The 67,329-nt window shown below is 37.1% G+C and overlaps 1 protein-coding gene, 1 non-coding gene and 1 pseudogene across 2 annotated transcripts; 1 reads left to right on the top strand and 2 right to left on the bottom strand.

Annotated features, from left to right (window-relative positions):
• Window positions 1–15,406: 15,406 nt before the first annotated feature.
• Window positions 15,407–15,512, top strand: LOC133285624 (small nucleolar RNA R71). Its single transcript, XR_009748028.1, has one exon. It is a non-coding gene; the product is annotated as a small nucleolar RNA R71 (small nucleolar RNA).
• Window positions 15,513–21,719: 6,207 nt separating this feature from the next.
• LOC133285622 (uncharacterized) lies at window positions 21,720–32,404 on the bottom strand. The gene is made up of 5 exons (XM_061482875.1): window positions 32,195–32,404; window positions 32,054–32,098; window positions 22,410–23,297; window positions 22,157–22,249; window positions 21,720–21,950 (listed from the first exon to the last, which is right to left on the bottom strand). Exons 1-5 carry the CDS (start codon window positions 32,402–32,404, stop codon window positions 21,720–21,722), a joined length of 1,467 nt encoding a protein of 488 aa, XP_061338859.1.
• Window positions 32,405–63,238: 30,834 nt separating this feature from the next.
• Window positions 63,239–64,823, bottom strand: LOC133285623 (uncharacterized; annotated as a pseudogene).
• Between the last annotated feature and the right edge of the window lie 2,506 nt (window positions 64,824–67,329).

A 67,329-nucleotide genomic window follows, 5' to 3' on the forward strand; every position in this document is an offset into this window, starting at 1 on the left:
GTAACACCCTTAATAAAGCCATCAAAGGTGTAACATTTATTGACATTCAATGCGCGGAATCCATGTACTTAAGCGTGGTTAACTTAAGATTTACTAATGGGAATTAATTTCGTTCTTTTCCCTAACTTATCTATTCCTCTAGTCATGAGTTTCTCTTTTTCTTTGTCTACGGTCTACTTACAAGTTAATCTCTACTGGGTCACCCTGTTTATACTTATGCGTTATTTTAGGGGCTCACTTACATGATCATAATTTTAGTGTTGACTACTACCCAGTAGGTAGTTACTTAAGTGTCTTATGCGGGTAGTGACTTATGTTACTTAATCTTTCCTACTAAATTCATAAGTCCATAAAACATAAACATCCCAAAATATCGTACTTCAAAGGCATATAAGATGTTCAAAATAGTCTAAGTGGCATAGTCTATTACAGTCATTCCAAATTAGAACTTAGGTACACCCTTAGGAAGGTGCCTCTTCAAGCCACATGGGCCCAGCTAGAGCAGATATAAGATAGTCTGCCTCCAAGAGCTTTCCTTCGGCTAGTAAGTTCCTAAATATCTCCGTTAGTTTGGAGTCATTATCAACTGCACGTGGTTGCGCAGGTTCCTCTTCAACTCGTACCAGCCTCTTTCCCTGCCTTACCCATTTAGTCATTTTTTCCTGAAAGTGGGTTTCCCCAAAGAGGGGTGAGATTGGGGGTCTCAGTAAAGACTCACAGTTGGAGCAACCTCCAAACCATGATGCTTACTCCTGCAATAGTCACATAATAGCATGTACAATAATAGAATGGCAAAACATTGGAAACATAGTTTGGAAAATAATCATGCTTTCATATCATCATACCAATCCTGCCATGGCAATTACTCTCCATGGTCTTATGGACGAATACCCAGGGTCCTCGTCAGGTTGCCTCTGTGGTATTAGTGCACAGGCCATCTTACAAAACTTGCATGAATAAACATTAGTTCCAAACAACCAAACATATCATGTAATGCATCATATAACATATTGCAGTCAAACCTCACTTTAACATAAAGGGGTGGCAACCATAGGGTAGCCGCTTCAACAACCATAAATCACTTACCCAGGGGTCTTGTCTTTTTATTCTTCAAGAGTTCGAGTTCGGCTCTAGTCTTCCCTTGCACCTTTGGTTCGGCCTAATAACATAATGGGACTTTAGAGATGATTCTAAAAACTCACTTGGTTTATAACTCACATATAGGTTCGGCCCCTTTAGGATGTAGGTCTTAGAAAATGATTCTAACAACATAGTTTATGCATAGCATTCTAACATTTCGGTTAACATGTAAATCCCACAAGGTTTTCCTTTCTTTTAGTCCTTAAGAATTGAATGAGGGAAGAAGGTTTGTATTCCTTTAGCCTTTATAACACGAAAATATTTAAGAGGGAGATCATAACTTAAACATGGAGTCTAAGGGACCTTACCTCAAGGATGATGTTTGATGGTGATTCTTCCACCGATATGTCACTCCTGCTTCTAAGTTTCACGAGTTCTTCTAAGTGTCCACCTCCACGAGTTAGACGATGAAGGAGGCTAGAAACTATTTTTGATGTTCCCTTACCCTTAACATGTGAATGGCCGAAGCCTTAGATGGGAGGAAGAGAGGTTGGTTTTTCTTGTGGGAGCTTGTTCCTTGGGGAGAAGGCCGAAGCCTTTGAAAGGGAGAGAGAGTGTGTCTTTGTTTTCCTTTTGTTCCTTGCCAATCTTGAGAGTGTGAGGGAGTGCGTACGGTTGGCTTGGGTCTTTTATTTTATCTAAGTCCTCTAATCATCACACCTAGGAAGGGGAAGGGTTAGGTCTAGGTTGAGTGTGTGGGTTAGCAAATCTCCCACCTTGTTCAAGTGTCATACGCATAGGATGGACTCTTCTATTTCTTACCTAGAAACCAACTCATCATTAATCACTTGGAAGTGATGCGTATAGGGAGGAGAGTTCTTGCATGTCATGCCTTGGTTAGGGAGATTCATCATTGTTTTGGGGAGTGAGGCGCATGGGGAAGAGAGTTCTTGCATGTCATGCCTTGGTTAGGGAGAGTCATCATTATTTTGGGGAGTGAGGCGCATGGGGAAGAGAGTCCTTGCATGTCATGCCTTGGTTAGGGAGAGTCATCATTATTTTGGGGAGTGAGGCGCATGGGGAAGAGAGTGGTCTTTGCGTGTACCAATGTTAATTGCTTTAATCATCATTGAAGAAATGTTGGTTAATGTGTAGGGCCTTTTGTCTTTTAGCTTTCCATAATTGCATTCTAGGATAGAGTGTCTTTGGGACTTCCCAATGCATGGGGTTTGGGAATCACCTTGAGTATGTCACACTCATCATAAGGTGTGTAAGAACAAGTCTTCCCTTTTTATGCTAATTATTGCGCCTAGGGAGATGGAGAAAAGGTGGCTTCACCTTTTTAATCATGCATTGGGGAAGACTTGTGCGCCTAGGGAAGAGGGAAAATGAGCCTACTTTTATGAAGAGAATCTTGGTTTATGTTCCCTTGATGTGTTTACCTTGGGAGATGGAAAGACTTGTGTCATGCATGGCTTGAGTGTATAAGAAGGAAGCTTCCTTTTCCTTGTCATGAGTGCGCCTAAGGTGGGGAAAGCAATCTCATCCCCTTTTTCTCTTTGCTAGGTCGAAGTGGACATGTGAGGAGGGTGAAATCTTCATTCAAATTGTCCAATCACGTGTTGCCACCTCACCTAGGGTTTATTCTTGAATTGGGTTGGGCTTGGTGAGTGTCTGAGCCCATTAAGTTAATAAGTGTTGGACCATTTGTAATTGGGTCAAGGCTAGGTGGTGTGGGCTTGGATCTTGGTCTAGATACTAATTGGGTCATTTCTTATAAAATGGCCTTGCATTGCTTTGGGCTTAAATCCTTTAACTTAGTCATATTATTAAGTAGGTTGGGCTTTAACTTTATTTGGGCTTTAACCCATATTGGGCTAAGTTATTAATTATCTTATTTAAAGTGGGTTCTAACTTAGGACTAATGTTTCTTATTCAAAGCTACTCGTTCACTGAATATGGACTTGATCCCTTTTCATTTCATTTCATTAGGCTAATTTCGAGTACAAGATTTTTGGGTTATTACACCTTGGATCTTATCCAAAAGATTCTCTTATGATACTAGTGATTTGTTCCAACAAGATCTCATCTTATCCTTTTGTTATGAAACAACCTTTCATAGGCAATTCAAATTCAAATTCAAATATTTGAATTTAAACATTCAAATATTCAAATTCAAATGTTCAAACATTCAAATTCATTGATGGAAGTATTCCTGCACCAAATCAAGATGAGCTTACTTTTGCAGCCTGGCAGCGATGTGATACAATGGTGATGGCATGGATTCAGATATCCATATCTGAATCCATAGTGAAATCAATTCTATGGATAGAACATGCTCATGATGCTTGGATAGATCTACCAGAACGATTTTCTCAGGGAGATGTCTTTCGAATATCAGATCTGTTAGAATAAGCTTTTCGTCTGAATCAAGGAGATAGATCAGTAGCTGATTACTACACGCATCTCAAAACGGTATGGGATGAATTAGACAATCTTAAACCTCTTCCTAATTGTATCTGTGTTGTTCCTTGTGTACGTGGTGCAATCACAAGGATGAGAGAGTATCGTGAGCAGGAGCAGGTTATTCGATTTTTAAGAGGTTTGAATGATCACTTTGCTCCTGTACGATCTCAAATAATGTTAATAAGTCCATTACCAAATATAAATAAATCATTCTCACTTGTCTCTCAACAAGAAAGACAATTCAAATTGGATAATCATGTCACTAATGCGAGTCAGTCGTCAGCTTTCAATGTTACAAATACACCTGCCAATAATGGTGGCAGATTTGCTGGTAGAGGACCCTATAGTTATGGTGGCAGATTCACTGGTAGAGGATCTTCTAGTTATGGTGGCAGATTTACTGGTAGAGGACGAGACAGTAACTTTGATGGCAGAAGCTTTGATGGCAGGAACTTTGGTGGAAGATCTCAAACCAACCGCATATGCACTCATTGTGGCAGAAGTAACCACACAGTTGAAACATGTTATCAACTGCATGGATTTCCACCAGGTTACCGCACAAACAATAGAATTCCAAGTACCAATGTTGCGAGTACAGATCCCCATAACTTTCATGAAGAAACTTCAATTGCCTCAAGGTCAGAACCTTATATGCACATGACCAAAAATGAGTATCAACAACTGATGGAGCTTCTTCAAAGGACTCCTTCAACTAGTCTTGCTAATGTACCTGTGACAGCAAGTGTAAGCAATGTTGCTCAAATTTCCAGCATAAACACAGCAGAAGGAAAGGAACAATCAGGTAGCCCAAATACTCAATGGATTGTAGATACAGGTGCTACTGATCATATTTCACATTCCATTTCCTGATTTTTCCTCAATTCATGCCATCACTCCTTTATCCGTGATTCTTCCAAGTGGTTCCAATATTTCTGCTCATTTTTCAAGCACCATTAGTTTGACACCCACTTTGACCCTTCATGATGTCCTTTACATTCCACAATTTCATGTCAACTTAATATCTGTATCAAAACTTGTTACAACTTGTAATTACTCATTCACCTTTGATTCTGCATTTTGTATTATCAAATAGCTGCCATCACTGAAGACAATTGGTACAGCTGAAAAGAGAAATGACTTATACATGATAATCAATAAAGAGGCTCAACATACCAGTAAAGTAGATAAAAGATGTGGAGCTATCACAAGTACTGCAGCTGATCCTGTTCTATGGCATAGAAGATTGGGACACTTGTCAAAGGATGTACTGCATCATATGTCTTTGTATTTCCCTTTTATTCCTTCCACACATGTAACCCCGTGTGATACATGTCATTTAGCAAAGCAACGCAAGCTTCCTTTTAGTACTAGTGAGTCTAAAACCAGTAAGGTGTTTGATTTGGTCCATACTGACATTTGGGGCCCATTTTCTACCATATCAATACATGTTCATCGTTTCTTTCTTACTATAGTAGATGATTACTCACGGTTTACATGGATATTTCTTATGAAAAGCAAGAGTGAAACTCGACAACACATTCATGATTTTGTTGCTTTTGTTGAAACACAATTCAACACTTCCATTAAATCAATTCGCAGTGACAATGGAACAGAATTTACTATGCATGAGTTTTACAAGAAAAATGGAATTTTCCATCAAGCCAGTTGTGTTGAGACTCCACAACAGAATGGATTAGTTGAACGCAAGCATCAGCATTTGTTAAATGTAGCTCGTGCTTTCCTATTCCAAGCTGGCTTTTTGACCCTTATGCCCCTTAATTAATAATTAATTACCAAATTGCCCCTCATTCAAAACTATTTCGAAAATTTACCCTTCCCAACAAACATAACACCAATCTGCCCCTGTTTGACCGTTGACCGCGAAGCCTACCCGGGTACACCATTACCTACCCGGGTAAATTTTGAAACTTTTTATCTACCCGAGTATGTAGGGGTGTACCCGGGTAGAGTTCTTGAATCTGGGAAAATGTTTGAATTATTTACCCGGGTACGTAGCAGTGTACCCGGGTAAACATCGACGGTAGGGTTTTAAAATACCCCAGCAGCCCCATTTCGAAAACCCACAAAAGGGGTACCCGAGTAGAGCTGCTGGAGGAGTGTCATCTTGAGCGATTTCAGGCAGAATCTTGCACTAATTCGTCTTGTTTGTGATCATCATTCGCGGACCTTGCAACCTCTCTGCCTTCTACCGATTGAAATCGATCAAAGGTGAATTTTTTTTTCAGTTTTTTCAATTATGTTATGATTTCTGTTCTGATTCATTGTATTTTCGTTTATATCATTTGATTCTGTCCGAATTATTTTATCAATTTGTCTAACCCTAACCCTAACCCTGAATCTAACCCTAACCCTAACCCTAACCCTAACCCTAACCCTAACCCTAACCCTAACATGTATCTAATTTCTGATTTTGGTTATTTTTTCAGTTTAATAGTGTGACACAATGACCTCTCGACGCGTTTCAAAGCTGCCAGTGACCCATTCCGAGAGAAGAACCAAGAGTCGTCACGATGGGTCGTCATCCTCTCAGCCCCAGGCTGCTTCGAGTCAGGCTCCGGACTCGTCATTAGGGTGCGCCCAGTTAATGAATGAATAATGTTGGCTTTCATTCCAGAATGGCTCCTCAGACCCTGCATCTAAAGATCATGTCTAATTTAATAACTTACCACAAATAATAAATTGTCTAAAGCAAATATTCAAATTTAATAACTTACCACTACTGACTGGGTCGACATGAAGTGGTGACAAGGCTGGGGTACCGAGACTTACGGCGCTCATGTCAGCCTCAAAATTACCGTCCACATCAGTGTCTGACGAATCACCTTCTGGAATAGCACTTTCAGGTTCTCCCTCCTCTTCGCTGTCCACATAGTCCTCGTCTTCATCCTCTTCATCCTCATCCCATGCTACCTGAGGAGGTGCAGAAGATCGTACAACTGTATCTTCTTGACCGGTACAGTGTGCAGTAGTGGTTGTATGCACCGGTAAAGATGAAGATTGTCCAACATCAACTTCAACATATATCTCAATATATTTTAATACTTTCCATTCAACAAACGCATCTGTTACGAACTCCACATCTTCATCATCATTTATATCGTTTCCAATGTAGTATATTGTATCCATATCAACTACAGTCTCTAACCTGGCTATCATGCGGTGGATGGAATGTATGCCTTCTGACCCCATTTTTTGAAGAATTCTCTCCTTCAGTTCATTGCATGTAGTGCCCACTTTGATTTTCATCGTTTTTGTTTTTCCTTCAAATCGGACACCGTTCGGACCTTCAAAATGCCTCCCATTGTAGTAAACAACTATAGGAACCATGTTTGGACTTGAACTCATCTTTCACACAAAAATTAGATCTAGGTTTTGGGTTTGGAGGTTGGTTCAGATTTTTTAGCACAAAATGGGAGTGTGGAGATGTAATCTCAATGTCCCCCCAAGATTCAGCTTTCTGAAATGATGAGATGAAATATGTGTGATGTTTCGGATTAGAGAGGGTAAGAGAGAAAGATTTGGGGTTTCAAAAACCCTATACCTCGCAACAATGGCCGAAACCCATACATATTGGGGTTTCTGGACGCGATTTACCCGGGTACACTGCTACGTACCCGGGTAAATAATTCAAACATTTTCCCAGATTCAAGAACTCTACCCGGGTACACCCCTACATACTCGGGTAGATAAAAAGTTTCAAAATTTACCCGGGTAGGTAATGGTGTACCCGGGTAGGCTTCGTGGTCAACGGTCAAACAGGGGCAGATTGGTGTTATGTTTGTTGGGAAGGGTAAATTTTCGAAATAGTTTTGAATGAGGGGCAATTTGGTAATTAATTATTAATTAAGGGGCATAAGGGTCAAAAAGCCATTCCAAGCTCATATGCCACTTTCATTTTGGAGTTATGCCATTTTGCATGCTGCACGAATTATCAATTGTTTATGCACACCTCTTCTGGACAATCAAACACCATATCACAGGTTGTATGGTACTCCTCCTTTACTGGTACATCTCCGAGTCTTTGGTTGTTTATGCTATGCTTCAACATTGCTGGCTCATCGCACCAAATTCACTCCTCGAGCTCGTAAAGCTGTATTTTTGGGCTTCAAAGAAGGAACAAAAGGGTATCTCCTATATGATTTAACCTCTAGGGAAATTTTCATCTCCAGAAATTTAGTGTTTTATGAATCACATTTCCCATTCCAACCAACAATTATCTCAAACACCCCATCCTCCACTTTTTCTGATTCAATTGATCAGACCACTTCCCCTTATGCCTTTTTCCATCCCTACACACAACCACCTCATCCTTCTTACTCTCCATCCAATATGCCAGATGTCCATTCTTCCTCTACTCCCACAGAAACTCATGTCCCATCATCCATTCCACTTGCCACAACCAATTCCACTCCACTTCCTACTACTGCCACGCACCCTGGCCCATTACCCTTAACTCATGACACCTCACAGCCATCATCTTCAGCACATGACGCACCATCAAACACAAGAGATGACAATCTTCGCCTATCCACACATCTTCGATTGCCTCCAAGTTACCTTGTTGATTATCATGTTGGGCTCTCCACAGCTACTAAGAGTACTCCAAGTGATTTTACTTTTCCCACCAGGTATCCCTTATCCAATTTTGTTTCCTATAACTCTTGTACTCCTTCATATCATCATTTCTGTTTAAACTCTTCATCTCAAATTGAGCCACGCACATATATACAAGCTGCCAAGTTCACACTCTGGCAGCAAGCCATGGACAAAGAACTGCATGCTCTAAAATTAAACAACACTTGGGTGATGGTGCCACTTCCTCCTGGAAAGCAAACAATTGGTTCCAAGTGGGTTTACAAGATTAAGTACCAGTCCAATGGATCAATCAAAAGGTACAAAGCAAGATTAGTTGCCAAAGGTTTCACACAGCAAGAGGGAGTGGATTATTTTGATACCTTCTCCCCAGTTGCTAACCTCACTTCTGTACGCACACTACTTACCATAGCTTCTGCCAAGGGATGGTTCCTTGAACAATTAGATGTGGATAATGCTTTTCTACACGGAGACCTCAATGAGGAGGTTTACATGGATCCTCCCCCTGGATCTTCTTCTTCTGGCAATCTCGTTTGCAAGCTTCAAAAGTCAATTTACGGGCTCAAACAAGCTAGTCGCCAAAGGCATGCCAAGTTGTCATATGCTATCATGTCCTTGGGATATATCCAGGCTCCAGCGGATCATTCCATGTTCACACTCCAAACAGATTCTTCTTTCACTGTACTGCTGATATATGTTGATGATGTAGTTCTATCTGGTGATTTCATGCCTGAAATCCAACGGGTTAAGGATTATCTTCATGCCCATTTTCGTATCAAGGACCTTAGTAAACTACGGTATTTTCTTGGCTTAGAGATTGCACGATCTAAATCTGGGATTTTTCTTAATCAACGCAAATATGTGTTGGAGTTGCTGACGGATGCTGGACTCCTTGCTGCCAAACCTGTTTCCACCCCTATAGTACCATCTTCTTCTTCCACACATGTTCAAGGTTCTCCATTATCTGATCCTTCTATCTACCATCGATTAATTGGCAGACTTTTGTATCTGACTACAACCAGACCAGACATTGCTTATGATGTTCATTATTTGAGTCAGTTTGTTGCTTCTCCATGTGATCATCATCTTACCGCTGCTCATCGTGTTCTAAGGTACTTGAAAAATGCACCTGCTAAAGGGCTATTCTATCCTGCTAATGGTTCTTTATCCATTCGGGCCTTTGCTGACTCAGACTGGGCGTGTTGTCCACTTACCCGCAAGTCTGTTACTGGCTTTTGTATTTTCATTGGAGATTCTTTGGTGGCTTGGCGTTCAAAGAAACAGACAACCATTTCTCGTTCGTCATCGGAAGCAGAATACAGAGCTTTGGCTAGTCTTTCCTGCGAGCTCCAATGGTTACAATATCTGTTTCACGACCTTCGATTATCATGGCATACTGCCTCTGTGTATTGTGACAATCAATCCGCCATATATCTTGCTCACAATGCAACATTCCACGAGCGTTCCAAACATATTGACATTGATTGTCATGTAACTCGTGACAAGGTTCGTTCTTGTCTACTTCGACTTCTACCTGTATCCTTCGTTCATCAAATTGCAGATGTGTTCACCAAGTCGCTGCATTCTTCAACGTTTCTTACTGGTATATCCAAGCTGGGACTGGTAAATTTCCTCAGTCCAGCTTGTGGGGGGCTCTTACCTGAGTCATGTTCATCAAATGTAAAACAGATTGATCCAGGCCCAAACCATCAAACACAAGACAACTTCCCATTTCAACACACAGTAAAGCCACGTGCAACCAATCACGATAGAGATAGGAATAACTGATTCTGTTATTCAGTTAGAGTTTGTTACTTAGTCTTTAAGCTTGGTTATGTAATATATATATAGTGAATATGTAACTCCTTTATTCAATTAATGAGAATGAGAATATTTTCACTTCAACATGGTATCATAGCTTCACCGTCCTCCGCTTTAAAAAGTGGAATTAAAAAAAAAAAGCACAAAAAGGTAAACCAAAAATTGGGCCTGTGCAATTCCACGCTTCTAGCCCAAAGAGCTCTTGCGTGAGGGGGCGTGTTGAGAGATATATAGTCCCACATTGATTGTGTGGGCAACTAATGTGGCCTTTATAAGGCCTTGAGAACTTCCACCCTTTGAGCTAGCTTTTGGGGTGGTGACCCCAAGGTTCTTAACATTGATGTCTTGTGTAAGAAAAATCAAATAAAATTTTATGGTTTTTGAAACTTCGTAACTTAGGAAAATTTGGGTGGATGAACATAGATTTCTTGTATGCTGGCTGTCGGTGCATTTGCTGGATTGCTTTTATTGGTGGTTCGATTTTCCAAGGTTCATTACAAGAAAAAATAAATTTTTTTCATTTGACCGAAACTTTGAAAATCCAACCAGCCATAAATGCAATTAAGCAGAGTCCATGGCAGACAACTCACTCAACCTCGATTCTGCTCTTAACGCCATCAGCTAGCTTGCTTTTCATTTGTTTTCTGTTTTTCAAACTTAATTTAAATTATATATTCAGAATACCCATAGACTTTATTTTGTATTTCATTAGATGCACCATCCAATTGTTATATATACTAAAAAAAGTGTATGATTTCAAGATGGACCAATGTTATATAATTTTCAAGAGTAATATATGTGGTACAATATTTCTAAGCTTTACATCTTGATGATTCCAAGCCTTTAATCTTCAATTTCAAATTTTCTCTTCAATCCTTTAACATCATTAAATCATAGGTCTTCAACAACTATCGATCATAATTTATTGATTTTCAAAATAAAGCTAAATATCGACCCCGAAAAAAGTGTAGGATTACATAGATCTGAATAAAAAAATAATCTTTAAAAACACATCCTTATGAAAATAGATGCGCCCACACACATATATATATAGAAAAAAGTTTATTCTTTTAAATGACATAATTTATATACTTTCACTCTCACAAAGAGGTGAGGCACACACCTTTATTTTTTTGTCAACTCTCTCTTCTTTTATTTATCTCCTTCTCTCTCTTAAAATTACACAATTTTACATCCTTTAAAATGACACACACTTATATATATATATATATATATATATATATATATATATATATATATGCCTTTAGCTGTAGCTACTAACTCACTGAATTGGACATTATAAAAAATCAATATTGGAAGAGGCTCATTTAAAAACAAAAATTAAAATTATGTGCGGATAGTTAATTAACGATTTTTTACATTTTCAGTCGTTATTATGACAATAAAAATCTCATTTATTGATCTGGATAAGCATTTGATATTCTGAAAACCTTTAAATATTATTTTCATTGAAAAAAGTGACACCACATGGTTCTGTAACATAATTAATTACGTACCTTAAAAGCAGCTTTGCCATCGAAAAATATATATAATATATGGGATAACATTTGTTTTCATATGATTTCCGTATCTTCTGTGATAACCTTTTAACAAAAATTAACAACGAAAACGGAAAAGAAAAACAAAAAATCTCTAACAAATTTTCGCATAAAAAGGAAATTGCTATTTAGACTATTATTGTTGAGTTACAAACTATCAACTGCCATCAAGTTGTTGTTCCTATAAATAACTATAGAGAGTTGTTTAAGGGTTTGCATTGTCGCATACCCAGGTTGATCATCAAATTTTGTCCAAACCACTTAATTACCGGTAAAAACAACTTTGTGTGGAATTGGCATCAAGTTTACGCCAGCTATGCTATTGCAGAGTTCTACTATAAAAGAAGCGGACAAGACCTCCATATGTACACAAAATTGTCTCCAACCGCTATTTCACAATTTCAAAAACTGCTTGGAATTTCGGGGAAGACCAAATCTCTACCATGGTCATTCCCTCCTCTTCTTCTCGTGTGGTATGCAATTCCTGTCATCCAATTTTTGAGCATATATTATATGTTTGAACCTTGAATTGTTTATTATAAGGTTACTTGAAATAATAACATTAGAATATAAACTTTATTCGTTAATAAAATATGTGATAATTATTAATGGTTTACGTATGTACAGGTGAACATGAGGTTTATGTTTAAAACCTTGATGCTTTCCTCATCAATACTAGTGTTTCTATTGAGCACGGCGTACTCATCCTCTGTACTGGATCCCAAAACACACATCAAGTCAGCAACTTTTGTGTCTGGAAAGTTTGAAATGAGACCAGGATCAGTTGTGGAGACACAATTGATAGATATTGATTTTCCAAGAGGTCATGTTGGTATTAAGAGTTTCGATGCTGAACTAATTGATGAAGAAGGGAATCCTGTACCTTTGTATGAAACTTACCTCCATCATTGGTTTGCTTTAAGATACTTTGACGACCCAAAATCAACTAAGAGTCTTCTTGAAAGAGCCATTTTCGTGAGAAACCAAGGCACATGCCAAGGTCCTGTTCTTCCACATTATTGGGGATTTGGGGGTGAATCACGAGGAACAACCTCAAACATTCCAGATCCTTTTGCAATAGAGGTAGGTAACCCTGCAAAACTTCCTAATGGGTTTGAAGACAAATGGTTCTTCAATATCATGGCTATTGATACACGTGGCGTACAAGATAGGAAAGGTTGCTCCGAATGCAGATGTGACCTTATGAATATCACAAAGAATTTCTTTAGTACCGCAAAGGATGTTGATGGCAAACCATTGAACCCTGATTATAAGGGAGGAATCTTTTGTTGCACTGACAAGTTACAGTGCAAATTGAGAGAGGGATTTCAGGCCCCAACGAGAAAGCTTGCCCTAAGATACAAAATAAGGTGGGTTGATTGGGACAAATTCCAAGTCCCTGTTAAGGTTTACATACTTGATTCCACCGATAAGGTAATGTCGAATGGCTCCAAAACAATCCACGGGTGCAAGGTAAATAACTTATGAATATACACTTAATTTTTAACTACACTTTTCAATGTTAATTGAATTCCAAAAAATTTGTTAATTTTTTGGGATTACGTGAGTATTAAAGATTTTCAATTTGTTACAGGTTGAATATACTATTCCGGAAAATGGTAATAACAACTCCCCTCATGTCCAAAAAACAAACATTCCAATGGAAAAAGGTGGTTATCTCATCTATGGCGTTGCTCATATGCATAGCGGTGTTGTTAATGCAACTTTATACGGAAAGGTGAAGTTCAATATTCGCCATCACTCTCATGATAGATTGTTTTATTAATCTTTGTGTGCTTGATATGTATTAAAGACATAAATTTTCTTTATAATCAATAAAATTGTAGGAAGACATATATTTTATTGTGTCTTCACTTCTAAAATTTATGTTTTTTTCATTAAATTAGGATGGAAGGACTTTGTGTACTTCAACACCAAAATATGGAACGGGAAAGGAAGCAGGCAATGAAGAAGGTTACGCGGTTGGAATGTCTGTTTGTTATCCACAACCAGGTACTGTCAAGATTAACGATGGTGAAACTTTGACCATAGAATCAATATACAAAAACGAATTTACCACCGGAGCTATGGGGCTATTCTACATCTATTTGGCAGAACGACTACCGCAAGATGCATAGACATCATAATTATTTTTATCTACATATTGAATAATGTAGATCTTCTTTGTTGCATGTGCAATTAAGTGAACGATCATATTATTTCAATCGGAAATATTGCTCTATAAAATAAACATTCATTATTTGTTCGCTTTGTGTTACTTTTGTAAACATTATTTTAGTCTCTTTGTCATATAACATTATTACTACAATTACATAAAATGTTTCTAATAATTAATTTAACTTTCTTTGCAATCTCATTACATCAATTATTTGAAATTTTTTTAATGAATATTATTTAAGGTGGTGATAATTACTTGCCAATTTGATAGCAACTACTCTCTAATTTTCTTTTTAATTTATATACATTACTAGTAAAGTCAACATTGTTTCTTATTTTCCATTTGCATTTTGGTGAACATGGTTCCAAATTTAAAATATAGTATTATTTGGAAGATATAGAAAAACGAGTACAAAATCGGTGTTCGAAAAAGGTGGTTATATCATCAATGACACTGCTCATGTAAAGAAAGAGTAGCTAAACAATAACACAAGAAAGGTGTGAATTGTGTTTTCAATTTTTTTTGCTTTAAACAAAAGAAAATCAAAAACCCCTTTTTAAGAAAGCATGCAAGAAAAATTTTAATCAATTAACAAATGATCCCCAATGGCTAAAACTAATTCAAGAGTAATGAATCATAGAGAGTAATATGCAGTGGAAAATAAAAGATTAGGGAAGAGAGAATATAACACCGGAATTTATCCTGGTTCACTCTCTACCACTTGAGATCTAAATCCAAACTGCCATCAATCGTTCCACTATCATCAAACTTTCAACCAGTGCTTGAAGAAATCGTTTTACAAGAGAAATATTACAAGACTGTGACCAACCCCTTGATCACTCTTAACCTAAACCGTAGGATCACTCCAATTGTATAAACCAATCAACCAATCACTTAATCTGTACTAGAACCTGTAGAGTACCTCCCTACGTCTAGAATTACATAGAAAATTAAAAGAAAACAGAAGAAAAAGAAGAAGGTCTAAATTATTTTATGTCACTAGATATCAATTTTAACCATAATAATCTTGGGTGATTCTGACTCTAATGCATGTAATATTACGCTCTCTTGTGTTTCTGAACCCTAAAGTATGATTATATAGCAACCCAAGTTGGTTTAGAAGAGATACAATAAGATCTCATTCAGATTTAAGTAATATCACGTGACTCCCGGTAAATACTTGGATATGTGTGTCTCTGTATCTGAATATTCTGGGTTTTGAAATTCGGATACCATATCCGAATATATGCCATATCCAGATATCCGATAACAGCTGATGAGTCTCCAATTTTTTATGTATTAAGCGTTAACATGAGCATGAAATTGAATCGGATCTGCTCCTATGAGTACGTTGCACTCATGTTCCCCTTTACAGTATTCACAGGAGATAGACTTTGCTTGCTTTGAAGATGGATGAAGCTTTTCGAACTTTTTATTCAAAATAGCCATCTGTTGTGAGAGAAGCTTCTGCTCAGCTAGCATGGCATCATTACCTTCTAATTGGAGAACTCCTTTCTTTGGCTGAGCTGCTATACTCTCATTCTCCATCCTAGCCATGGACTCAATCAATTCTAGAGTCTGAGTGGGTGTTTTTTGTGTGATAGATCCTCCAGCTGCACCATTGACAACCATCCTTGAAGCTGGTGTGATCCCGTTGAAGAATATTCGATCTTTTTGTCTAGGCTGCAACTCGTACTGAGGACACTTTCTCATAAGCTCCTTGAATCATTTCCAAGCTGCACATAGAGTTTCTCCTTCAAATTGAATGAAATTGGTTATTTCATTAACTAGTCGATTGTACTTTGTCATCAGGAAGAATTGGGCTAAGAATTTTGCAGCTAGATCTTCCCAAGTGCTGATGCTATTTGCTGGTTGTCGTTCCAGCCATCTGAGTGCTTCATCCGTTATAGCAAAATGAAACAATCGTAGTCGCAATGCATCATCTGATACTCAATTTTTCTTGACAGTGTCACAGATCATAAGAAATCTGTCAAGAAATTCATGAGGATCTTCTGTGTCCTCTCCCGCGAATTGAGATCGCTCAATCAAAGTGACTAATGCTGGCTTAATTTCAAAGTTGTTAGCCGCGATTGTTGGTCTCGCGATACTCGAATTTGTCCTTGTAAAACTAGGAGTGAGGATTGACTCCATCAACTCCTCTTCATGATGTTGCTGATTATTTTCAGCCATCTCGAGTTCTGCTATGGGCTGTGAACTCGAAGATTCTTCTTGTTTTCTTTTTTTAGTGAGTTTTCTGTTCTTTTTCGCAGTTTTCTATAATTTCGGATCAAATTGTAGAGATTCAAGATATACTCTACCGCGCATAAACAAGAGAAATAAAAAAAATCCAATCTTAAAGATCGAAGGTTATGAATAATATTGGCGTGATTAATCCCCGACGACGGCGCCAAAAACTTCTTGCAATTACGGCAAGTATACCATTCGTTTCAAGTAATAAAGTAGTGAAATAAGAATATCGTCCCACGAGGATTAATGAGCCAAGTACTATTATAATTATTCCCTTTAATTTCGAAAACTCGAATTGATTGTTGAGAATAATTTTTGAATTTAAATTAAAACTAAAATTAATTGCAGTAAATAACAAGAATATCAAGAACGCAAGAATTGAGAATTAAATTTAGAATATCAAAAACAAAAGCTGCAATTAGGGGTGTAAATGGGCCAGGCTGGCCCAGCCCAGCCTACGGCCCGACCTACATTGAGCCCGGCCCAGGCTCGGCTTTTCAGAAAAGTAGAGTAGGCTTAGGCTTATAAAAAAGTTTTTTTAACAAATAGGCCATAGGCCAATTTTGTCAAGCCCGGCCTACATCCTTGTAGGCTGGCCTATTTAATTTATTAAAATAAAATAATAAAATAATATTTATTTTATGTGGCAAAGACGCAAAGTACCAAATACCAATATCTCTTACTTTTTGTGCTATTTTATTTTATGAAAGGAAAATTTGTCTAATGTCTCCAAATTTTACATGCTGTTGCAGCTTAATACCATGGAGCAATGGGTACCTTGTTGGATTATTATGTTACTAATGAAGATCTTTCAATAATACTCTTCTTTCCCTTGTCTTGATGGTGGTTTAAAGATTTTTATGAATAATATTCTCTTATAGACTTTATTTCAGCATCCAGTAATTGTATTTTTCTTATTTTCCCCATTTCTTTGACTCTATTCCTCTATGATATACATTCTAGAGCTGGGGTATTATGTTGACTGTTTCTTGTTTGTCATTTTTTTCTTATGAGAAGTATTAGTGCATGCATGAATGAAACTTTCTTTGCTCTATACTATTATTATTTTTGCTTAGTATCTACAGTGGGAGGCCTACAAGGCCTGTAGGCCATGTCAGGATTTCTTATTTTTAAAAATGGGCCGGGCTTGGCCTACAAATAAAGCCTTTAATTGGCCAGTAGGCCAGATAGGCTGAATTTTTTTGACGTAGGCTTGGGCCAGGAAGGACAAAGCCCGACCCAGCCCAGCCCATTTACACCCCTAGCTGCAATTAGGAATTATTTCACCTCAGATCCTCCTAGAGTAATTTAAATTAATTTCAATAATAATTTACCTCAGAAATTTCAGACAATTCTTCTTCTAAAAATAGTTGGTTAAATCCTAATGTCTTAGTGACTTTAACCCTTTACTCTAATTAGAATCCTAATGTCTTAGTAATCTCTCTTAGAATAAGCATTAAACGCAATGAATTATGAAGTCTACAACTCAAGCAAGCCTATGTCTAGATCATGCAAGAATTGATATGTTACCCCTGTCAGGACTAAAACCCCAATATGTCTATTGCGAGCCCTAACCCTCAAATCCCTATAGGAGTGATCAGTTCATACAAGGATATAGAAATTCATTCAAGGTAAAACACAAATACTGAAATAATTTATTAAAGAAATTAAATCAAACCATAACTAGGATTCACATTGGATCCATAATCCTGACTACATAAATAAACTAGCCAAACATGTTCATAAATTCAGAATAAAAAAATAATAAAAGATGAAAGGGGTTCATGATAAAACTTGGTTGATGATCAGTGATGAATCTTCAATCTCTTTCTCCTCCTCTGGAATCCTGCTCCAGAATTTCTTCTCCGCTTCTGCCTTCGGCCTTCGTCTCCGCGTTCGCTTTTCTTTTGTCTTCTGAACCCACTTCTGAAGCCTTCGTCTCGTTGTATTTATAGGCTTAAACTAGGCCTTCAATTTTTGGGCCAGCTCGCTGAGGAGCTCACTTATCAGGTTAGTAGTCTCTCCTTTATTAAACAACCTGAAACAATAAAAAAGATTAGAATCTTATCTAATTGTTGGCATTTTAATATTCTTTAAGATTTTATTAATTAACACCATATTTTTAATCATATAAATTGTTATTTGAATTATATTTGACATTAAAAACATAGGTTTTTGACACTTATCATTACTCTTTTGTTATTTTGCATGGAGTATTCATATATAACGTGTCAAGTGTTTTATATTGTCCATTTTTGTGGACATCTGTCATTTCTGTTTGATGTCTTTAACAATGGCTCTGTTTTGTCCGTGTAATGCATCAAGTATTTTTATTTTCTCAATTTTCTTTGTAAATATATTTTTGATTCATTAATTGTGAAAGAGCAGCTGAGCAAGTGGACAACTTAAGCATGATTCATTGTATCTTTGATGACCTCCAATGTTTAAAATGATTAATCTTTCTTTCCTGCTCTCTTAGACTTCTTTTCTCGTTCTCGCTCCTCTTTCTCTTTTCTCCTTGTTATACTCAGTGTAACTGACAAGTTGGTGTGTTCGGACTGTTCCCATATATTTTTAATCGAAGTAGAAATATAAAGTGAGAAAAAAAGATAGAGAATGAGTTTTGGAGAAAGAAAAAGTTGTTTCGGTAATGAATATTAAAAAAATGAGTAAATACCCTTTTTGATCCTCAGCAAATTTCACGATACCTACTTTAGTCTCTAGCAAATAAAAAGACCCATAGTGGTCCCTAAGAAATTTAAAATGACCTATTTTAGTCTTTTTAGAGACTAATATGAGTCTTTTTTAAATTTGTGAGGGACCACGATTTCAACTAAATGGTCCATTTTGAATTTCTTAGGGACCACGATAAGCCTTTTTATTTGCTAGGGACTAAAACGGGCGTCGTGAAATTTGCTGAGGACAAAAAGGGTATTTACTCTAAAAAAATTTAGAGTAAACACCATTTTTAGTCCCTGTCAATATCTACGAAGTCTTTTTTAGTCCCTGGCAATAAAAAAGGACCAAATTGGTCCCTGAAATTACAAAAAAAGGCCATGTTAGTCCTTATGTCAACTCCCAAATATGTAAAGTGGCCCTTTTCTTGCACTTTCAGGGACCAATTTGGTCCTTTTTTATTGCCAGGGACTGAAAAGGACTTCGTAGATATTGCCAGGGACTAAAAAGGGTGTTTACTCAAAAATTTATGTATTAATTTTTTTTTTTTTTTGCACTAGCTAATTTTTTGTACTATCTCCGCCACTGCTTTTGAAGATGCTCTAAATCTTTGTCCACATTTCGTAGAGTGCTCTTGATGTTTTAAATTTGTTGGTCACACTGATCTGGAGCTCAAAACCCCCATTTGGAATCTTGCTCAGAGCTCAATATATTCCACGCAACACCATGACTTATGGGCGTAAGCAACACTACGACCAATTCGAATACGAAAAGAGCTCGGTAAGTTTGCGTGAATAATAATAATAATAATTGATTTTTCACTTTAGCAACTAACTCAAAGGGTAAAAGAACCTTTGGATACGATAATGTCATGCGGCGACATCAAGTAATACAATTGATTGGAATTGATCTAGAGTTTTATTTAGCCGATATTGGATGTCTACAAGTAAATTGTGGGGTCTATACAAGTCCAAAATATATTTTATTTCATGATTTTTATTTGTAATGTAATTTATTGTTTTATTATGCAATAGCTCTATGAATGAAAATATGGAGTGCTTGATATTTAAATATTTTAAAGGGACAAGGTGGCATAAAACGTAATGATGTGGTTTGCTTTGCTTATTTATTTATTTTCCTGATATTTGATAAATTGTTTAGAATGAAATTATGAATTCATAATATATTTATATTTGAGCATTCAAAAGGAAATATATTATTATTTCAATGATTTAGAAAAATATATAATTTTTGGAATTATTTATATTGCCACTTTATTGCTTTTATAACATTTGACTTTATTTTCATGAAATTAAGTAACATAATACAAATTATGAATTTTGCAATTGAATATTTGAGAAGCACTCCAACATTGATCAATTTATTTATAAAACTGTAATAAGCTTATGATTGATTCCGAGAAATATATATATTGTTTTATAATTTTTAAATTGGTTTTAGGGTATGACTTAATTACAATACTGTATGCTAATAGTTGTCCATCCTAGACTTGTGTAATGATAAGTGTCATAGACACTATATTTTTTAAGATCAAAATTATATTATATAAAGATAAATATGATTAAAAAACATAGTACAAATTAATAAATGCAAAAGATATTAAGATTTCAACAATTGGATATAATTCTTATCTCTTTTTATATTGTTTCAGGTTTAAAATAACAAATTACGAATTCTGATGGATAAAAGTAGTTGGTAGAGATAAGGATCAAGAAAATAGAAGAATTAATCAAGATTATTGGGAAGCGAGCAAGCTCAGTGAGGACATTCTTTTGATTCGTTTATCCCTCGCTATTAAGCTCACTTTAGCGAACAATTAAGCGAGAAATTGAAATTTGCTCGCTGAGTAGCTTGCTTCAGCGAGCTCCTCAACGAGCTTTATCCAGATTGAAAAGCCCAGTCTTTATTTCTTTAAAAAGACGAGATTAGATATGATATGAATGCTGGGACGTGACAGAGAAAGGCTAGGAGGCGGCCATAGATGACTTAGGAGGCAGAGAAGGACCTAAGGAGCGGAGAAACGGTTAAAACTTCACAGTGGAGACCATGTTTTATGTTTTTTTATGAATTTAGTCTCTTTTCATCTCTTTCTTTAGTTTTCCTGGCTATGTCAAGCTAGATTTTTATGTAGTTAGGGCGAGATGGAACCAATGGATTCCTGAATGCTGTTGAATCTTTCTTGTAATTTATATTCACGATTTGAGTTATGCAATTAATCTGTTCCCTCATGACTAGCTTTGTTTATGAACTGATCACTCATAGATAAACACATTAATCTTGTATGACAATAGGGATGTTGGTGTTTTCATTCCGATTGATTAATTGCTAGAGTTTGTATGATCTAGGATGTTGATTTTAGAAAAAGTAGTTAATAACTTAATCTTGGATGTTGATTGCAAGAAAGGGTAGACTTGTTAGGAAAACGTTGGGGAAATCAAATCCCTAGCTACGCTTGTCTTTAATTGAGTTTAAACCGTTCTTGTTTCGTTCATGCATTTTTTTATCGTTATAGGTTTTTAATCTTGAAAATCAAAAGTAGTTTTTAAATTATGTTTTATTAATTCAAATTACATTCTCAAGGACTTCCAAGATCGATCCAACTTTAATTATATAAATAAATTATTGCTTGATAAATCAATCCTCGTGGGATCGACAACCTTACTTTTACCACTATATTACTTGTACGACCAATGCACTTGCCGAAGTCGCAACATGTACCATGATTTATTTACAAGGGGGAGTTTTGTTGTTATGATTATATTTTTAGGCGGGGAGCCTAGTATTGATGATCACATTACATTTAAGGGCATGAAGCCTAATCGAGCAGAGAACTCTTAATTGATATGTTGCATTTTTGTTTGAGTATACCCTGGTTCAAGATATGTATAATATTTTATTAAAATAAAAATTTATGAATTTTATTAATTGATTTGGATTGAAAGTTTACTTTTCAACCTTGATAATGTTAAATGGTTAACTACATTTAACATTTAATATCATATGCGGTAAAGAAACATATCAATCAAGCAAGATATGGATAATAGGAATTATGATGTCTATGTCGAGAGCGGTAATTGCTCTGCCAAATAGATGTTGAATTGTCCCATAACTCCTGTTCGAAAGCCACTTTTGTATCTGGATTCAAATGTCAAAGTTTCACCATCCTTAATCTTGATAGAACCTGGTTTTGGATAACAAACAGACATTCCAACCGCATAACCTTTCTCATTTCCTGCTTTCTTTCCCTTTCCATATTTTGGTTTTGAGGTACATAAAGTCCTTCCATCCTAAATTAAACAAAAGCACAATTGAATAAGTAAAGATGCATTATATATATATATATATATATATGACTTCTTAATTACAATAGTATGAGTCAAGCTAAATTATAACTTAAAGAAACAAATCAAGCACACAAAGCTTAATAAAGCATAATCTACAACAAATGATAAAGACTATTTGAAAATGATACAAAATAATGAACATTAATTACCTGTCCGTATAGAGTTGCATTAATAGCACCTGAATGCATATGACCACTGGCATAGATGAGATAACCACCTTTTTGCATTGGGATGTTTGCTTTCTGGACATGAGGAGAGTCATTACTACCATTCGCGGGAACAGTATATTCTACCTGTAACAAGTTAATCGATATTTGTTGCTGAGTGCTTGCTTTGAAGAATTTTGATTTTGAATTTAATTAAGATTGAAAAGTCTACTTCATGAATAATTTATTAATTTACCTGGCACTCATGGACTACTTTGGATCCGTTTGATCTCACCTGATCGGTTGAATCAAGTACATAAATCTTCACAGGAATTTGGTGTTGGTCCCAATCAACCCACCTTATTTTGTATCTTAGGGAAAGGTTTCTCCTTGGGCCTTGAAAACCCTCTCTCAATTTGCATTGAAATTTGTCTTGGCAACAAAACATTCCTCCCTTATAATCCTTGGTCAATGGTTCGCCATAAGTGCCCCTTGTGACATTATAAAAGTCCTTTGGGAGATTAAACAAGTCACATCTACATTCAGAACAACCTTCCCTATCGAGTGCACCACGTGTATCAATTGCCATTATGTTTAATAGCCATTTCTCTTCATATCCATCGGGAATTTCTGCAGGGTTACCTATTTCTACCGCAAAAGGATCTGGAATGTTTGAGGATGTTCTTCGTGATTCACCTCCCATGCCCCAATAAAATGGAAGAACATAATCGTAGCATGGGCCTTCATTTCTCTTGAAAATGAAACCTTCAAGTTTACTCTGACGAGCCTTAGGATTCTTTGACAAGGTAATATTTTCAAAGTATCTTATGATAAAAAAATGGTGAAGGTAAGTATCATACAAAGGTACAGAATTCCCTTCTTCATCAATTAGTTCAGCATCGACACTCTTGATTCCAACATGACCTTTTGGAAACTCAATATCAAAAAAACCTTCCGCTAAAATTGATCCTGGTCCCATTTCAAACTTTTTAGACACAAAAGTAGCTGACTTGACTCCATTATGCCCTTTTGGAGACTCAATATTTAACCAAGTTTTCTCTTGAAATGAGTATGTTGTGCTTGATAGCAACACTAGGATTGATAATGGAAGTATCAACGCTTTAGAGATAAACCTTGTGTTTACCTGTGTGCAAAGCATCATTATTACATGTTTAGTTATGGATAATATTTGTAATGTTATTCTTTTATGTAAACATATTTAAAGGGCAGGCACATTAAGTTAGTTTAAAGAAGATAAAGCGTAAGATGAACTTGGAAACAAAAATCGCATACCACATGACAAGAAGATGAAGGGATGATCATTGTGGACATAAGGTCTTTGTCGGAGGTAGAACCAATTTTTGAAATTTTAATATAATGGGTGGAGATAACTTTGTGTACATAAGGAGTTCGAGTTTATTGCTTTTATAGTAGATTGTTTGGCAATGAATTAGCCGCGTAACTTAATGCCAATTCAACATAGATTCTAGATGCTTGTTTCTGTTGAGCGTCTCAAATGTTTTGAATTTATTTGAAAGTGGTTTCTAGATGCTTGAACTTATGCTAGCCATTCAACAATTCTATGGAGCGCTATTTATGGGCATATCAAGTTGACGTCAGCAGCTGAGAGTTTATCTCAACAAAAATCGTCTAGATGGCATAATTTCCTTTTTATGGCCAAATTAGTTAAATGTTTTTTGTTATTTTTTTTTTTAATTTGTTGAAGTTAAGGTTTTTATCGTGAGTATGGGAATCATGTAGATAAGAAAAAAGGTAACCCCTGTATTACATATTAGCCGACATAGCAAACACAGCTCCGATCCTTTTTTTTTTTGAATAACAAAAAAAAAAAAACACAGCTCCGATCCTTTAGAATACGTAATTAGCTTCTTAACAAAGTTTTGGCACATAATTAATAAAATACATCTAAAGTAAATTTTTGACACCCCCAACCCCCCCTCCCCCCAACACGATTTTTTAATGTATAAACATATTTTTTTATTATTGCTTTCTAAAAATGACAAATATTCAAAAGGTGCTTGCATACAAAATTTAAATACTTTGCCGTTATAGAAGAGATTCAGAAACGTAGAGTGTTTATAGAGCATGCTAACACTAATCTTATGATAGTTAATCCCTTGACGAAGAAATTACCATTTAAGACGTTTACCGGTCATTTGTGTAGTACAGGCATTATACCAACTAAAGAATGTTGATCATTAATTAATGTAATTATTGACTATTGAAATTACGAATTCTATGATGTATAAGTTTCTCAAAGCATCCTATTTTCAAATTTATCCATACATGCATGTATGAATCATTATATTGAAATACAATATTTGTCCTTGATGAAGACATTATTGTATTATTATTGGACATCCATTGAAGTATATTTGTAAGGAAGATGGGTTAATATAGTGGTACATGGAACAAACTTTGTCGATTTGATAGTTTAAAACTGCTATGACTCATGTTTGTTTTATTTCTAATTGTGATTTACGACGAGGCCAAGTATGAAACCTTTTGCCTTATGTGCACAATGTGTGACTGTTTTTCATTAAATCATGAAGGGACACTTTTTGTCATGAGCCAAGTGGGTGAATATAAGACCAACTTGTGTCCTTTGTATAAAGTTAGTGTTCATTTTAATTTAATGAGTAAATGGCATAAACATAATTTGGGTAGAGGATAGAGAAATTTTGCAAAGAGATAAGGTGCATGCAGTTATCATAATTTGGCTAAAGGGAAATTATTTGACAATTCATATCTATACAATAGATTCCCTTGTCAAGAAAGTTTTGTTCGCTACGAGACGGAAAACACATGCATAAGCTCTAACCATATTGAACGCAATTCTTAGATGTGGTAGGTGAGGAAAAGCCAAAAGAGGAACTATAAATCAATCCTTTTTCTTTTTTTCGAATATATGAATATTATTTTGAACTGCAAAAGGTTTTTCGAATATACCAATACATTAATTCTTTAAATTCGAATAAAATTTACCAAAAATTTTGAACCCAACTAGTGAAGTATTTTTGAAAAAGTTGAACAAAATATTGGGTAAAAAGATATTTTAAATCTAAATTTTAGCTGTATAAAAAAATATTTAAATGGATGATTATATAGTCTAGGTAAAAAATTTATGAAAAGATCCATTCGTTTGAAAGTAAAAAGAAATAGAAAAAGAACATGTTGAAATTATCAGCGAAAATTTCTTTGGTGTGTTGAAACTCACTGAAAGCAAAACGATCTAGAAAGTTTACCAAAAAAAAATCTAGAAAATTTGGCATTGTTTTTCTCTGGCTCTCCCACGTCGTAGCTCTGTCATTGAATTATTTTTATAGGATAACATTTCCCTTCATATGATTTTATAGTTTTTTGTTAGAACTCTAACAGGAACAACAACAAAAGAAAAGGAAAAAAAAATCTGACATATATTTATGATTTTTGTTGAGATAAACACTCGACAGTCATCAAGTTGTTGTTCCTCTCCTATAAATAACTATCAAGAGTTACATAACGGCTTGCAGAGTCGCAAACTCCTTGCCGGTAAAATCAAGTTTATGTTGAATTGGCATCAAGTTACGCTAGATATGATATTGCCAATTTCTACTATAAATAACTCCCTATCTACCCACAAATATTTTATCTCCAACCATTATTTTAAAATTTCAAAAATTGCTTGGACTTTCGGCAAAGGCAAAATCTCTAACATGGTCATTCCCTCCTCTTCTATGCAATTCTTGTCATCCAATTTTTTAGCATATTTATGTTTGAATCTTGAATTGTCCATTATAAGGTTGCATGAAAAAATAACATTAGAATATAAAATTTATTCTTAAATAAAATATGTCATAATTGGATACCAAAAAAAAAAAAAATATGTGATAATTATTAATGGTTTATGTATGTACAAGTGAACGTGAGGTTTATGTTTAAAGCATTGATGTTTTCCTCTTCAATATTAGTGTTTCTATCGAGCACAGGATTCTCCTATGTGGATCCCGAAACTCTTCTCAAGACATCTTTGAAGAAAACTAATATGTTAATTAATGAGTCTAATAAAAGTCGAGTTATACTATGAGGATCCCAAGAGACACATCAAGTCAGCAATTTTTGTGTCTGAAAAGTTTGAAATGGGACCAGGATAAGTTGTGAAGACAATAATGACAGATATTGATTTTCCACAAGGTCATGTTGGTATCAACAGTTTCGATGCTGAACTAATTGATGAAGAAGGGAATTGTAAGAACCTGCACTGTTAAATTAGGAATTTGATTAATTTAATTATGAGTTAAGAGATAAATTTCATAATTGACCTTGAATAATTATGAGAGGGCTTAAATAATTATAGTAAGTGATTAATAATGTTGAAAGTCGTTTTTCTGATGAAAAGTGCATATACCGGTTCTGCTTCACGGTATAAATGCGTACCGATGAGGTATCCCAAAAAATTATAAAGAGTACGTATACATTCCTAGAATAATATATAGGACTGGTATGTCAAGTTTGAAGTCGAAATAATGAGAACTGGCGTCAGGACTGATACCGGTTACGTAAAAATGCGTATCGACAAAGTGCTGCAAAAATTATAATAAAAATATGATAAATCTTATAAAAATGGCTAGGTTCAGAATCCAAAGTTTGAGATTAAAATGATTAGTCGAGCTATTAGTGCTAATACAGTGTGATTAAACTTAATAAGACTATATAAGGGAGGGCACAAGGTTCTAGGTCAGAATTTTCTAATCCTACATGCCTCCAATTCCGAAGCTTGGTGTCTCCCAAGCTTGTCACCTTCTCCTCCCTTCAACTTGTGAACCAAGGGATCATTTTTCTAGAAGATTTGTGTGACCCTCGTTCTAGAAGCCGGATCTTAACCGAATCGTGATGTGGAGGTTGTTACAAGCGTGGAGAGGGATTCTTCTTGGTTGAGCGTTTGACGAGAGCGTGGAGCAAAGAGTGCTAGTGTGACTCACAGCAAGGAGCACGTGGGATTTCTGTTGGTGGAGATTGATAATGAAAGGGCCCAAAGCCCATGCATGCGAGGAGAGCGGGTATATAAAGGGCGAGGAAATTTTGTAGGCCCTCTCAGACCTTTTTCTTCTGATTTTTCTTTCATAATTTTTGGTTTTTCCATTTTTATGATACTGTAATTTTTCTAGTTGTGTTATTCTGTGATGGTGAGTACAGTGATGAGACTATGTCAGTGAATAGCTCTCAAGTGGTAGATATATATTTCTACGATTTTATTTCTTTTGTAGTTTTCTTTCATGTCTGTTAATTAGCTCAATCCTTATGGATTTGAGCTAAACTCTTTAAGGGTTGGGTGTTTGATACCCCAACTACAGTGAATGATGCAAATTACCTCTCTGATATGAATTTTTACTTTCTGAAGTTTAACTCTGCTTATTATTTGAATGCGTTTTCTATTTCGGTCGAATGGATTACGTGTGTATTAGGAGAGGGGTATTGGGAAATATTCGTCTTTGGAAACTGAGTTGAATTCAAGGACTCAAATAAGAATTTATTTGAGGGAGTAGTTATGGGTAAGAATTTACTCCTCCATGTGGCTAAGAGGACATGGGCTTCAAGCCTTTATTTTCATAAGCTTAGGGATAAGTGGTTTGAGAAAAAGGAAGAAAGATATTTAAGGGATTTAAGATCTACAGTTTTCTGCCAACGCAGAAATAATCTTTAAAGAATTTTTCTTAAGTAAGTTGCATCAAGAGCTGAAGGGAAGGAATCAAAACCCAACCCAATTTTTCCCATTACACTCTTAAACTTTTTATTTTCAAGTCTGATTTCTTTTTATTCAATTAAAATCTTAGTAATTTTGTGAAAATATAATCAAAAAGAAAAACCTCAAAAACAATTTCTCCGTTTACTTTCTACTCTTTATTTTTTTAAGTGACCTCAAGTTTGAATCAGAAATCTTCAAGTGAAGTTTAATCCTTATTCCTTTTTAATTTTTGTTTAACCAAGTTAAATTTAATTTCTTTTTAGAATCTAGTTTAAGCAATTGCAATTTTTCTTTTGAATTTTCTATGCCAAAAAGATCCTTGTGGGAACGATATTGGGGTCTTAAATACACCCTATATTACTTGTGACTGTGTATACTTGCGCATCTCTTGCATACTCTTTAGCAAGGCCAACAAGTTTTTGGCGCCGTTGCCGGGGATCAAAGGCGTACATTGTTAGATTTTAATTTTGTGATTGCTGTTTCTGAGTTAAATTTTTTTGTTATTTTTACTTGAATAGCGATAGCTTGAATTTTAGTCTGTTAAGATTTTGATTTTCTTAAATGTTTTATATATTTGTTTTGTTATTTAATTTGTTAGTTTATTGTTTCATAACTGTTAATTTGTTTCTTAATTTTTTCGTGTCTATCTTTTATTTTTTTTATTAGTTTAATTCCTTAGTTTGTATTTTTTATTGATTTACAATTCTATTTGGGGATACTGTTGCCTTTTTAATTTTTGAATTCTCAGTTCTGCTTGTTTTAATTTTTTTTTAGAAAGTGCTGATAGAAATCGTGGTTGTTTAAGCTAGTCAGATTTAATTTTTTTTAAGTTCAAAGGGTGCATGAGTGCATCTCCACACCCTTTCTTAGAAGCTTTTGACCCTGAACCTGATAGGATTTTTAGGCTTAGAAGAAACGTCCAGAGAGCAAATAGGATGATTCCAAATCCAGATTTTGGAGAAATGGAGAATGTAGGGAATGGAAATGGGAATGAGGGAGGACCTGAGAGGATAGAGAACCAGCCAATGGATGACAATGATAGGTCCATGATGGACTTTATCATACCTGTGTTGGATAAGTTGGACCCAAGTATTGCTCAGCCTGTTAATGTAGTGCCTTTTAAATTAGAACCTGTAATGTTCACAATGCTCCAAAATATGGGGCAGTTTCATGGTTTACTTTTGAAGGATCCCCATAAGCGCCTTAGGAATTTCATAGAAGTTGCTAATGCTTTTAGGAATCCTAATATCTTAGATGATGTGCTGAGATTAAAGCTTTTCCCGCACTCCCTGGCTAATAAAGCCAAAGAGTGGTTGAACTCCCTTCCATCCAACTCCATAACCACTTGGCATGCCTTAGCTGAGAAATTCATCATGAATTTTTTTCCATCCAATAAGATGGTACAAACTAGATGTGAGATCACCATCTTCATGCAGAAGGATGGTGAGACTCTAGTGGATGTAGGGGAGAGGTTCAAAGAGGCTCACCAAGGGATAATAATGTAAGGGATGGCTATCTGGCTAAAGTGGGTAAAATAAAAATGAATGCCTCAATCATATTCATGCATGTAAGTGAAAAATGCAGTTTCAAAAAGAACTGAAGCAAGTTCTAGAGAACAAAGATCAAGAGCAGAAGTACACAAGAAAGAAAGAATGGCAAGAAGATTTAAGGCATGTATACAGGCTCAAAACCTCACAAGGGTCAACCAAATCATGCAATCAACAGCATAAAATCAATCAACAGGTATTGCAATCCAAGAATCGAGATCAGAGCCTAACAGACCATGCTATCAAACACTATGATCTAAGTCTACTCCATGTACCACTCAATAATTACCAGAAAGAAAAGGAAAATCTACCTATGAAAATCAAAAACTAAAAGAAAGAAAGAGAAATAAAAATAAAAATGCAAATAACATAAAGAAAAGAAAAAGAGGGAAGAGAACTCCCTAAACTCCCTAAGGAGAATAAGCAGCATCAAGCAACCTGATCTCTGCTTCCATTTCTGTATCCTCAGGTTGCTATGGTGTTCCTTCATAGAAGTAGTAATGAGAATATCCGTTAGGTGCCAAAGCGACATCCTCCTATATGCATATGTGCCAAAGGGACATGTGAAGGTGGTCTTCTCCTGATTCTCAAGTCCAATATGAATCTGGAAGTAACCAGAATATCCGTCTAAGAAGTAGTAATCAGATTTACCAACCAACCGCTCAAGCATTTGATCAATAAATGGCAAAGGATAGTGATCCTTGCGAGTTACTTGATTTAGTCTATGGTAATCTATGTAGACTCTCCAACTATTCTGAGCTCTTGCCGGAACCAGTTCATTTTTCTGATTCGCCACTACAGTCACTCCAGACTTCTTGGGAACCACTTGAACCGGGTTGACCAACTGGCTATCTGAAATAGGATAAATCATTCCAGCTATAAAAGCTTGGTGACTTCCTTCTTCACCACTTCCAGGATGAGTGGGTTCAGGCGCCTCTGGGGTTGCCTCACTGGTTTTGCACTTTCCTCAAGCAAAATGCGGTGCATGCACATAGAAAGGCTGATTCCCACAATATCTGCTAAAGTCCATCCAATTGCCTTCTTATTTTCTTTCAGCAATGTCAGAAGCTTTTCCTCCTGCTCAGGTAGAAGGTTCTTGGCCACTATCACAGGTAACTGCTCATTTTCCTCTAGATATGAATACTTCAGATGGTCAAGCAGAACCTTCAGTTCCAACTTACTTAGTGGATGAGAGAAGTCTAGTGGGTGCAGGTTCTGCAAAAAACACATTAACATCTATGCCTGCAATCAAATTCTCAGAAATAGAATCATCAATAATTTCAATAGGCAATTCAGAATTCAACTTCAATGCAGAACCACTGTGCAAATCATCATTCAATGCATGATTAAAATCAGAACAACACAACGCTATCTCAGCACAAGCTGTATAGTCAATACTATCGGTACAACCACATGACAGATCATAATCAAGGAAGGATGAAATTGAGTAGTTAAATCAGCAGAGATATCATCAACCACTTCATCTATTACATCAATGCAGAAAACAGAATGCTCTTCCCTAGGAAATTTCATGGCATCAAAAATATTAAAATTGACCATGCTATCACCAAATTCCATGGAAAGAGTACCAGCATGCACATCTATCATAGTCCTAGCAGTTTTCATGAAAGGTCTACCAAGTATAATTGTACTATTACGAGTCTCACCCTCCATCCCTAAGATATAGAAATCAGCAGGAAAAATCAGATTGTTCACCTTAACTAATATATCCTCAACTACACCAGAAGGGTGAACACTACTCATGTTGGCTAACTGAACAACAATACCAGTAGCACGCAAGGGACCAAGACCAAGAGACTTATACACAGATTCAGGCATAACATTAATGGATGCTCCTAAGTCTAACATGCAATTATGAAAAATAGAATTCCCAATAAGGCAAAGAATAGTAAATGTCCCTGGATCTTAACACTTCTTGGGCATGGGCTAGATGAGTGCTGACACATTCTGACTGACGCTAACTCGTTTATCTCCTTTCAGCCTCCTCTTGTTAGTGCATAACTCCTTCAGAAACTGTGCATATCTTGGAATTTGCTGAATCACATCCAGGAGTGGGATGTTTACCTCTACCTTTCTGAAGGTGTCAAGAATCTCTTTATCTTGAGCTTTTTTCACTTGCTTCTTAGACTGGGTGGCTCTTTGAGGGAAAGGTAAGGGGATGTGGATATCAAACTTATCAGTGTTCTGCTTCCTTACACTAGTGTCACCTCCCTGGGATGACTCAACAACATCTTGGGTTGGCTCCTCCAGTATTTTTCCATACCGTAGAGAAATAGCACAAACATTTCCGCTTCCCTTTGGATTTGGAACTGTCTGTGATGGAAGGGAGCTGCTGGAAGGTTGAGCCTGGTTCATTGATGTTGCCAATTGCCCAATTTGTGTCTGCAAATTTTGGATTGTGGATTCTGTCCTCTGTTGAAACTCCAGATTGTTGGTGGCCATCTGTTTCATTAAGTCCTCCAAGGAAGGACCACTGCCACTATTTTGTTGTTGCACTGGTGGTTGTTGTGGCATTTGTTGGGGAGCAGCTTGCTGGAAGTTTTGCCTCTGTTGTGGGATGAACTGCTGCTTCTGCTGATATGGAACATTTTGCTGACTCTGCTGATATGGGACATTTTGTTGATTCTGGTTCTATCTGAGGTTGGGATGATTCTTCCATCCAGGATTGTATGTGTTGGAGAATGGATTATTCTACTGCTGCTGGAACTGTGGTTTCCCAGGAAAGACTGCAGCTACTGACTGGTCTGCAGAAATGGGGCCCTCTTGCAGAGAAGGGCAAGCATCAACGGGGTGAAAAGGGTCACTGCATATGCCGCATAGACTGCCGGACTGTGGATCAGAAGTCTGGACTGTCTGGGTAACTGCCAACTGTCTCATCATGGTTACTAGTTCATCAAGTCTATTTTCAATTCTTTGATTGTCAGTACTTGATGCCATTGCTGAAGGCTGGGTCGGAGTCGCTTGCACCTAGTACACAGCACTGCTATTGGCTCTCGTTCCAAACTGTTGAGCATTTGCAGCCACGTTTGAGATCAACACCGTAGCTTCATCGGGTGTTTTGTCAACAAGAACTCCTCCACTGGCAGCATCAATCAGGTTCCTATCCATATGTAGCAATCCCTCATAGAAGTAGACAATCAGCAATTGCTCCGGAATCTGGTGATGTGGACAGCTTGCACAAAGTCTTTTAAACCGCTCCCAGTACTCATGCAAGTTCTCCTCATTTGCTCTTGGGGAAGGGAAAAACTTCTCCAAAAACAATCTGGACATGTCATTCCAAGTCTCGATAGATGAAGGTTGAAGGTAGTACAACCAATCCTTAGCTCCTCCATCGAGGGAAAAAGGAAAGGCTCTCAGTTTAACCTACTCCTCATCAACTCCCAGTGATATCATTGTGCTACAGACTACATGAAACTCCTTCAAATGCTTATACCAATCCTCACCTACAAGACCAAGAAACTTGGGAAACAAATGGATAAGTCCAGACTTAAGTTTAAAACCAGTATCAAGATCAAGATAATGAATGCAAAAAGGCTGATAGTTAACCTCTGGTGCAGCCAATTGCCTTAAGCTTCTATTATCCATGTTTTTTTAATTAATAACAGTACTACTAGAAAAAATAAAATGTACCCTATAAAAAAATTATTATATTTAAACTACAGTAGAAATTAACCAAAATAAAATTAGAAACACTATTGAACGATTTTTAAAAATTATGGGACCACCACACACAAAGTTTTACCCTATATAAGAACTCAAAAATCAAATAAAAATATTTTTTAAAAAAATGAAACAGTGGTCTAAACAATGGAATTTGGCCAAAACAGTGTGGATCTCACACTTTGGGTGAGCCTTTCTTAGAATATCTTATCCTTCAGCTCACAAAAAATTTAGCCCAATCGGAGCAAAAACAACAATTGCCGAAATAATCGATACGTCTTGTCGCGACCAAAACTTCCTAAATTATAAAAAAAATTCCTAAATTATAAAAGATCAAATAGGAAAAGGAATTAGAAAAAAAATAAAATAAAAGGAAAGGAAAGGAAAGAAAGAGCAAAAGGAACCAAAATAAAAAAAAAAAAATAAAAAAAAAAAACAAAATAAAAAATAAAAAATAAAAAATAAAAAATAAAAAATAAATAAATAAAAGGAAACTAAATCTAACAAAATCTAAGCTATCTAATCAAAATCTAACAAAATGTAATATAATCCAACAATATCTAACAAAATCTTAACATAATCAAAAGATTAGGAATGATTGTAAACAAAATCTAGTCTAATCTAATCAAAATCCTAACAAAATCTGATCTACTGTTAATATTCAATAATTAGAAAAAAAAATAGAAACAGAAAAATCAAAACGAATTTTTTTTCTTTAAAAGAACAGAAATAGAAAAAAGAAAATTAAAAGAAAAAAAATAGAAGAACAAGAAGAAGCAGAACAATAAAAAAGAAAAATTAGAGAAAGAAAAGAGAAAGAGAAAGAACGCTATTGACGTGCAGATTCCCCGGCAACGACGCCAAATTTGACGTGCGCTGTCGAACCCACGTAAATTACCGAGCTTTAGGTTTGTAGTGATAGGGCAACTCGGATAGTCTCTCAAAGAACCTACTTACAATCAGAAACGTTTTGTGAAATAAAATATAAAAGGGAAGGGGGATGTTGTTAATTTGAAATTTAAATAAAACAGATTTGAAATTGGATTTAAAAATCAGAATTAAAAAGCAATCAACCTAAGGAATCAAGATTCATTAATTTATTTTGTCATTGGATAAAAAGATATAATTATCAATTCGTGATTAATCCCAATCGAATTAGGAATCCTCAAATTCAATTGGAAACCCTCTCTAGACTATCGCCTAGCGTTTGGTTGAATACAGTATTTAAACTATGCAATCGCAGTAATTTAAACCTGTTCAACTTATGTTCATTGGGTTGGTTAATCTGACCATTAAATCTAATGATCAATTTCCCTTGCAGAATGCAATGGCATTATTCAGTTTGAATATCTACAATCGCATGATATTCAACCTGAATTGGGAAAAAATGAAATTGATGAAAAAGTTAAAAACTGATCCTCTGAAATAAACTAACGAACCTTTAATCCTTAGATTGATTAAAGGTGTTTAGCCTAGCATTGAGAGGTTAAACATCATTCAAAATAAAATAAGAGAAGAAGAAGAAGATGAAAAGAAAAAATGCAGAATTTCGATAAATAAAACTCAAACAATTGTTCAACTCAAAATCTGAGTGCCGAAGGGTTTCCTAACGTTTCCCTTAAATAACCCATATTCAGAACTGGTTAGGGTTTCACCACTTCGGCCCATACATAAAATAAAAACTGAATAAAATAAAATAAAACATTAAAACATGGCCTTGAGCCCTAAATTCATTGGGTCCTAATTTAATTTATAAGTCCAAACGTCAAAATAAAATTCCAGCAAAACACGTCATCTTGGGCTCAAGTTTCGACCATCTTTCCATTTGAATTGAGCTTCAGTAACTGAAATAGAGATTGTATCCTTTTCTGTTAGCTGCAAAATGCAATAAGAAAGGAGTTAATCGGACATCTGTAGAGTGAGATATGGCCAAAATACGAAAGTAGTGTAAATGTGCAAAATTCTGACGGACATCAATTAAACCCAATCAAAATCTAGAATCCTGATTTGACCTAAAAGACCTTTATTTAATTCAAATAAATCCTAAAAATACTAACTAAGAGTAATAAATAAGTGTAACAAAATATGTGTTATCACCTTGTCAGCCAAGTTTGATGCACTATCCACTCTAGTGAGAAACCATGGTCAATCAATTGAGGCAAGATTAGCTCGGTCACAAGTTCAATTGTCCAACCTCAAGTCAATGTTGCGAACTCAAGTGAAACTTGTGTTTTCTATAATGGACCCCATTTGTTTGATAGCTTCCCATCCAACCTAGAGTCTGTTTACTATGTGCGAAACCCCAATAGGAAAAAAATAATTTTTTCAATAATTCTTGGAGGCAGAGTCAACAGCCCCAATATTTTCAAGGGCAAGGGCAGCAAGCTGAACCCTCCAATGCCCAAACCAGGCCACCTTTTCCTCCTCAAAATTATCAACCTCCAAGGCTACCTGTTGCTCAGCCTTCAGCCCCATATCCTCAAAACCAAGTTGGTGAGATGACTTCCTCTTCAACTTCTTCCTTAGAAGCTTTGTTGAGGGAATATTTGGTTTAGAGTGAAACTAAGCAAAACATCTTGGAAGCTGTAGTGCAAAGTTTTCCTGCTTCTTTGAGGAATTTAGAGTCCCAACTAGGCCATTTAGCCAATGCTTTGAATAGCAGACCCCCTGGTACTTTGCCTAGTAATACTGAAGAGCCTAGGAGAAATAATGAGTAGTGTCACATGATTGAGCTTAGGAATGGCAGATCTGTGAATCAACCAAAAGCTGTGGTGAGACCTTCCACATTAAAAAAAAGAAGAAGAAGAAAAACTGCAGCAAGAAAAAGGTTCAAATCTAGAGAAAAATTTAGAACCTACTCAGCCACCTATAGTCCATGACAGCCACCAAGAGGTCGAGACTAGTGGTCCTTTGCCTGTTCTGGTTGAACCAGAAATTCAGACCCGAATAGATCCTTCTTTAGGGTATATTCCAAAGGAAAAGTCACCTCCAAATAGCCAAGCATTTAAGCCTAATGTAGAGACACCTGTTGTCTCAAACAGGCCCCTACCACCCTTCCCCAAAGGTTGCAAAAACAGAAGCAAGACAACCAATTCAGAAAATTTCTAGACATCCTAAAACAGTTGCATGTTAACATTCTATTCGTGGATGCATTAGAACAAATGACCACTTATGTGAAATTCATGAAAGAAATTCTTTCAAGAAAAAGGAGGTTAGAAGAGTTTAGGACTGTTGCTCTTACACAAGAGAGCAGTCAAATTAGGAGATCCAGGAAGTTTTACAATTCCCTGCACCATAGGAAATCATTATATAGGCAGAGCACTATGTGACTTAGGTGCAAGTATAAATTTAATGACTATGAGTGTGTTCAAGAAGTTGAAAGTGGGAGAGCCTAATCCTACCACTGTAACTTTACAGCTGGCTGATAGATCCCTGGTTTATCCTGAAGGGAAGGTAGAAAATGTCTTGGTAACGGTAAATAAATTTATTCCACCTGCTGATTTTATTATTCTGGATTATGAGGAAGACCGAGAGGTACCAATAATTTTAGGGAGGGCTTTCTTAGCCACTGGTGGGGCTGTGATAGATGTTAAAGAAGGTGAGCTGGCAATGAATTTGAATGGTGAGCAAGTGAAGTTCAATATTTTGAAAGCGATGAAATACCCAAGGGATATAGAGGAATGTTCTAGGCTGGATATCATTGATTATGTGGTCAAAGAAATTTTTTTGCATGAAACTACATTGGACTCATTAGAAGTTTCTGGTTGTGAGGGTCTAGAAATAAGTCAAACTGATTCAGAGGAAGTTGTTAAATGGTTAAATTCCATATCTGATTTGGTTTGGAAAAATAAAAACTTTGAGTCATTAGAGTTGACCAAGAGAGGTATAAAAATTCCCAAACCTTCAATTGAAGAGCCTCATATCTTAAAGCTCAAGCCTCTACCTAATCATCTTAGGTATGCTTATTTAGGAGAAAAAGACACTTTGCCTGTCATTGTGTCTAATATGCTCACTGTTTTAGAGGAACAACAACTGCTGGCTGTTTTAAAAAAATTTAAGAGGGCTACAGGTTGGTCTTTGGCAGATATTAAAGGTATTAGCCCCTCTTATTGAATGCAAAAAATGCTTCTTACAGACCCAAACAGCAGCTCTAGGAAGCAGCAAAGGAGACTTAACCCAATTATGAAGGAGGTAGTAAAGAAAGAAATTATTAAGTGGTTGGATGTAACACCCCGTGTATACCCGGTTTGTTATCATGTCATCGTATTAACCTGCGCTTAATAAAAATGCGGAACTACCTTTTTCTTTTCATCCAATTATGAAGTCATTAATATTAACCAAGTTGATTACTTAATCCATTTTCAAAAACATTTTCTGTATGTAAATTGCAATAAAACAACTAACTGAAATACCTCATATTTAAATTAAGTGTGTATCTAGTCACGGAACTACAACACGTAGACCGGACAATATCCTGATACAATTATACACTCAAGATAAAAACATGACTAACATCAGTGTGGCATGGACAATTCCCATGCTAACCGAATAAGGCAACAAGCCCAACAAAGTCTGAGCTCATATAATAATATAAAGACAATAAGCATAAACAGCATCCAAGCATATCAGCATAAGTAGGCATACAACAATCAACTAAGCTCCGGCCTCCTGTCGCCCGCGATATCAGTCCCCAAGGTACCCGAACTGGAAAATGTGCCCCAAACGTGGGGTGAGATCTCTAAAAATAAATCTCAGTAAGACAAGGGGTCCCCAAGGATCTCTCCAACGCAAGCTCACTTACATGTGCAGTATAAGTTCAAAAGCAGTATAATAATATAATTTCCAAAATTTGTGCAATGCAGCATATAATCATGTCATGTCTGTCAAAATCCTACTGACCAGAGAACATGCAGGAATTATATACGTCTACAACCTACCATCAGCGCAAGACGCTACGTGCACCCACCCACAGAATCACCATATTGTATGACACCACATACTCAGGCTTACCGTCTAGAGGGAACAACAAATACATATCATAAGGCATTTTCACTTAACAACTCAATAGCCTTTAAAATATCAATACATGAAAAAACATCATGCATATAAACCATCCCTCCATGAGGTATGGTGGAACCAAACAATGTCAAAACCGAGGACACGAAAGCTTACCTCGCAAGCTAACAATCCAAGCCAAAGTCCAAACTAGCCCAATGTCCACAAACAGCACCCTCACAGTCTGTTTATAACATAAATAATCATTATTATTGAAAGCCCAAGGTTTCACTAAGCGTTTAAGGCTTGCCAACTTGTTTTAGGTGATTATAGGCAGATTCTGCAGGAGGTATTCGAATACTCCTCGATGAGTATTCGAATACTCCATCTCTCCAGAAATTATCCGAATACTTTCACTTAAGTATTCGAATACCACAAGGTATCCGATTACTTTCCCAACAGTATCCGAATACTTTTCTTCCCATAAAAGTATCCCAATACTCCCTCAATGAGTATTCGACTACCTGTTGATGAGTATTCGAATACTACACGAAAAATATTCGAATACTTATCAGACAGAATGCAGAAACTCAAGTTTTTCTCTGCATAATCCTATTTTTAAGTGTCCAAATAAGATTGGGAGTCCAATAACTCCACAAACAGATTTTCAATAATGTATTTTAGACATAGATTATCAGTCCTTAACTCAAATGATCAAGGTTTCCCTTTTTAATGGATTAATCAAGCTATAATCAAGAATATACAAAGGTGGTGATCATGGTATACCTCAAGCTTTACAAACTCGGAAAAAGACACTGCTTTAGAACTTCCAACAATGCTCAAAGGTTTTGACTTTAAAGGACCACGAAAATATACCTCAAGCTAGGTCCTTCACACCAAAAGGTGGCTTCTTGACACCACAAAAGACATGAACATGGCTTCCCCAATGAAAAATCCCATACACAGCCACAAAACCCCTCAACTCAGAAGCCTAAACTCAGTAATGAGTGGCCTCACAAGGCTTGGTCTCACACACCTAATCTATTTTGGTGAAGGAAGTATGCATAAAGATGATCACTTGGGGGTTCAAGGAAGAAGAAAACTATGAGATGGTGAAGAAGAAGGGAGGCAGCAGCTGAGCATCCAGAAACTCACGCAGGAATGGCTGAGTATCAGCCTAGGGTTGTGTGCAAGTGACTATTTATTGTCCACTTAAGTTTAATCTTACTGTAGTAGCACTAATAGCTATGCTTATCATTTTAATCCCAAACTTTGGATTCTGAACCTAGCCATTTTTCTAGGATTTGTCATATTTTTATTTTATTTTTCGCAGCACTTTGCCGGTACGCGTTTTTACGTAGCCGGTAGTAGTTTTGACGCCAATTTTCATTATTTCGACTCCAAACTTGTTATACTAGTCCTAGATATTATTTAAGTGATATATACATACTTTTTATAATTTTTCGGGATACTTCATCAGTACACATTTATAACGTGAAGCAGAACCGGTATCCGCACTTTTCGTCAGAAAAGAGACTTTCAACATTATTAATCACTTACTATAGTTATTTAAGCCTTCTCATAATTATTAGGGTCAATTATGGAATTATTTCCTAAATTCATAATTCATTTAATTAAATTCCTAATTTAACGGTGCAGGTTCTTACATTCACCGCACCTTTTAAGGATTTTGTCCGCAAAATTAGAAACGTACCTGTCCTGAAACTCGGGATACTGCCGGAGAAGCTCGTCCTCCGGCTCCCACGTACACTCCTCAGGAGTCCTTTCCTTCCCATTACTCCTTGACCATGGGAAAGACTTTGCTTCGAAGATTCTTCTCGCCACGATCAAGAATCTTGAGTGGTCCGACTGGAGTCTTTATGTTCTCCCGAACCTCCACATCATCAGGTTGCACCACGTGCGATGGATCTGCAACATACTTCCGAAGTTGAGACACGTGAAACACGTCGTGGATGTTGGCCAAGTTCGAAGGCAAGGAAAACCGGTAGGCAACAGGTCCTACCCTACTAAGAATCTGGTATGGCCCTATGAATCTCGGGCTAAGCTTCCTCACTTCGAGTACCCGACCAACACCGGTGACAGGTGAAAGTCTCACAAACACGTGCTCATCTTCACTGAACTCCAGTTGTCGATGCTTGACATCGTAGTAACTCTTCTGGCGATTTTGCGCCTGCTTCAGCTTGTCTCTGATCATCTGGATTTGCTGGGTGCTATCTTGGACAAAGTCCAAGCCAAATAACTCCTTATCTCCAACCTCAGACCAACAGGTAGGAGTTCGACACCTCCTACCATACAACGCCTTGTAGGGTGTTATGCCCAGGCTAGCATGAAAATTGTTGTTGTACGAAAACTCAACCAATGGCAGGTACCTATCCCATGCTGAACCCTGCTCCAATGTGCAAGCCCTCAACATCTCCTCCAATGTCTGGATGGTTCGCTCAGTCTGTCCGTCAGTCTGAGGGTGATAGGTTGTATTCACTCTCAACTGAGTACCAAAAGCTCCCTGTAACACCCCGTGTATACCCGGTTTGTTATCATGTCATCGTATTAAGCTACGCTTAATTAAAATGCGGAATAAATTTTTCTTTTCAATTATGACGTCATTATATTACCCAAGTTAATTACTTAGTTCTCTTTCAAAACATTGCCTGTATGTAAATACAAATAGACAGCTAACTACACTGAATAACCTCATTACATAAATAAGTGAGTATCTAAGCCACGGAACTACAACACGTAGTCCGGACCATAATCTTGATACAATTATACAACTCGTATCTAAAATAAAACATAGTCAATCAATGCGGCATGGACAATCCCCATGCTCACCAAATAAGGCAACAAAGCCCAACAGAGTCTCACATCACATAATCATAATAATAAAGGTAAAACGTGTCAGAATCCAGCATATCATCGTAAACAGCATATATCTAACTCAGCTCCAGCCTCCTGTCGCCTGAGGTCTCAACCCCCGAGTTACTTGAACCTGAAAATGTGCCCCAAACGTAGGGTGAAATCTCTAAACAAAAATCTCAGTAAGGCAAGGGGTCCTCAAGGATTTCTCCACCCCAAGCTCACTTACATGTGCAATATAAGTTCTAAAAGCAATATACAATATCAGTTCCAAAATCAGTACAATGCAACAGATAATCATGTCATGTGTGTCAAAATATTCTACTGGCCAGAGAAATGCAGGGTTTACATACGTCTATTACCTACAATCAGTGCAAGTCACTACTTGCACCCACCCACAGAATCACCTTATGGTATGTCTTCTACATACACAGGCTTACCGTCTAGGTGGAACAACACATGCATATTATAAGGCACTTGCACATAACAGCTCAACACCTTTTCAATCAATACATGAAAACACATCATGCATATAAACCATTCCCCCATGGGGTATGGTGGACCAACAATGGCTAAACCGAGGACACGAAAGCTTACCTCGCAAGCTAACTATCCAACACAAGAGTCCAACCAAGTCCAAGGTCCACAACAGCACTCTCATAGTCTGTTATACCAATCAATCATATCAATAACTATATTCTAATAGTTCATGACGTTACGACAACGTTATCCTTTTACGTTTCATGCCATTAGGCTTCTCACAAAGCCATAAGCTCTTAATCACTTTGATTCTGACTTAGTTAATTATTACAGAGGTTCAACTTAACCAATCATGGGTCCACAAACCCAAAATACAGTTCTGTATGAACAGAACAGTCACTGCCTCAAAATTCCCAGAATATTCGGATATTTGTTAGGGACATATTCGGATATCCATATCCACATATCATATCCAGATATCCATATCCGGATATCACAAGTCCCATATCTGGATATCAATATCCGGATATCATATCCGAATATTTCTTGACATAATGCATTTCTGCATTTTCGCGAAGATATCACTCAAAGGTTCAACTTTTAATTTATTCCAACGTCCAAGCATGCATTTTTATAGACATTTAGGTTCATATACATGTTGGTTACCTATACAACTTATATTACATGCCAAGACTCTTCATTTAACAATGAAAATCATGATCAAAGGTTAGGGACATACCCAAGGCTCCCCAAATCAGAAAAAGAGATGCCCTTGGAGCTCTCTAAACAGCCACAAGGTTCTGACTTCCAAGGTACACGAAAATGGTGATCAAAGGTTGGTTCTTTGCACCAAAGATGGATTCTTGAAGCTCAAAATGCCATCACAAAGGATCCCACAACTCAAACCATGAATTCAGTCCGCAAACTCCAACAAATAGTGGTTGAACACTCAGAAAATGGCTACCTCTCACCCTTACAAGGTTGCTCACAAGTGTCTACTAGTTTAGAGATGAAGAAATCAATAAAAAAGAGGTAACTTGGAGAGTTTCTCATGCAAGGAAGGCTATGGAAGAAGGTGGTAGCAGCTCCCTCATAAAACTTCACGTAGGAGGCAATAAAATATGACCTAGAAGTGTGTGCCAAGCCTTTAAATAGCCCACTTAAGTTTTAATCGCACTGTGTTAGCGCTAATAGCTACGCTTAGCATTTTAATCCCAGACTTTGGATTCTGAACCTAGCCATTTTTCTAAGATTTGTCATATTTTTATTTTATTTTTCGCAACACTTTGTCGGTACGCACTTTTACGTATCCAGTATCAGTTCTGACACCAATTCTCATTATTTTGAGTTGAAACTTGTTATACTAGTCCTATATATTATTCTAGTAATATATACACACTTTTCATAATTTTCTGGGATACTTCATCGGTACGCATTTATACCGTGGAGCAGAACCGGTATCCGCACTTATCTTCATAAAAGCGATTTTCAGCATTCTTAATCACTTACTATAATTATTTAAGCCTTCTCATAACTATTAGGGTCAATTATGGAATTATTTCCTAATTTACATTTAATTGATTTAAATTCCTAATTTAACGGTGCAGGTTCTTACACTCCCTTCAACGCCTCCTAGAACCGAGATGTGAACTTCGGGTCCCTATCAGTGATGATACTCTCAGGCACCCCGTGAAGTCTCACGATCTCGCGAACATATAGTCTGGCCAACTGCTCAATAGTGAAGCTCACCTTCACATGAAGAAAATTGGCTGACTTGGTCAATCTGTCCACAATGACCCAAATAGAGTCACAACCAGCCTGAGTCTTAGGCAGTCCCACCACGAAGTCCATGGAAATGCTCTCCCATTTCCACTGTGGTATCTCAAGAGGTTGAAGCTTACCAGACGGTTTCTGGTGTTCAATCTTCACTTTCTGGCATATCAAACACTTGGACACGTACACCGCAACATTCTTCTTCATGCCCGGCAACCAGAAATTTCTCTTTATATTCTGGTACATCTTTGTAGCACCAGGGTGGACAGTGAATTGGCCCTTATGTGCCTCTGTCATCACCTCCTCAGTCAAAGGACCTCGAGGAATTACAATCCTCTTCTGGAACATCAGCAACCTATCCTCATTCCAAGACACACCATCTTGGTTTTTTATATAATCACGGCACTCTCTACACTTGTGCATCTTTGATCTTTTCCATCAACTCGTTTTCAACTGTAACGGTTTCCATCTCGAGAAGTGCACCCCAAAACAAAGAGGTCACTAACAAATCCCAAAACTTCTCTATGACATCATAGTCACCCATCGTCAAACTGGATAGACTCACAGATTTTTGACTCAAAGCATCAGCTACCACATTAACCTTTCCAGGATGGTACTTCAACTCAAAGTCGTAGTCCTTCAGAAATTCCATCAATCTTCTCTGTCTCATGTTCAGCTCCTTCTGGTCAAACAGATACTTCAAACTCTTGTGATCATTGAACACAGCAAACTTCAATGCTAAAAGGTAATGCCTCCAAATCTTGAAAGTAAAAACAATCGCCGCCAACTACAAATCATGAGTCGGGTAGTTCTCCTCATGTGGCTTCTGTAACAGCCCGTTACGTACCGGTATTGTTAACATTAATTATGATATTAAGCGCAGTTACAATCACAGCAGTTCATTTATAAAAACGAGAATAAATTTTTTCCGACTATTACGCGAGCATTTAAATCATAAAAAGGCGTAATAATTAAAAGCTGTGACCGTAACCGTAAACTCTTGCGGAAGACTTATTTAAACTGTTTTTATCACTTACGTTACTTATTATAAGTTACTAAGGAGTTCCCATAAACTCACTTAGCCAATTTCCAACTTTACGTTTTATACCAATTCGAACATGTTACACTCTAAGTTTTTCTGCGACCAAACCGATCGCAACCAACCCTACTTCTCAGATTATATCTTTGTGTTACTTAATTCCCTTTTTAACAAGCTAAAATACGCTCAATTCGGAGCTCATTTGCTCCGGTTATCGCCGTTTGAAGTTGGATAAGCGATTAGCCCAAACAACCCCAAAAACAGCTCCAAACCACTCACATTGCTCGAATTACTGCACTCAATCCAGTCAACCATTTGCCCTCAAATTTTTATCCTACAAACTAGGCACCTCAAACTTCATTTTGATATATCACACGCTCAATTTGACAGAGAAACGAAGCGGGAATTTCTTTCCCAAATCCGGTCCAGAATCTGCCTCAGGTGCAGGGGCACATGGGCAGTCCGTGTTTTTCTATTTTTTTCAGGCCGAAGATCAACCCAGATTTTCCTCAAATTTGGACACAAGGTAGAGGACATCTCAACCTTCAAAATGGCGTATGGCACGTCCCTAGGGGACTTCTATGGAGGGAGATATGCTCTCCCGAAGTTCGCCTAAAATCTGCCAATTCTACAGAAAATTCGCCAGAGTTTCCTTTGTTTTTCCAATAATCCCAAATTTGTAAAAGATCATTTAACCTCAATTGTACCTAATAAACACATGATAATACAGTAATAATCCAATGGGTGGCACACACAAGGACCAACAACGCCTTGGGGCACTTACAACCCAATCCAGTTTATAGTTATTAAACATAGAGTCCATATTAATCATTCTTAAGTAGTTGCAATCACTAACACCTTTTTCATGCATATTTCCATCATACATATTATCATAACCTAAGATAAGCCTAAGGCCCTTCCATCATAGTTAGACATGCATCAATACTATTACAATATGGCTTTACAAATTACAACTTGAAACTAAAACTTCAAATTACATTCTTCTAAAATTTCAACTTAATTAAAAGACAACATAACCAAATACATCACTACTAGACTTAGGCAAAATGGCATGAACAAGATGCTAATGAAGCTACTAATAAATACAAATGACATGTTCATGCCCTAAGTCTAGCCTAGGCCACACGGCCAACAAAATGCAAAATAAGAAACGCTCCATCGCTCACTCTGCGGGCCTCTTGCCCGAGGCTCCTGCTCCACTGCTACCTCCTGAAATAAATGCCCCGAGACGGGGTGAGATATACGAATATATCTCAGTAACCAAGAGGTTCTGGAGAAAACTCCACCCAATGGTTCACTTCGATGCATATCAATAGAATACAACAACCACTTTGAAAACGGGATATAGCAAGGGATTTAAAGAATGGGGAATATAAAGAAAACAAAATACGACGATACGGGATGGTAACCCCAATTCCACGTACGCCCTCGGCATATATAAGCCTATGGGTATCATCCAAGGTGTGTTCACAGAAACCACAACCATGATGCCCAAACCAACCAAAACACCAAAGACATTCCTAGTGTGCTCCTACCCGGATCACACACTATGACACGCAGTCAACTGGAACTCCCTCCTGGAGACCTATCCAGCGGAAGTCCGAAAATGCCCGAAGGCTAATAAAACTGTCTACTAGCCAGAGACTCGGTACTGCAGTACCCATAGCAATAATGCATGCATGCTCATGTGTTCTATACTATTCATACACACTTCCTACCGTTGCCATCAACTGGCAAGGTGGAACATAAAAGGGGAACAAGCCCCAGTACCAAGAGGTTACCTGGAATATTGTTTCCACAAGCTCCGCAGCAGCTTATCCCTCAACTTGGTACACAGCAGAATGCCTCAATCCACTTGGTCCAAGACCAAGGGTAACTCCCAGATTCACGTTTCGGGATTCAAGTCAACGTACGGCAACCTATACAATTACGTACATCCATCAGTACGCGTCAAATATCAACAAAACGCAAAATCACAAAATCCTCCCCATCCTCCCTTGATGGTTCGGCCAATGAAGTGTTATTTTGAGATTTATTTTTCTAAATTTTCTTTCTCATTTTGTTACGTCTAATAAGGTTGTCAATAGGCCAGTTCAAGTGCCGGTTCGTCATTTTCGCGTCGGATTACATCAGAACGCGAAAACCGCAAAATCCCCCATTTTTCCCCTTGGAGGTTCGGCCATATAGGTGTTAATTGGGGATTTATTTTTCTAAATTTTCTTTCTCATTTTATTACGCTTCCTTAGGTTGCTTAGAGGCTAGTTCAATCGTCATTTTTCCGTTTTACGACATTTACGCATCGTTTTGCGAAATATTTCACTCTAGGTTCTTTATGCCAACTAAGCCACTTATTATTTTTCCATTGATTCTAACACTTGCCAATCACAACACAACCCATCTAAGCACTATATAACTACACAAATCATCATCCAAATCATTTTTCATCATCAATTCACTCATTTTTCCTCAAAGGTTCGAATCTTGCCCTATGACATTCCAAAGAATTTCCATTCAATTTTAATCACTCCAACCTTCTCACAACCTATTATATCATCATACCATCATGCCACAATTCATCAAACAAGTCTCAACACCAAAATTCACAAGTCCAAAATCATGATCATCAAATTTTTCTAAGTTAAATTCATCAATTTTCACCAATAAATTTCATCGCATTTCTAGCTTTAATACATCATTCTAACACATTATCATCTAATACACATTTTCAAATTGAGCTCTCTAACACAACACATCATCAAATCAAGCTTTAGGTTTCCAAAAATTCAATCACAATTAAACCATGTAAATGGGATGGAAACATACTCACAACAAAGGCTAGAAGCTAACCCAAGACTCTTCCAAGCAATGGAAGATCAAAAAGCTCCATGGACAACCATTTTTTCTCCAAAATTTCGTGGCTGTAAATGGCCAATATCTCCCCAAATACACGGTTTCAAGGCTCAAGAGTGGTACCAATGTGTTTAGAAGGTTGTTTCCAACAAATTTCAACACAAAAATAACTTGATTTGGTTAAGAAATGATCAAGTTATGGTGAAGAGAAAATTTGAATGCAAATGGGGTTTTTGGGGGAGGGGGCTGCGGGTTTCATGAAGAAGAAGGGAGGAAAGTGATGCATGAATAGTGCCAAGCACATGTGGCTTAAGTCACTTAAGTGGGGTGGGTCCCACCGCCACCTCACGCGATTTAAAACTAATCCGAATTTTCCTCCGATTCCACTAAACGTCCGTAAATTCACAACCTATTTAGAAACTCAAATTTTTAACATTAACTATTCCCCTTTAATTAGGCTTGACCAGATGAATTAAGAGTCCTCCATTCGTTCGGAGAAAACACTGTTTTAAGCTATTACGCGCGCCATTGGCACGCTTCCCCAAACTGTCTTAATTTCATCGAATATTATAAGAAATCATATTTCCTAACTCATTAGACCATTTTTAACTCATATTTGAAACCTAGAGCTCAAAATTCAACTGGCACGTTTTACGGTGCAGTCGTAACGCGTTATTTTTACCCGCGAAAAACACTATTCACTGATTTTTTTGAAACTTGCCTATCCACTCAATTTTTCGTTCTGAACCCATTTCCAGGGTTATTTTTACCATCTGAGACCTTCTACTCAATTTTTATCTTCCTAGGGTTGCGTGTTGGCTAATTACCGTTTTGCCCTTTCTTTGTATTTTGGCATAATCTTTAGGATTTTCACTAGTCCATCACTTGATTGCTCACTTAATATTTTAATTACTTGATTTAAAATTGTGAGGTGTTATATTCACCCCAACTTTTTAGAATTTTGTCCGCAAAATTAAATCATACTCATCCGCCAACTCAGGATACAATCGGAGAATCTCATCCTCCCGCTCCCAAGTAGCATCCTCAAGTGTGTATCTCTACCATATTACTTTTATCACAAGCAAGATCTCCTTTGTATGATACTCATTATCCTTTGATCCTTCACAATTACTCGTCTCTCATGGTTTTGTGACCTTTTAATTCACAATACTTTAAACTTTCTCTAGTCTCCCGTTACCCTTTCGCTGATTTGTAGGTAATAATATAACAATATTACGGATTTGTCGGTATCAATTTACCTCATTCTCATCTTTATCCATCTTTCTGACCAATGGTCGTTCTCAAAAGCATCTAATCGCTTTCATGCACATTCACTAGTTATTCCTGGAGTATTTCCAACTCACACGTTCTTTAGTACTTAACTCTTTTCGATGTCCTCACTATTTTGACAATACCCCAACAACCATTTCTTTCCATTTCTGTTACTACTCTTATCATTTCGTTGTTTTCTTGGCTTTCACCCAAGCACATACTTTCTAGTTTTAAAGGCACTTTGTCGTGTCCTACAATTACGACTCACATTAAATTCTATACTCATATACTTTATTTTTCCTTGTCACGTGTCTTCACCTCTTTTTAGGTACTCACAACTATATCTTTCTCTTTGTGATACGAAACTAGCAATACCCATACTAGTTTATATTTTCGATTAGCCCTATAAGGCCTTTCGACCACAAATACTCATGAAATTTTTCCATCTACAAACTCATATTCATAATTTACACTCATTGTTAAACTCTTTATTAGCTTAACCATCTCAACTTTACCAACTCAACCAGCTCAACTCCATACTTAGACCTCTCACAGTCTAAACACAACACTCATCAATGACCTCCACATCAAGGCCTCATGCTTAATATTTTCTCCCACTAACTATTTTCAACTTTTATTCCACTCCGACGTTGCAACTTAACCATATGTTCAACTTATTTATACCACTTTTTCGTAATCATCGTCATTTAATCCTGAATGTCAAACTCAATATAACATCACCTTACAGTTTTCACCAACTTTCACCAATCATCTTGGTTGTTCGAATCAATCAACCACACCAAGCCATTTCACTACTAACTGATGGACCCTTAAAATGCCATGTCTCTCACATGCAAGTCTCGTTCTATAGGAATCTTTGAAACTTAATTATCAAGTCACATAAAACTAAATCCATCCTTGCCACTACTTATACAATTTACCATCGGTTGGTATATCAGTCTCTCGGAATATTCAAAGCTACCACAGCACTCAGCTATACCTCATTAATACTTAACCAAAACAACATCAACATTGTGCATTTTCCACACACTTTCCACCATAAGTGGCATATGCGATTATATATAACACTCCTTTAACCTGAACTCTTGATCATTACCAGCCTTCCTAGAAGGACACTCACTCAATCTGTCAACATTAAATCACATTATTATCTCTTTTATCATAAAGCGAGGATTCCAACAAACTTATTACCTCACTTGGAGCCGAAATTATTTCATCGAACTTACTTTACACCCACAATAGTGCTTCACTATCACACTTCTAAATTCTTACACACTATGCCTCACCTCTTATATCCAAATCTGACGTATTTTGTTCATTTACAAACATTTGACCTCATTTTTGCGTTAATCACATGGAAGAACTCTCTCAATACAGTGGGTAACAACATTCACAGGTTTTAACCGCTCGAGCTCTTGCTGTCCTCAGGGCCCCAGATGTAATGACCCACCAATCAGAGAATCCACCATATAATCCATGCAGTAATGATAACCTACCACCTGCTGACTGTGTTCTATTAGTATTCCCAACGTTTCTTATTTGTGCACTTGTGTAGATCAATTCAACTATAATAGCAGTCTCATCACTGCGGGATACTTCCTCATCTCATATTACTCGTATAACATAATAATAGTCTCCGGGAACATAATCCGCACGGAGATGGCTACACACTCCGGGCACATAGGCCGCACAGAGATGGTAATATCAAGTCTCATAACGTGCACCTAGTGCATAGAGGAGTTCATATTTACATCACATCTGTATACAACAGCAAACGTGTACCCAGTACACAGGGGAGTTCATACTTATAACATATCCGTATATAACGGCAAAACTGGTACTCCGTACACTCCAGATCACACATGGACCCAGTCCATTTGGTGTCTGTATCACTCTGTATATAACAGCAAAATATCTTTGGTATATTCACATGGGGCTATCCCCATAACCATAGTAATAATGGTATAATATACACCTGTTATATATATAAGTCAATTCATTTTACTCTCTCATTTCATTCTTCTCACAGATAGTTTACATGTAAGTCACTATTATAATAATTCACATTCTCTTCGTAATTTCATACACATTTCTTAACTCTCAATAGTTCCTTCTGTCATGTTATTGTTCAAATCCATAGTCCATTATCTCTTCCTTGCTTATTCTTCTCACAGATTGTTTTCTCTTTTACTTTGACTATTCACTTGGCATAGTTCATAACATAATCTCTATTCCGTGAATCAAGAATTTTCTCAAAGTTCTGTACACATCTCACATATACTTCCCATCACACAGGGATCTTCTAAACATATTCGTCCTATCACAAAAGACTAATTTCACCTCAATCCGTGCACTGGAAAATTATATCAATCCTTGCATTAACACTTATACCTCAACTCATTAACTAATCTTATCATTTTTGTTTTGACATTACACATTAGCTCTTTTGCTAAACACATAATTCCACACTTTATTGTAACTTAGTTCATACACTAATCACATGATTTCCCATCAGGTTGTACATTAGCTCATTCTCTAATCATACAATCTCTTCAGATACTTCCCATCATCGGGGATTTCATTCAGCCTCATTGTCCTTTTACAAAAAATTTAATAATTTACCTCAACACAGATAATTAGGCGCTCAGGCCGTCACAAGGTGTACATACATATATATGTATACTGGCACTTAGGCCATCACTGGATCATCATCCGTTTATTTATCAGAGTAGGTATACTGGCCATCAGGCCATTAGGTATTATTCACAATGCATTACAACATCCACTAGTAATTAGGCCATTTCAATTTACGATATTCATTCTTTGAGATCTCCATGAGACCTCCATCATGGATCAATCCTCTTATGCTTCATAACACCTGAACCTCTACAAAGTAGCCATTTCCAAGGAGAATTCCACACATTAACGCACACATATAATCACATTTGTTTCCTTTATGGCATGTCTGTCAAGCTAGACCATATTCCGTTACGGACAATCATACTCTCAATGAACCTTGTTCAATGCCATCCATGGCGATTCTATCAACTTCTTCCTTATACATATAATACATAATTAATTCATCTCCCCTATGCTTAATCAATACTACCTCCTTATGGATTTAAATCCCATATTTCGATACATCTCAATTTAACAATTGACCAACATTATAATTTCAAGTGGTCAAATCCCATAGGATTAATCATCAATTATTCTATTTATTTCTCTGCATGAACCATCTCAATTTGTTTAAGTGTACATCATCCATCAAGGACTTATAACTTCTAGTCAACATAAAATATTCAAACTCATGCCTAAGCATATCTGTTCATCATTTTCAATAACCCAACAGGTTCTAATCTTCCACCTTGATGAAGTCCCTCCACCACGTCCACCTGGACATAATTGTTTTTACTATACAACACATATACTTGGAAGCTTCACCAATACCTTTTCCATACTATGGACTCATCTCAATTATATATCTTTATTATTCATGGTACTACAAGGTTCATCCATGCAATACCGTACATATCATAGATTTGTTTACAACTTTCACTTACAATCCAGCTTTATAAATTTCATCTACAAGGTCAGACAAAACATTTAAGTATGTTTCCCTGAAGTCCTATCATATTCATATTTTACTTACTGCCATCTCTTGTCCATGGAGCAGTCAACACTGCATCCACAACATCAGGCTAAGGACTTACATTTGGTGTTCCAAGGTTGCCACGCAGGCTTCTTACGATGACTACGCATGTAACACAAAGGAATGGGTTGATCAGACCCACACTAAGGAATCACATATGCAGTAATCGATAAGAATCTACATACAACTATGCAACACACAACACAACTATATATTCATTATCAGAGTTCCCTAACAAAACTGCTCTGATACCATAAAATGTAACAGCCCGTTACGTACCGGTATTGTTAACATTAATTATGATATTAAGCGCAGTTACAATCACAGCAGTTCATTTATAAAAACGAGAATAAATTTTTTCCGACTATTACGCGAGCATTTAAATCATAAAAAGGCGTAATAATTAAAAGCTGTGACCGTAACCGTAAACTCTTGCGGAAGACTTATTTAAACTGTTTTTATCACTTACGTTACTTATTATAAGTTACTAAGGAGTTCCCATAAACTCACTTAGCCAATTTCCAACTTTACGTTTTATACCAATTCGAACATGTTACACTCTAAGTTTTTCTGCGACCAAACCGATCGCAACCAACCCTACTTCTCAGATTATATCTTTGTGTTACTTAATTCCCTTTTTAACAAGCTAAAATACGCTCAATTCGGAGCTCATTTGCTCCGGTTATCGCCGTTTGAAGTTGGATAAGCGATTAGCCCAAACAACCCCAAAAACAGCTCCAAACCACTCACATTGCTCGAATTACTGCACTCAATCCACTCAACCATTTGCCCTCAAATTTTTATCCTACAAACTAGGCACCTCAAACTTCATTTTGATATATCACACGCTCAATTTGACCGAGAAACGAAGCGGGAATTAATTTCCCAAATCCGGTCCAGAATCTGCCTCAGGTGCAGGGGCACATGGGCAGTCCGTGTTTCTCTATTTTTTTCAGGCCGAAGATCAACCCAGATTTTCCTCAAATTTGGACACAAGGTAGAGGACATCTCAACCTTCAAAATGGCGTATGGCACGTCCCTAGGGGACTTCTATGGAGGGAGATATGCTCTCCCGAAGTTCGCCTAAAATCTGCCAATTCTACAGAAAATTCGCCAGAGTTTCCTTTGTTTTTCCAATAATCCCAAATTTGTAAAAGATCATTTAACCTCAATTGTACCTAATAAACACATGATAATACAGTAATAATCCAATGGGTGGCACACACAAGGACCAACAACGCCTTGGGGCACTTACAACCCAATCCAGTTTATAGTTATTAAACATAGAGTCCATATTAATCATTCTTAAGTAGTTGCAATCACTAACACCTTTTTCATGCATATTTCCATCATACATATTATCATAACCTAAGATAAGCCTAAGGCCCTTCCATCATAGTTAGACATGCATCAATACTATTACAATATGGCTTTACAAATTACAACTTGAAACTAAAACTTCAAATTACATTCTTCTAAAATTTCAACTTAATTAAAAGACAACATAACCAAATACATCACTACTAGACTTAGGCAAAATGGCATGAACAAGATGCTAATGAAGCTACTAATAAATACAAATGACATGTTCATGCCCTAAGTCTAGCCTAGGCCACACGGCCAACAAAATGCAAAATAAGAAACGCTCCATCGCTCACTCTGCGGGCCTCTTGCCCGAGGCTCCTGCTCCACTGCTACCTCCTGAAATAAATGCCCCGAGACGGGGTGAGATATACGAATATATCTCAGTAACCAAGAGGTTCTGGAGAAAACTCCACCCAATGGTTCACTTCGATGCATATCAATAGAATACAACAACCACTTTGAAAACGGGATATAGCAAGGGATTTAAAGAATGGGGAATATAAAGAAAACAAAATACGACGATACGGGATGGTAACCCCAATTCCACGTACGCCCTCGGCATATATAAGCCTATGGGTATCATCCAAGGTGTGTTCACAGAAACCACAACCATGATGCCCAAACCAACCAAAACGCCAAAGACATTCCTAGTGTGCTCCTACCCGGATCACACACTATGACACGCAGTCAACTGGAACTCCCTCCTGGAGACCTATCCAGCGGAAGTCCGAAAATGCCCGAAGGCTAATAAAACTGTCTACTGGTCAGAGACTCGGTACTGCAGTACCCATAGCAATAATGCATGCATGCTCATGTGTTCTATACTATTCATACACACTTCCTACCGTTGCCATCAACTGGCAAGGTGGAACATAAAAGGGGAACAAGCCCCAGTACCAAGAGGTTACCTGGAATATTGTTTCCACAAGCTCCGCAGCAGCTTATCCCTCAACTTGGTACACAGCAGAATGCCTCAATCCACTTGGTCCAAGACCAAGGGTAACTCCCAGATTCACGTTTCGGGATTCAAGTCAACGTACGGCAACCTATACAATTACGTACATCCATCAGTACGCGTCAAATATCAACAAAACGCAAAATCACAAAATCCTCCCCATCCTCCCTTGATGGTTCGGCCAATGAAGTGTTATTTTGAGATTTATTTTTCTAAATTTTCTTTCTCATTTTGTTACGTCTAATAAGGTTGTCAATAGGCCAGTTCAAGTGCCGGTTCGTCATTTTCGCGTCGGATTACATCAGAACGCGAAAACCGCAAAATCCCCCATTTTTCCCCTTGGAGGTTCGGCCATATAGGTGTTAATTGGGGATTTATTTTTCTAAATTTTCTTTCTCATTTTATTACGCTTCCTTAGGTTGCTTAGAGGCTAGTTCAATCGTCATTTTTCCGTTTTACGACATTTACGCATCGTTTTGCGAAATATTTCACTCTAGGTTCTTTATGCCAACTAAGCCACTTATTATTTTTCCATTGATTCTAACACTTGCCAATCACAACACAACCCATCTAAGCACTATATAACTACACAAATCATCATCCAAATCATTTTTCATCATCAATTCACTCATTTTTCCTCAAAGGTTCGAATCTTGCCCTATGACATTCCAAAGAATTTCCATTCAATTTTAATCACTCCAACCTTCTCACAACCTATTATATCATCATACCATCATGCCACAATTCATCAAACAAGTCTCAACACCAAAATTCACAAGTCCAAAATCATGATCATCAAATTTTTCTAAGTTAAATTCATCAATTTTCACCAATAAATTTCATCGCATTTCTAGCTTTAATACATCATTCTAACACATTATCATCTAATACACATTTTCAAATTGAGCTCTCTAACACAACACATCATCAAATCAAGCTTTAGGTTTCCAAAAATTCAATCACAATTAAACCATGTAAATGGGATGGAAACATACTCACAACAAAGGCTAGAAGCTAACCCAAGACTCCTCCAAGCAATGGAAGATCAAAAAGCTCCATGGACAACCATTTTTTCTCCAAAATTTCGTGGCTGTAAATGGCCAATATCTCCCCAAATACACGGTTTCAAGGCTCAAGAGTGGTACCAATGTGTTTAGAAGGTTGTTTCCAACAAATTTCAACACAAAAATAACTTGATTTGGTTAAGAAATGATCAAGTTATGGTGAAGAGAAAATTTGAATGCAAATGGGGTTTTTGGGGGAGGGGGCTGCGGGTTTCATGAAGAAGAAGGGAGGAAAGTGATGCATGAATAGTGCCAAGCACATGTGGCTTAAGTCACTTAAGTGGGGTGGGTCCCACCGCCACCTCACGCGATTTAAAACTAATCCGAATTTTCCTCCGATTCCACTAAACGTCCGTAAATTCACAACCTATTTAGAAACTCAAATTTTTAACATTAACTATTCCCCTTTAATTAGGCTTGACCAGATGAATTAAGAGTCCTCCATTCGTTCGGAGAAAACACTGTTTTAAGCTATTACGCGCGCCATTGGCACGCTTCCCCAAACTGTCTTAATTTCATCGAATATTATAAGAAATCATATTTCCTAACTCATTAGACCATTTTTAACTCATATTTGAAACCTAGAGCTCAAAATTCAACTGGCACGTTTTATGGTGCAGTCGTAACGCGTTATTTTTACCCGCGAAAAACACTATTCACTGATTTTTTTGAAACTTGCCTATGCACTCAATTTTTCGTTCTGAACCCATTTCCAGGGTTATTTTTACCATCTGAGACCTTCTACTCAATTTTTATCTTCCTAGGGTTGCGTGTTGGCTAATTACCGTTTTGCCCTTTCTTTGTATTTTGGCATAATCTTTAGGATTTTCACTAGTCCATCACTTGATTGCTCACTTAATATTTTAATTACTTGATTTAAAATTGTGAGGTGTTATAGCTTCCACTGTCTCGAAGCATGACCAATCACTTTGCCCAACTGCATCAACACACAGCCCAACCTCTTCCCAGAGGCGTCGCAATAAAGCTCAATCTGCTCAGCAGGATCAGGAAGGACCAACACAGGTGCAGTGGTCAGTCTTTCCTTCAACTCCTGAAAGCACTCCTCACACTCCTGAGTTCATACAAATGAAGTCTCCTTTCGGGTAAGGCGAGTCAATGGTAGAACCATCTTGGAGAATCCCTCAATGAACCTCCTATAGTACCCAGCGAAACCCAAGATGCTCCTCACTTCTGTAACCGTTTTGGGCCTCTCACAATCTAACACGGCCTCAATCTTGTTCGGGTCCACTGCAACTCCTTCTGCAAAAATCACATGCCCAAGGAATTTCAAGTGCTCTGCATGCCCTTCCTCTGTCTTGGAGTAAATCAAGATATCGTCAATGAAGATGATCACAAACCTATCCAAAAATGGCTGGAAAATACGGTTCATGTAGTCCATGAACACTGCCGGTGCATTGGTGAGTCCAAACGGAATCACCAAATACCCATAGTGACCATATCTCGAAAAAACGCGATCTTAGGGACAGGAGATCAATCTTCGAGTACACGCAAGCACCCCTAAGTTGATCCAACAGATCATCAATACGAGGGAGGGGATACTTGTTCTTTATTGTCACCTTGTTCAACTGCCTGTAATCGGTGCACAATCGCATAGTCCCATCTTTCCTTTTCACAAAAATGACCGGTGCTCCCCATGGAGACACGCTCGGTCGAATGAAGTCTTTCACCGAAAGATCCTAAATATGCTTCTTCAGCTCTGCCAACTCTGGTGGAGACATCCGATATGGGGCTAATGAAATAGGCCTCACACCATGCAACAAATCAATGGAGAACTCTATCTCCCTCTGTGGTGGAAACTCAGGAATCTCCTCAGGAAACACCTCGAGGAATTCCCCCACCACAGAAATGCAGTGATATCCTCCTGTGTCCCACTCACCAAACCTCCCAACATGACATATCCAAATGCCCTGCTCTCAAGGCTCTCCTAGCCTGCAGCATTGAAATATAAGGCGAGAAAATGGTTGTGGAATCACACTGAGACATCACTACTCGCTTCGCACAGCAATCAATCATCACACAGTTCTTGGACAACTAATCAATGCCAAGGATGATCTCCAAATTAGCCATCGGCAATCCTAACAGATCCATCGAAAACTCACGGCTATCCCACTGAAACATGACATCTCGATGTACAGTGAAGGTATCACACTTTTCTCCGGTGGCGGTAGTTACCCGCAACGGTGGAGAAAGCACAGCAATGGGCAACTCAAGCCCCACAACAATCGGGGTCACGATGAAAGAATGCGTCGCCCCAGAATCAAACAATACATCTATAGGAGAACCACCAATAGAAACGGTACCTCTCACAAGGTTCGGAGCTCTGTCTGACTACTGCCGATCCAAGGTATAAACACGACCAGTGGCAGGTGGCACAACAGGTGCCGCTGTTGGTGCAGTAGGATTCATCTGCAATGGAATCGCCTGAACCGCAACAGCTTTCGCAGTAGACGATGGACAATCTCTGGAGTAGTGGCCCTCCTTGCCACAATGAAAACAGATCAACTGGCCTGAAGCACACGGCCCCACATGGACTCTCCCACAATCGGTACATCTGGGAGTAGGAGATCTAGCTGCGCTCCCCTGCATAGAAGTCCTCTTGAACTGGCTAGGCGCCTGCCTAGCAGCCAACTGCTTCCATTTTCCTTTACCAGCAAACTTCCTATCTTTTCAGGAAGTGGAACTACCAGTTCTCTTAACATCAGCTAACTTGGCCTTCTTGTCCTTGTTCACAACACAGACATACTCGATGTCGCGACACTACTGAATCAACGTACCGAAGTCTCTAGATGCAGCTCCAGCAATCGTGTCTGCAATCTTCTCATTAAGTCCCCTACGAAACTTAGAAGCCAGAAACTTCAGAGTAGGCATAGCAATGCGGAAATGTGCAAACTTGGCCAGCTCATTGAACTTAGCCAAGTACTTGTCAACCGTCAACGAGCCTTGCACCAAACGGTCAAACTCTCCTTGTTTCCGCTCCTGCGCGTCATAAGGAAATTATCTACCCATAAAACAGTCCTCAGAGAATGGCCACGTGATAACATGGCCCTGCATCTCATAAGCTTGAGAGGTGTTTGTCCACCACTTATGTGCATCTCCCTCTAGCATATACGTGGCAAACATCAACTGCTGCGGATCTGTGCACTGCATCACCCTGAATATCTTATCCAAGGCCTGAAGCCATCTCGCCACAGCAATAGGATCATAAGATCCATCAAAGAAAGGTGGCTTATGCTTGCGGAAAGCATTCAGCCGTAAGTCGATAGTGTCTCTGTCCTCAACAGGCTCGAAGTAGGGCTGCATCATCCCAGTAAGACGACTAACACCCTCCATATGGCTATGACTGTCATCATCCTGATGACTAGGTGGAGGCGGCGGTGGTGGCGGCGGTGGAGGTGGTGGCGGAGGTTGTTGGCCACCAACAGGACCAGTCCTCATCTCCTCCAACATGACCCTTATTATGGTCATGTTCGCCATGCGGTTTGCCTCTAGCACATCCTCTGTGGCTTTCCTATTCGCCTCTTTGACGGTGTCCAACATAGCCTGGTTAGCCACTCTCATGGCCTCCTGGTCGGCTTGTCGAGCCGCCTGCATTTCAGCTAATGCAGCCAAGACCGGGTCGGGTTGACCCTCTCTAGTCTCTCGGTCCCTCCGAGGTAATACCATGACTCTGCACAAGTTACACAAAGAATGAGTTGATCAGGTCCACGCAATGTGGTCACACATGCATCATTATAGTAAAACCCAAAAGAACACAACAGACCATTTACATAGCAAGGCATCCTAAGTTATTGCAATACATACTAGCTTTTCCCTAGAAAATGCTCTGATACCATAAAATGTAACACCCCATGTATACCCGGTTTGTTATCATGTCATCGTATTAAGTTGCGCTTAATAAAAATGTGGAACTAACTTTTTCTTTTCATTCAATTACAACGTCATTAATATTAACCAAGTTTATTACTTAATCGATTTTTAAAAATATTGCATGTATGTAAATTGCAATAAAACAACTAACTGAAATACCTCAAATATAAATTAAGTGTATCTAGTCATGGAACTACAACACGTAGACCGGACAATATCCTGATACAATTATACACTCAAGCTAAAAACATGACTAACATCAATGTGGCATCGACAATCCCTATGCTCACCAAATAAGGCAACAAGCCCAACAAAGTCTCAGCTCAGATAAAAATATAAAGACAATAAGCATAAACAACATCCAAGCATATCAGCATAAGCAGGCATACAACAATCAACTAAGCTCCGGCCTCCTGCCGCCCGGGGTATCAGTCCCCAAGGTATCTGAACCTGAAAAATGTGCGCCAAACGAGGGGTGAGATATCTAAAAAGAAATCTTAGTAAGACAAGGGGTCCTCAAGGATCTCTCCACCCAAGCTCACTTACATGTGCAATATAAGTTCAAAAGCAGTATAATAATATAATTTCCAAAATCTGTGCAATGCAGCATATAATCATGTCATGTGTGTCAAAATCCTACTGGCCAGAGAACATGCAGGAATTACATACGTCTACAACCTACCATCAGTGCAAGACGCTACTTGCACCACCCACAGAATCACCATATTGTATGACGCCACATACTCAGGATTACCGTCTAGGTAGAACAACATATACATATCATAAGGCATTTGCACTTAACAGCTCAATAGCATTTAAAATATCAATACATGAAAAAACATCATTCATATAAACCATCCCTCCATGAGGTATGGTGGAACCAAACTACGGAAAAACCGAGGACATGAAAGCTTACCTCGCAAGCTAACAATTCAAGATTCATAACGCCTTGCAGAGTCGCAAACCCCTTGCCTGTAAAATCAAGTTTATGTTGAATTGGCATCAAGTTACGCTAGATATGATATTTCCAATTTCTACTATAAATAAATACATATCTACCCACAAATATTTTATCTCTAACCATTATTTTAAAATTTCAAAAATTGCTTGGACTTTCGACAAAGGCCAAATCTCTAACATGGTCATTCCCTCGTCTTATATGCAATTCTTGTCATCCAATTTTTTAGCATATTTTTTTTTGAATCTTGAATTGTTTATTATAAGGTTACATCAAAAAATAACATTAGAATACAAAATTTATTCGTAAATATAATATGTGATAATTGGATACAAAAAAAAAATGTGATAATTATTAATGGTTTACGTATGTACAAGTGAACAAGATGTTTATGTTTAAAGCGTTGATGATTTCCTCTTCAATACTAGTGTTTCTATCGAGCACAGGATACTCCTGTGTGGATCCCGAAACTCTACTCAAGACATCATTGAAGAAAACTAATATGTTAATTAATGAGTCTAAAAAAAATTAGAGTCGTATTATGAGATCCCAAAAGACACATCAAGTCAGCAACTTTTGTGTTTGAAAAGTTTGAAATGAGACCAGGATAAGTTGTGGAGACAGTAATGACAGATATTGATTTTCTACGAGGTCATGTTGGGATCAACAGTTCTGATGCTGGACTAATTGATGAAGAAGGGAATGATGTACCTTTGTACGAAACTTATATCCATCATTGGTTTGCTTTAGATACTTTGAAAATCCAAAAACAACTAAGAGTGTTTTTGAAAGATCCATTTTCATTAGAAACGAAGGCACATGCTAAGGTAGTAATCTTCCATATTATTGGGGCTTGGGAAATGAATCACAAGGAACAACCTCAAATATTCCAGATCTTTTTGCTAGTAGGTAACCCATAAGGAATTCTTAATGGTTTTGAAGAGAAATGATTCTTCAATATCATGGCCATTGATACACGTGGCGTACAAGATAGAAAAAGTTGTTCAGAATGCGGATGTGACCTTATGAATATCACAAAGGATATCTTTAGTACCACAAAGGGTGTTGGTGGCAAACAATTAAACCAGGATTATAAGGGATGAATCTTTTGTTGCCATAACAAGTTACAATGCAAATTGAGAGAGGGATTTGAAGCCCCAACTAGAAGGCTTTCCCTAAGGAACAAAATAAGGTGGATAGATTAGGACAAATTCCAAGTCCCTGTTAAGGTTTATATACTTGATTCCACCGATAAGGTCATGTTGAATGGCTCCAAAACAATCCACGAGTGCAAGGTTTGTATTAAATTTTGATGATAGATTGTTTTTATGGACAAGTGAATTTCAATATTCGCCATCATTCTCATGATAGATTGTTTTTTAAATTTTGTGTGCTTGATTTGTATTAAAGTCATAATTGCTGAATAATCCATGCAATTGTCGGAAGACATATATTGTATTGTGTCTTCACTTCTATTTTTTTTTTTTTTGATTAATTTAGGATGCAAGGACTTTTTGTACTTCAACACCAAAATATATGGAACGGGAAAGGAAGCAGGAAATGAGGAAAGTTACGTTGTCGGAATGTGTTTGTTATCCGCAACTAGGTACTGTCAAGATTAATGATGGTGAAACTTTGACCCTAGAATCAATCAAGAGAGAAAAGCGACTTTACCATCGCAGCTAGGGGGAATTCTACATCTATTTGGCAAAACAACTACCACAATATGCATAGACATTATAATTCCTTTTATCTACATCCTGAATAATGTAGAGCTTCTTTTTTGCATATACAACCAAGTGATCGATCATTTTATTCCAACCATAAATATTGTATTGTAAAATAAACATTTTTTTTCTGTAGTTAGGGCGAGATGGAACCAATGGATTCCTGAATGATGTTGAATCTTTCTTGTAATTTATATTCACAACTTGAGGTAGGCAATTAATCTATTTTCCCTTGACTAGCTTTGTTTATGAACTAATCACTCTTGGATAAACACATTAATCTTGCATGACAATAGGGATGTTGGTGTCTTGATTCCGATTGATTAATTGCTAGAGTTTGTATGATCTAAGCATAGGCTTACAAATTCTATAACTTTATGGTTCTTGCGTTAATGCTTGCACTAGGAAAAAGACACTAAGGGATTAGGCTTTTGAATAAAGTAAATGATTAAATTACGTAAGGGATTGTGATTTAATCAATTTTAGAAAGAATCGTTAATAACTTAATCTTGAATGTTGATTGCAAGAAAGGGTAGACTTGTTAGGAAAACGTTGGGGAAATCAAATCCCTCGCTATGCTTGTCTTTAATTGAGTTTAAATCGTTCTTATTTGCGTTCTTTCATTTTTTTATCGTTCTTGGTTTTTAATCTTGAAAATCAAAAATAGTTTTTAAATTCTGTTTTATTAATTCAAATTATATTCTCAAGGACTTCCAAGATCGATCCAACTTTAATTATATAAATAAATTACTACTTGATAAATCAACCCTCGTGGGATCGACAACCTTTCTTTTACCACTCTATTACTTGTACGACCAGTGCACTTGCCGAAGTCGCAACATGTACCATGATTTAATTACAAGGGGGAGTTCTGCATTGTTATGATTATATTTTTAGTCGGGGAGCCTAGTATTGATGATCACATTACATTTACAGGCATGGAGCCTAATCGAGCAGAGAACTCTTAATTGATATGTTGCATTTTTGTTTGAGTATACCCTGGTTCAAGATATGTATAATATTTTATTAAAATAAAAATTTATGAATTTTATTAATTGATTTGGATTGAAAGTTTACTTTTCAACCTTGATAATGTTAAATGGTTAACTACATTTAACATTTAATATCATATGCGGTAAAGAAACACATCAATCAAGCAAGATATGGATAATAGGAATTATGATGTCTTTGTCGATAGCGGTAATCGCTCTGCCAAATAGATGTTGAATTGTCCCATAACTCCTGTTCGAAAGCCACTTTTGTATCTGGATTCAAATGTCAAAGTTTCACCATCCTTAATCTTGATAGAACCTGGTTTTGGATAACAAACGGACATTCCAACCGCGTAACCTTTCTCATCCTGCTTTCTTACCCTTTCCATATTTTGGTTTTGAGGTACATAAAGTCCTTCCATCCTAAATTAAACAAAAGCACAATTGAATAAGTAAAGATGCATTGTAATATATATATTTTTGACTTCTTAATTACAATAGTATGAGTCAAGCTAAATTATAACTTAAAGAAACAAATCAAGCACACAAAGCTTAATAAAGCATAATCTACAACAAATGATAAATGATAAAAAATAATGAACATTAATTACCTGTCCGTATAGAGTTGCATTAATAGCACCTGAATGCATATGACCACTGGCATAGATGAGATAACCACCTTTTTGCATTGGGATGTTTGCTTTCTGGACATACGGAGAGTCATTACTACCATTCGCGGGAACAGTATATTCTACCTGTAACAAGTTAAACGATATTTGTTGCTAAGTGCTTGCTTTGAAGAATTTTGATTTTGAATTTAATTAAGATTAAAAAGTCTACTTCATGAATAATTTATTAATTTACCTGGCACTCATGGACTACTTTGGATCCGTTTGATCTCACCTGATCGGTTGAATCAAGTACATAAATCTTCACAGGAATTTGGTGTTGGTCCCAATCAACCCACCTTATTTTGTATCTTAGGGAAAGGTTTCTCCTTGGGCCTTGAAAACCCTCTCTCAATTTGCATTGAAATTTGTCTTGGCAACAAAACATTCCTCCCTTATAATCCTTGGTCAATGGTTCGCCATAAGTGCCCCTTGTGACATTATAAAAGTCCTTTGGGAGATTAAACAAGTCACATCTACATTCAGAACAACCTTCCCTATCGAGTGCACCACGTGTATCAATTGCCATTATGTTTAATAGCCATTTCTCTTCATATCCATCGGGAATTTCTGCAGGGTTACCTATTTCTACCGCAAAAGGATCTGGAATGTTTGAGGATGTTTTTCTTGATTCACCTCCCATGCCCCAATAAAATGGAAGAACATAATCGTAGCATGGGCCTTCGTTTCTCTTGAAAATGAAACCTTCAAGTTTACTCTGACGAGCCTTAGGATTCTTTGACAAGGTAATATTTTCAAAGTATCTTATGATAAAAAAATGGTGAAGGTAAGTATCATACAAAGGTACAGAATTCCCTTCTTCATCAATTAGTTCAGCATCGACACTCTTGATTCCAACATGACCTTTTGGAAACTCAATATCAAAAAAACCTTCCGCTAAAATTGATCCTGGTCCCATTTCAAACTTTTTAGACACAAAAGTAGCTGACTTGACTCCATTATGCCCTTTTGGAGACTCAATATTTAACCAAGTTTTCTCTTGAAATGAGTATGTTGTGCTTGATAGCAACACTAGGATTGATAATGGAAGTAATAACGCTTTAGAGATAAACCTTGTGTTTACCTGTGTGCAAAGCATCATTATTACATGTTTAGTTATGGATAATATTTGAAATGTTATTCTTTTTTGTAAACATATTTAAAGGGCAGGCACATTAAGTTAGTTTAAAGAAGATAAAGCGTAAGATGAACTTGGAAACAAAAATCGCATACCACATGACAAGAAGATGAAGGGATGATCATTGTGGACAAAAGGTCTTTGTCGGAGGTAGAACCAATTTTTGAAATTTTAATATAATGGGTGGAGATAACTTTGTGTACATAAGGAGTTCGAGTTTATTGCTTTTATAGTAGATTGTTTGGCAATGAATTAGCCGCGTAACTTAATGCCAATTCAACATAGATTCTAGATGCTTGTTTCTGTTGAGCGTCTCAAATGTTTTGAATTTATTTGAAAGTGGTTTCTAGATGCTTGAACTTATGCTAGCCATTCAACAATTCTATGGAGCGCTATTTATGGGCATATCAAGTTGACGTCAGCAGCTGAGAGTTTATCTCATCAAAAATCGTCTAGATGGCATAATTTCCTTTTTATGGCCAAATTAGTTAAGTGTTTTTTGTTTTTTTTTTTTATTTGTTGAAGTTGTTAACCGTAAGTGTGGGAATCATGTAGATAAGAAAAATGGTAACCCCTGTATTACATATTAGCCGACATAGCAAACACAGCTCCGATCCTTTAGAATACGTAATTAGCTTGTTAACAAAGTTTTGGCACATAATTAATAAAATACATCTAAAGTAAATTTCTGAACCACCCCCCCTCTCTCCAAACACATTTTTTAATGTATAAACATCTTTTTTATTATTGCTTTCTAAAAATGACAATTATTCAAAAGCTGCTAAGCATACAGAATTTAAATATTTTGCCATTATAGAAGAGGTTCAGAAGCGTAGAGTGTTTATAAAATATACTAACAACAATCTTATAATAGCTGATCCCTTGAAGAAGAAATTACCGTCCAAGACTTTACCGGTCATTTGTGTAGTACACACATTATGCCAACTAAAAAATGTTGATCATTAATAAATGTAATTATTAACTATTGAAATTACGAATTCAATGACGCATATGTTTCTCAAAGCGTCCTATTTTCAAATTTATCCTTACATGCATGTATGAATCATTATATTGAAATACAAGATTTGTCTAAGACATTATTGTATTATTATTGGACATAATGTATACATCCATCGAAGTATATTTGTTAGGAAAGATGGTTTAATATATTGGTACATGGAACAAACTTTGTCTATTTGATAGCATGGAACTGCTATGGCTCTTGTTTGTTTTATTTCTAATTGTGAATTATGATGAGGCCAAGTATGCTATGAAGCACCGACACTTCAAAAATCCTGACGTGTCGTGTCCGACACTTCCCACCACTGTTGTCAAACCCGGCCCGACCCGGCCGGGTTGACCCGGAACCCGGTGAACCGGTCATCAGACCGGTTCGGGTTAAGCATTGGACCGGTCATGCATCGACCCGGTCAAACCCGGTCAAAACCCAGACAAACCCGGCCAAACCCGGTGACCCGTCGACCCGGTGACCCGGTCGGGTCATGCATTTAAAAAAAAAAAAAAACCAAAATTGTTTCATCTTATAAAAAAAATGTAATACTCATTTTAACAACTTTTTATAATTTTATTTGCTAGTATACTCTTCTACAATGACCTCTTAGTTTTCAATACTAAAGCAATTTGTGGAATAATAAATTAGAGAATGTGACATATGTCATTTTAATGTAGTTGAATTTGAAAAGTATGAGTTCAATGTCATTGAGAGGTATGTTTATGGGGATTCTGAGTTGCCATTTAAATTGACATAGTAATAGCATGCACTTTTATTTATTTATGCTTCATTTTTCTAACTTATTTAGTGAACCTTGTTTAATTTGTTTTAGATACGGAAGATAAAATTGAATTTATATATTCGTATTTATATATATTTTTATATATCTATATATATCCGGGCAACCGGTCCGACCAGTGACCCACCGGTCCGACCAGTGACCCAGTATCCCGACCGGGTCGATGCCCGGGTCGGGTTTAACAACACTGCTTCCCACACTCTCTGACACTCCGACACTCCCCGACACTCCAACAGGCGTTATAGAAATTTTAAAAAAAGTTCAAAGGTTGCGTTGCGTTGAGTTTTTAATTCAAACTATTAGATTCATATGATTATGATTATCATTTTATTGAATTTAATATAAATATTTAGGATATATTATGTTTTTTTGAAAAATATATGAATATTATAAGTTTCGTTTCCTTTTTTTTGTTAAATTATTGAATATTAAATATAATATACACTACATAAATTAAAAATATTATTTAATATCAAAACGTGTCCTAACGTGTCGAAATCTAACATATTTTAGAATTAACGTGTCGGGATGACGTGTCGTATCGTGTCACGTGTCACGTGTCGGTATCGGTGCTACATAGCAAGTATGAAACCTATTGCCTTATTATGTGCACGCATTATGATTGTTTTCATTAAATTATGAAGGAATCAAGTGGGTAA

Source organism: Gastrolobium bilobum, unplaced genomic scaffold (assembly GCF_033153095.1).
Source record: "Gastrolobium bilobum isolate Gb01-03AN ecotype WA unplaced genomic scaffold, APGP_CSIRO_Gbil_v1 utg4086, whole genome shotgun sequence".
Taxonomy (NCBI): domain Eukaryota; kingdom Viridiplantae; phylum Streptophyta; class Magnoliopsida; order Fabales; family Fabaceae; genus Gastrolobium; species Gastrolobium bilobum.

Coding starts and splice junctions, on each gene's coding strand:
- LOC133285622 (XM_061482875.1), bottom strand. CDS start 32,404: ATGGCATCAAGTACTGACAATCAAAGAATTGAAAATAGACTTGATGAA. Junction 22,250..22,409: donor AAGTAGTCCATGAGTGCCAG/GTAAATTAATAA, acceptor CCTCATGTCCAG/AAAGCAAACATCCCAATGCA. Junction 21,951..22,156: donor ATGCAACTCTATACGGACAG/GTAATTAATGTT, acceptor TGTTTAATTTAG/GATGGAAGGACTTTATGTAC.